Source organism: Onychomys torridus, chromosome X, assembly GCF_903995425.1.
Source record: "Onychomys torridus chromosome X, mOncTor1.1, whole genome shotgun sequence".
In the NCBI taxonomy this organism is placed as follows: domain Eukaryota; kingdom Metazoa; phylum Chordata; class Mammalia; order Rodentia; family Cricetidae; genus Onychomys; species Onychomys torridus.
The window spans coordinates 31,159,584-31,231,672 of NC_050466.1; the positions used below are offsets into that span (position 1 = coordinate 31,159,584).

A 72,089-nucleotide genomic window follows, 5' to 3' on the forward strand; every position below is an offset into this window, starting at 1 on the left:
CTCTGCTCAGAACAGACTTTTACATTTCTTCTCAAACTGAAACTTTATTTTTGAAGCAACCCTTATTTGTAACATTCCAAAGGCTTTACATATTTATGAAGGAAAATTGCAGAGTGTGGAAATCTTTAGAATATTGGAGATGTCAATTTCTAGCTTTAAGCTCTTCATTCCTGAAAACTTTCTTTCCTAAAACAAGATATGTCTATGCTCCTATCAGAATATCTAAAACCCAAACCACTGTTAACCCAACATGTTGAAAAGAGTGTGGACCAGCATTCAAAGCTGGTAGAAATGCAAAATGCTACAATTGCTTTGAGAGAAAGGCAGGTTCTACATAGCCGAACAGGCTCTCACTACACAATCCAGTCATTACACTGTTATTTACTGTAATGAGTTGAAGATGTATGCTCACATATAAACATACTAATGTTTACAGACTCTTTATTCCAAAATTCAGAAGCAATCAAAATGTCCTTCAATAGGTAGTAATACACCTGGGCACATTGGTACAGTAGAATACTCTTCAGCCAGGAGAAGGAGAAGAATATAACTCCACAAGAAGACATGGATACCTTGCATGAATATTGGGAAGTGAAAAATGTGAATCCAAAAAGGCTCTAGACTATGCCAATTTTGTGGTACACTGTAGACAAGGCAAAACTACAGAGGCAGTAAATGATCATGGATATCAGGGATCCCAAGAGAGGGGAGGGAAGATGAATGAGTAAAGCACAAAGATTTTCCATGCAATAAATCTATTCTTAATGATGCTGCAGTGGGGGATACACGACACTGTGTATACTGGAAACCTTATAGAACTGTACAACACAAAGTAAACATTAATGCCAACTAAAGACTGGTTAGTAATAATGTATCAATATTGATTCATCAGTTGTAAAGCATGTGCCATACTAATGCATCATGTTAATAATAGGGCAAGCAGGCTTAAGGGATGACTCAGCTTATAAGAACACTTGCTGCACAAACTTGAAGACCTGAGTTCAAATTTCTAGATCCCATGTAAAAAGCCTGGCATGGTCATATGTGCACTTGTAATCCCAGCACTACATTGTGTGTGTGTGGCCAAGTGGGGTGGGGTGGTGGTTAGGATTTGTTTGCTTCCAGTTTAGCTCCAAATTCAGGGAGAGAATCTGTCTCAAGGGAGTAAGTCCTCCATGTGTGCACATAGGCTCACACATCAACACACACATTTGTGCATATAACATACATACATACATGCATCCATTCATACATACATACATACATGCATAGGAAACTGTGCCCAACAAGGAATTAGCAAAGTGGATACTGTGATTTTATAGGCTGTCTTTGCACTTAGATTTCTGCAAACCTAAAGCTGCTGTAAAAATAAAATCTATTCATGAGAATGAAGTAAAAGATAAAAAAGTTGCCACCATCCCCCATTTCATTTTCCCTCTAATTATTTTGTGGCTGGTGCTATTTATTATCACTGGAAGAGTTCTACCTAGGCTGAAAATCTAGTTTGATTTGTTGAACAAATCAAAGATATAAATTTAGATTTCCAGTTCAAATTTTAAGAAATAAAGACTTGAGTAGTTTAAATCACCCAAAGAGCAAAGATTGCCTAAACTCTTCAGAGCATCACCAACACTTTTGTTACTTCTCAGCTTGTCACTTCGCTCTGGTGGCCAGAAGTTTGTGTCTGAGTGAGGTCTTCACAGTAACCATCTTTGTGATTTTTTTCTGTTGCTGGGAGCTAGAGCAATGCCACTGTTTTATACTTGACAACTGTAGAAATTTTCTAGCCTGGACTATAAGAAATGATAGTCATCTCAGGGTGCTCCCAGAGCATTTGTTCCAGCATCCCCCCCAACCCCGCACCCCAGATACTCAAATCTATGAATTCTCAAGTCCCTTGTGTAAAATAGCATACTGTTCATGTACACCTCAAATAATCTGCATTAGTTTTCTATTGCTATGATAAAGCACCATAGCCAAGGCAACTTACAGAAGTGCTCATTTTGGCTCTGGGTTTCAAAGGGATAATAGTCCATCACAGAAGGGAGACATGGCAGCCAGAGCAGGAAGCTGAGAAATCACATGTTAACTATAAGAACAAAGCAAAGAGCTCTAAGTGAATGCAGGACAAGGCTTTAAACTCTAGTGATATACTTCCTCCAGTAAGGCCACATCTAAAGGTTACATAACCTCAGCGAACAGCTCCACCAACTGGAGATCATATGATCAACCACTCGAGCCTATGGGGAACATTTCTTATTCAAACCACCAGAAACAACATCTCTAGGTAGGTTTCTAACCCACAACACAATGTGAATGCATTTTAAATAACTTTATGCTGCACCATTTAGGCAACAGCTATAACAGATACTGCCCATCCCCATTCAGTACAGGTACAATTATTCTTTGAGATGTTCACTATTTGATAGGTTGAAATTGTGGATGTGGTACGTGTAAGTGCAGAACTGTATCACAACATGGGTGGCTTAAAACAACAGATATTATGGACTAGGTGGATCCCTTCCTAGCCTCTGCCTGGCTTCTGATGGTAGCTGCTGGGTTTTGGCATTCCTTGTCTTGAAGGTCCTGCATCACTAATCTTGGCTTGCACAATGCACTTCCCCTTTCTCTTTGCTTCTTACAAGGACACTGTCACTTTGACTTTATGGGAGCACTCTATTACGACTCCACTCTGACTTGGCTCCATCTATAATGAATGCATTTTGAAATAAAATCATATTCTGAGAGACTTGGGGGCTAGGCCTTCAATATATCTTCCTGGGGGACACAATGCAGCAAACAGAATAATGGCTTCACATTATGGGCAATTCAGGTCTTTAGTCTGAAGCAGATCCTCTTTATAATTGACACCTCCATAGAGAAACCTAGATGTTGAAACAAGAAAACATTTGCCCATCAAACTCTGAAGGTTTTACATATTTATGGAAGAATGGATTTAGATGAAAAATCTCCTTTAGAATCTCAGTGGTGTCATATTTTGCTTTTCCACTTCCCCTGGGGAATCCTCCAATTCTCAGAAAGGCACTCAGTGAGGACTGAGGGTGCTTCTCAGTGGTTGAGCACTTGCCTAGCATGTGGGATGCTATGGGAGCAATACCCAACATCACAGAAAAAAGCTCTCAATTGCCTCTTAATCCATGTATTCCACTAAAGTGTAAGTCCTGTTCAGGGCTAGTCAATACAATTTACCATGCCCATGTGTAAAATTCTGCCCTTCCTTGATTTAGGAAAACAGCTGGGCTACTTTCCCCAGCATCCTATGACCATCCTTTAAGCATTGGAAATTTCCAAAGGATGTGGGTGATCTCATTTGCTATCATGAATTCCACTATAAGCTAATGATCTCCGTTTCTGTCTACAGGCTTGACTCTTTCTTGAACTCTTCAGCCGGTATCTGATTACTGACTGGAAGTTCTACTAGGGTGATGCATGTGGGCTTCTCAAATGTTACCTGTCCAAACAAATCTCACTTACGCCCAGCTCAATGAAAGCACCATCTGCCAGATGTGCCTGTATTTTCTACCCTTCACATCTAGCCCACAGCTCTGCCTCTTACCTGGCCTTGTCTCTTGATAATCACTCCTTTACCCTAGACAAAGCCCTTTGTTTACTAAGAACTTTTAAAATCATCCCATGTGGTCTGCTTCCCACCCCATACTATTCCCCAATGGCACTCAGAAGGGAAATGTCACCAGGGGAAAACGGCTGTTGCAGTGGCTCTCTATTGCCTCATGGTGACATCCACATTCCCCGATAAGCAGGGAGTCTTTTGCATTTTCAACTTCAATCGTCCAGTATGCTCTATCCATTACAATATCAAAGTACTTCCATGGTCTCAATGTTCTGTATGGGGGGGGTGATATTTACTTAAGCTTTTCTTGCTACCTGGAGTGCTTCCCTCCTACACCTTCTCTCCACCCCCAATGATTCCAAAGGCTCAGTCATGACCTCCTCTCTGAAGGTAATATGAGAGACATGCACCTGGATGACAGTTCACACCCTGGGGGATGTTCCAACATCTCACTCACTGCCAAGAGCTGCAGAGCAAAGGCAACTTTTGTGGTCATGGACTCTTCTGGATGCATATTAGTTCTGAGAGATGCTACAGGGCTGCCAAGTTCTCAGGTTGGCACTCCCTGCTGGCAGTCTTCCAGTTTCCCTTGCTCTGGGTGCCAGTACTGACAAGGATTCTGCTGAGGGTCCAGGTCCTGTCTTACAGCCAGACTTTAAAACAGGTGGGTGGACAGGATGGTTCTCACCACTACTGGATCCTGGCAGAATTCTCAGTCCCTACTCTATGGACATGTAGCTAGCGCTCTCTCTCTCTCTCTCTCTCTCTCTCTCTCTCTCTCTCTCTCTCTCTCTCTCTCACTCACTCTCCATCTCCATCTTCTTCTCCTCACCCTTCACCTCCATCCTCCTTTTTCTATCTCCTCCCTCTCTTCCTCTCTCTTCCATTTATGCAACTAACCAATATTTTTTGACTATATGTCAGGCACTCTATTAAACGCTAAGGATTCAGCAATGCACAAAACATGCACAAAAATGGCAACAATACTGCCCATTTGAACCTACAGACATTATATAGAAACAACAGATATTTAATTGATTATGAAGGATAACAGGCGATGAAGGAAGACTATACGGTTCTGAAATCAACTCAATTGCTTTTTTTCCTCTTTTTTTTTTTTGGTTTTCGAGACAGGGTTTCTCTGTGTAGCCTTAGCTGTTCTGGATCTTGCTCTGTAGACCAGGCTGACATTAAACTCGCAGAGATCTGCCTGCCTCTGCCTCCAGAGTGCTGGGATTAAAGTCATGTGCCTCCACCACCCAGGTCAATTGCTTTCCTTAAGGTTTCCTTCTTCCATGTTTGTATGAGTGTCTAGATATGAAATTTTTAGTTCATTGTGGATGTCAGTTATATTTGAAGAATCCATGGTAGTCAGTCATTACATAGAATGTCTCCTATTTTGAGTCATTTTTTATTAATCTATATTTTACATTCCAGCCACAGCTTCCTCCCCCATCCTTCCTTCCCAGTCCCTCCTGTCATCTGCCCCCCCCCCCAAGAACAGGAGTTGTCTCTGACTCTTTACTGGCTCTTGAGTCACTTCTTTATCCAGTCCAGGTGACAGATTTTTCTCATGGTCACTATAACTGTGGTACTCTAGCTTCTCTGCTGCATTCTAACAGGGAACATTTGACTTCCATGTATTCTATCAAGGATGATGCTCCTTATCTGCTATGTAAAGTGAATCTGCCATCCCTCTCTACTCCAAAGTTATTCTTTTGTTCTTTGTTGTAATAAATATTCTGTGGACTCCTTCATCCTGCTTGGACTCCCATTTCATAACCCCAAATAAGCTGATCTTCATGGATGCTTCCATCACTCAAATATGGACAAGACTGCCTCCTTCTTAAGGATCTGCAACCCCACACAGGACCACTTCCCTGCCAACCCTCCTCAGATTCTGATCCCCTGTTCCTGCTTGTTGTCTGAGTCTCTGTCATGCTAAGGCTGTCCAAGGAGATGCTGGCTCCACTCTCTAGGCTCCCTTCCATGGACCTTGCTCCTGACTACTAATGACTTAGGCATGCAGTTATTCAGAAAGGGAAGTAAAAAGACACACTGATGCTTCTAGAGCCTGAAGCCACCATTGCTCTCACCAGGATGACGTAGATGACATCACAATTCTTCACCTTTTCAAAGGTCAGTTTAAATGTCATGTCTTTATGGTGAATTTCCCCCACCCCTTTCACACAGTACAGACTAGACCAACAGCAAGGGAGATGGAGAGAATCTGACGGCTGTAGGATATGTGATGGAGGCAAATTTGACAGGATAGGAAAGTGAAAGAGGAATCTAGAATGACTAGCAGTTTGGCTTAAGCAATTAGGTAGTGTCAAAAGCTGAGATGTGGACCTATTTGGAGTAGGAAAAGGAAATGAAGACCTCCAAATTTTGACTTCTGTGACATCTTCAAGTAGTGGCAGTAAGTAGGCTCTTAGATACACATCTTTGAAATTTATTCTATTTTAAAGTGTGTGTCTTACTTACCTTGTAAATCCACACTTCTATATAAACTCCATCTTGTCTATTATTTTCTAATTAATTAACTTTATTTACTTACTTATTTACCTATGGATTGTGTGTGTATATGTTCATGCATGTGCACTTATATGTATATGTGTATGCAAATATATATGCATGCATGTGGATGTCAGCAGTCCATAATATTTAGTCCTTCTATCACTTTCCTTCTTATTTTGAAATAGGATCTATTACTGAACCTGGAACTCAGCAATTCAGCTGTGTTGGCTGGTCACTATGTTCCAGGGATCCTTCTGTCTCTACCTTTTTTTTTTTTTTTTTTTTGGTTTTTCAGTGTAGTTTTGGTGGCTGTCCTAGATCTCGCTCTGTAGACCAGGTTGGCCTCGAACTCACAGAGATCCTCCTGGCTCTGCCTCCCGAGTGCTGGGATTAAAGGCGTGTGCCACCACCACCTGGCAAAGCCTGCTGTTTTACAAGGTTGCTGAAGATCAAAAGACCAAAGGCTTGCATGGTCTACAGTTGCCAAATGATCTAACTCCCCAGCCCCCTCATGTATTTTTTAATTAGCATGCAAAGTAAGAGATTTTATTATGGCATGTGTGTATACTCTCTTCCAGCTCCCTGTCCTTCTTGCCACTTGTACCATTCTACCCCACTATCCCCATCCCCTTTTATAATTTAATATTACCCATCCCCACTACCACCCCACTCCACTCTGTTTCCTTAAAGCCCTCCACCCATGGTCTCTTTCTATATTAATGACTGAAGTGAACAGACAGCTTACTGGAGAAGAGAAAATACCTGCCAGCTGTACTAATATCTAAAATACATAAAGAACTGAAAAAAATTAAAACTTACAGATAACAAATATGTCAATGAACATAGAGGCAGTTCTCAAAATAAGAAGCACAAATGACCAATAAATATTTTTTAAGTCTTCAAATGAAAAAAAGACTTACTACATTGAGATGCCACCTCACAGCAGTCAGAATGGCTACAATAAACAAACAAATAAACAAAAGTGACCACCAACAAAAAGCTGGCATGGATATGAGGAAAGGAGAACACTTATTCACACTTGGTAGGAGTATACACTGGTATGGAAATCAGTGTGGAGGTTCCTCAGAAAGGTAGATCTACCTTGCAGATCTACCATGTGATCCAGCTAGTCCACTTGTGGGAATTTACCCAAAGGATGCTATATTCTGTGAGAGAAGTACTCACACATCCATGTCCGTTGGCATGGTTCTCCATTTACAATAAGAAAGGAATTTAGTCAGCACAGATGTCTATCAATTATGAATGGATAATGAAAATATGGTACATATATACAATGGGATTTTATTCAGCAATGAAAAAATGAAATTAGGAAATTCTCAGGTAAATAGTCAGAACTGAGAAATATATTCAAAGAGTAACAGATTCTGAAAGACAAATACTGTATGTTCTCTTGCTTTTATGAATGCATGCTAGCTTCCATTATGTGTGTTTATGCAAGAATGAAAGGAGGGTAGAGTTCCTGTTCCTTACTTTTTCTCTTGTTTTTATAGGGTTATCACCTGAGGTTCAAAGGTGGGCCTCAAGCTAGGGGAGAGCTCTGCAGGGAAGCAGGCAGAGAAAGATATTGAAAATCATAGCCCAGCTGGAAACACTCTCCATTCCCTGGTCTGCTTGCCAAGAATAAAGCTGCCCTGCCTGAGTGGAGAAGAAACTGCAAGAGAAGTGCTGCTCTTCACACACACTAGACCTGGGGGACAGGAAGAGGTCACAATGAAGTTCAAGTGTCCAAAGGAAGTACAGACAAAGGATTTCTGAACTCCCCTTCCTCATATTCCAGAATCCCAGGTACAATGATGCACACACTGAACCATGTGGAACCTGCTAGAGCCAGAAGGATCTGAAAACTTCACCTTTCAAATGAGCAATTCACTCACAAATATTATATATATATATGTATATGTATATGTATGTATGTGTATGTATATATACACACATATATAATTTAATTTTTGAGAATTTAATGTATGGGTACAGTATTTACATTATTCACCCCTTCTTACTCCAAATTCTACAATGTCCTCTCCACTCCTTCTCAAATTCATGGCCTCTTATTCTTTAAATGTTAATGTTACACACACACACACACACACACACACACACACACACACACATGATTTTATAAATACAATCTGCTGAGTTCATCTAGTGTTGCTCATATGGATACATGTATAGGGTTGACCTCTTGGGATTAGATCTCGTATGAGGGGGCCTGCCTCTGGAGCTCTCTCTCAGCAGTCATTAATCTGCAGCTCTTTATATTTCTTATTTTCTATTATCTAATATACACTCTTGGATATGTGTCTCATGATAGTTTTCCTTTGTTCGTATATTGCTCAATCAGGTTTAGGGTTGTTTAAGTTTGTACAAATACTGAACTATAAGGAATTCTCCACTATGCATTTCACTCACAACTCATATAACTCCCCTCATTCTTACTTCATTCTCTTAGTCTTAGCCTGTCCTCTTTTGCTTCTTAATTGTCGTCTTCCATAGATTTAACAGTCTCTGAAAACTTTGAGTCTACTAGTATACCAACTTTCCTTTCCCAGCTACTTTACTCACCTTGTTTTTTCCTTTATAAGGTGAATTTATTACTGAATCCTTAGCCTTATTGAGCATACGTCCCTCCCACTGCTAGTCTTATTAACTAAAATCTGAGTATACACCATACTATCTATGATGTCTTGAATGAAAATGGCCTCAAATAGTTCAATACTTGGTTCGCAGTTGATGGAACTGTTTGGAAAGGATTAGAAGTCTTGGCCTTGTTGAAGGAGATGTTTCCCCAGGGCTTCGAGGTTTCAAAAGACCCATCCTGTTCCCAGAGTGTGTTTGTCTCTCTCTGCTTCATGGTTGTGGATCAAGACATCAGCTCTCAGTTCTTCCTTTGCTCTGACATCATGAACTCTAACACTCTGAAACTACGATCCCAAGTTAAACACTTTCTTTTATAAGTTGCCTTGGTCATAGTATCTTGTGATAGCAATAGAAAAGTAACTAACTAAGACATTATTCTTGGATGTTTATCTTCCAACACTTATCAAAATCAAAGGGGCCACTGTTTTCATAGTGGTAATATCAAAGAGCTGTGGTTCCTCTTCCAGTTAATATTCCATTCAGGGAATTATATATAGCTTACACCAGACACTGTAAGCTCCTGGGCTGAAGAATAATTTTCTAAACACAATCAACTCTACTACATCCGAATCCTACTTGAACATTGCAAATTCCACAACTGAAAGAATACAGCTGACAAAAAATAACCCCCAAACTGAAATAACACCAGATGTATAAATCCCAATGCAGTGACATAAGAACCATGAAAAGCCAAGAAAATACAGTGCCTAAAAACTTATTAACTCTAAGTAACGTCATCTAATGAGAGTGAGTTAGATGAAATCCCAGACAGAGAACTTGGAAGTATGGATATATGTATGCTCAAAGATACAAATACCTGAATGAAATAAGGAAGGTCATGGGTGACATGAAAGGACTATAATAACAAGGTAGTATACTGAAGGAAAACCATTGAAATAAAGAACATCTGAAGTTGAATAAAAATCTCAATGAAAAATCTTAGCAAGGCTCAGTGTGCTGGACTCTGCTGATTCCGCATGGGAGACCTCGATTTGGGAGATGTGGCTCGGGAAGGAGGGCTGGGGGTGGGAGGAGGGAGGAGGGGGAATCTGTGGATAGTATGTGGAATGAGTAGAAAAGTTCTTAATAAATAAAAATGAAAAAAATCTTAGCAATAGAATTTATCAGAGAGAAAACAGAATATCTAAGCTTGAAGACGAGGTGGAGGAGCAGGAACAATTCAACAAGAACAAAGATAAGATAGAAGAAGATACTAGGGGAATTCTAAGAAATACAGGATACTCTGAAAAGACCAAATATACACATTACAGAAATAAAAGTAGGAGAATTTCATTCTAAACATTCTCAAAGGAATAATAACAAAACTTTCCAGCCTTCAGAAAACAGATGCCAACCCAGAAACAGGATATTTAGGACACCAAATAGACAAGACCAGAAAAGAATCTCCTTTGTCAGATTGTAATTAAAAGACAAATACACAGAATAAAGAAAATCTTTTTGAAAGCAGCAAGAGGGAAACACCAAAACACATAGAAAGGCAGGCCCATCAAAATAGTGCCAGATTATTCAACCAAGAAATTTTAAAGCCAGAAGGATTTGGAATGAAGTGTTGGAAGATAAACAACTACTGACCCAGACTACTATACCCAGCAAAGGTATCTGTCATAACTGAAGGAAAAAACCTTTTCATGATAGAAATAGACTAAAGTAATTTATATTAAGATATAAAAATTAGTGGTTTTTGTATACACCAATGACAAACACACCAAGAAATTAATCAGGGAAACAATCAGATTCACAATAGCCTAAAAAGCTCAAAATATCTTGGCATGAATTTCAGCAAGGAAGCTAAAGGCTTCTACAATGGAAAAGTTAAGGCACTGAATTGAGAAATTTAAAAGGGTAATAGAAGATGGAAAGACCTCTCATGCTGATGGACTGGTAGGATTAACATGGTAAAAACAGCCAGCCTATCAAAACCAATTTACTAGTTCAATACAATCCCCATCAAAATTTCAATGCAATTATTCACATAATTTGAAAAAAAAATTCTGTGGTGAAACACACACACAAACAAACAAAAACAAAAACAAAACAGGCTAGCCAAAAATCCTGAATAATAAAAAGTGCAGCTCTACATATCACTCTAAGTTCAAGTTATAGTACAGACCTCTAATAATAATAACAGTATGGTATTTTGTCCTAAAATCAGACACATATATCAATGGAATAGAATATAGAACCCCATTACATAATCATACATCCACAGCCATCTGATTTGTAACAAAGATACCTCCCCACAAAAAAATTTGGAGAAAAGGCAGGATCTTCAACAAATGGTGTTGGGAAAATAATCTGCACGCAGAAGAAGGAAACTAGATCCTTATCACTCTTCCTGCACAAACTCACCTCAAATGGATCAAGGATCTTAACATCAGACATGAAACCCAAGCTGCTGAACAAAAGACTATGGAATGTACTGCATGATATTGGCATAGGTAAAGACTTTCTGAATAGAAATGCAACTGGCCAAGAAATAAGGCCAATAATTGACAAACAAGGCCTCATGAGGTTAAAAAGCCTCCACACAGCACAGAAATCTACCATTTAAGTGAAGAAGTAGCCTGCAGAATGGGAGAAAATCTTTTCTGCTATATATCCAACTGAGGATTAGCACCTAGACTATACAATGAACTTAAAACAAACACCCAGAAAAGAAACCAATCAAAAACAGGTTCTGCAGCTGACAGAATTCTGAAAAGAAGAAATACACCTATCTAATAAGCATTTTAAAAAGGATTCAACATCACTAGCCATCAGAAAAATCTAAATTAAAACTACTTAGAGATCCCACCTCATCTCAATCAGAATAGCTATTATCAGGAATACAGATGACAATACAGGCAAGGAAGTCAGAAAAGGGGAACTTTTATCCACTATGCTCGGGACTGTCAATTGGTGTAGCCACTATCACATGACCCAGACATTCCTGGGCATATATCCAAAGAGTCGGTATCTTAACGCCAGAGATACTTGCATATCCATGTTCATTGCCTCTCTATTCACAATAGCTAGGAAATGGAATCACCACAGATGTCTACCAACTGATGAATCAATAAGGAAAATGCAATACATATGCACAATAAAATTTTTTCAATCGTAAAGAAAAATTCAATTTTAAAATTTTCAGAAAAATGGATGGCACTGGAATAGTATACTGGGACAACCAGGCCCAGAAAGATAAACATTATATGATCTTTTTCATGTGTGGATGCTAGCTTCAAATTTTTACATTGGTATGTTGAACTTGGATATGTGTAGAAATCAGCAAGCCAGAAAGAGTCTATGAGAGGGGGACGGGAAGGGAAGAGTTAATAGAACACATTTTATGAAAGGCAGTAGGTATTGGGGATTAAATGTTTAAGTGGGGATTGGAGTAGGGAGAAGGGGGAGAGGAGCCTCTGAAATAACAAAAACTAAGTATTTATGGAAAATCCCAATGGAGACCCACTACTTTGTAAGCTACCTAAAAAGAATGTTTGTTTAAAATGGAGTTTGAACAGAAGTACTCTATGGTGGTAGGTGAGTATTGATGCTTCTAGAAGACAAGGGGTAATTTTAAAAAAAATCTCAGACATGGGATATATTCCTAAAAGCCTCAAGGCCCCTAAGCAATGCAATCTATTACCATTGTTCTTGGTTGCCCACCATAACTAGATAGCAAGATACTACATATGTTGGTTGCAAGACATAAAGAAATCAATCTGGAACAGACCAGGAAACTTCCTCCCTTCTGGTTAGCTTTCACGGTGCTAGAAGATGTTCTTCAGGCCACTGGGGGAGAAAGGCCTCAGTGAACTTATCAAGCACTAGGCTCTGCATGCTACAGTCCTGACCTGCCAGTCACTATGTGTCCACTGGTGTAATGGGATCATGACTATTCTGAGGCTAGCCAATTGCTTTGTCATTGGATTTGAGGGCTGTTCCTCAAAAGGAAGGAATTTATGCCTGGTACTGTAAGCCTGGTCAAAATCCCATGGCTGGAGGGATCATAGGCCCTACCGGTGAATCTGTTCTTGCTTTACTAAAGGGTTATATTGTCAAACTGTCTTCTAAAAATTTCTAATTATACTCATAGATTTGTGCTATTCTCAACTCTGGTCAGAGAGGCTTCTTTTTTTTTTTTTGCAATGACGACAATTAATAGGGTGACTCAAATTGCTTAAGATGTTGAGAATATGGTCTTCATTTATCATGGTCTGTTATTCCTTGTTCTCCCTTTCTGTTCTTGATCCACCTGGGATCTCCTGCTCCCCTAAGCTTTCTTTCCCTCAAATCTTGCCCTTCATTACTCCCACTGTCGTCCAGGTTGTTCATGTAGATCTCATCCATTTCTCTGTCATTGGGTGATCCCTGTGTCTTTCCTAGGGTCCCGTTTTCTAGGTAGCCTCCCTGGAGTTGTGTAGAAGTCTAGTCATCTTTGTTTTACATCTAGTATCCTCCTATGAGTGAGTACATGCCACATGAGAACAGGAATAGGCAGAGTGCTGGAGAGGTCCCCAGAAATCCACAATGATATATCCTCTGTTGACTGCTGGCAATGGTCCAGAGAAAGCCTGGTCTGACCTAGTCTGGTGATCAGAAGACTAAACACCCTAACTGTCGTGCTGGAATTCTCATCCAATAACTGATGGAAGTGGATGCAGAGATCCTCAGCCAGGCCCCAGGTGGAGCTCCAGGTGTCCAATTGTTGAGAAAGAGGAGAGACTGTAAGAGCGTGAATTGTTGAGACCAAGATTGGAAAAGGCACAGGGTCAAATAGCCAAATGAATGGAAGCACATGAATTATGAACCAAAGGCTATGGAGCCCCCAGCTGGATCAGGCCCTCTGGATAAGTGAGACAGTTGAATAGCTTGAACTGTTTGGCAGGCACCCAGGCAGTGGGACCGGGACCTGTCCTTAATGCATGAGCTGTCGGTTTGGAACCTTGGGCTTACACAGGGACACTTTGCTCAGCCTGGAAGGAGGGGACAGGACCTGCCTGTACTGAATCCACCAGGTTTAAATGAATCCCCAGGGGAGTCTTGGCCCAGGAGGAGATGGGAATGGAGGGGAGGGGAGGGGGGGAAGGTAGGGACGTGGGTGGGAGTGGGGAGGACAGGGGAACCCATGACTGATGTGTAAAATTAAAACACAAATATAATAATAATAATAATAATAATAATAATAATAATAATAATAATGAAACATGGCAATAAAATAACTCTTAATAGCATTCTGGAATATAAAAAAAAAAAAAGATGTTGAGAATAAATGACTGTGAGTGCTCAGTCCTCACTGCTTAAAGAATATCTGGGAAGAGGGGTTTGAAATACTCTAAGAGCCAGAGGATGTGGAAAAGTGCTGAGAAATGCTGTCTTCTGGACACGGCATTGTCATTGTACCCATGAAGTCCCAGCAGCTTTTGTTACCTGCATAAGATCTGCACAAGATTAAGCCAGTTAAAAAGTTCAGAATGGAGGTGGGAGGAAATACCAAGGCCCCACAATTAGCCTAGGAGCCATTGGCAGTTGATGGCTGCTTGAAGAGGAAGAATCAATTTTCTTTGTGGTTGTGACTCCTCGTAACGGGGATGCTACAGTGGATGGCCCTACACCCGTGTGCATATGGGCAGCCCTAACTGGACTCACTGGCTAATTGTTTTAAGTGGACATAAATATGGTAGGGGTACATTGAGGGCAGACCCAGGAGGAGTGCAAGTGGAGAGCTGGAGTTTGATATGATAAAATGAATTGTGAGCATGTAAGAACTTCTCTAACAATAAATACAGTATTTTTAAAAAATAGGTTTCGTGAACAACAGTTACAATTAGTTCCTTTGAAAATTAACTTTTTAACTAAACAGGTTTCTGAATCTTACTTATATGTTTTACTCTTTACCCTTGTTAATAGTTGCAGTTGGAGATATTTAAAAATAAATCTAATCACAAAAATAGATGCTTTTCAGAGGGTAGTGGACATTAATCTCAGAAAGAGCTTATCTTCAGAAGACCCCAGTTCTCGTGCTTTCTCTGATGCAAACCTGTGGTGCATGTCTAGACAAATCATCTAACCACCACTGTTTTCTCATATGGAACCAGAGAAAATAATATCTCCAATGCATTTTCAAGGTCAAAATTGTAATGTGCATATACAAATTCAGTTTGTGCATATCTAAACTATACACCACATGTTGAAAGCTGAAATGGCTGAAATTTCAAAGGTGTGGCAGTTCTTTTAAAACACATTAAGAGGACCAGTCGCCAGAAAAAAACGCCTGGAAGCAATATGAAGTGGATGGAGAATTCATAATTAGCAATGGATTCAATGTGTTTTTGCTGTGAACATACTCCTGGCAATATTCTGAGAACCTTCAGCTGTAAACCTCCAGGCACCAAGTCCTGCCAAACAGGGAAGGTTCTCCTGGGGTGGGATGATGAAATCCAGGATGTGTCTTTTTGACCTCCTTCATCACCCTCCACCCCCACCCGGCAGTCTCCACCCCCAGTGTCCCCTACCAGCAGAGGCAGAACATACCTCACTCTCCAGCAATGCAGGAAAGTGGAGGAACTGCCGAGGGCACACGGGGGATGCGAGAAGCAAACACTCCTTCCTGCCAATTTCCTCTCCCTACACATTTTGCCAAAACCCAAGTTGCGTCTCCACCTGGTTCCCTCTGCCTGACAACTTCCTCTCTACAAGCTTTGCCTTTGCAGAAGGAACAAGTCTTGAACACGGACAGCCTGTCCAGATAACAGTGAAGAAAATATTGATGGCATCATTCTAGGAAATCTGGCAGTGTGTTAATTTAACCTGGTATTGGTCGTCTTGGTTTCCGGTTGTGGAAATCATAAAAAGAGCTCCAAGCCTTGAAAGTTCTAGCCAAACATTCCTTTCCCAGAACCACATGTCACTGGGAGAGATAGCGTAGCTGGTGAATGGGTACTAAAGCACTTCTGGATTCTTGTTCATTTCTTGGAGTCGGGGATTGAACCAGTGAGTGGATGCCGAGAGTTGGATGGGAGGGCAGGTGTTGATACTATAGTGAGAACTGGTTAGTATTCCTTTTGGAGGAGATGAAATACTCTGACATGGACTGTGGTGATGGTTGCACCAATCTGTGAGTGCATTAGAGTCCTGAAATCAGACGGTTTAAATGGGAAAATTGTATGGTGTGAATCATATCTCAATCAAGCCGTTTTAAAAGAGTGAACATTCACCACATGATTAGAGTGTGCAGCTGAGTTGTAGACCCACTAATTCAGTTGACAGAGCATGCACTTGAAGTGACCCAGACTGAATCAGATGACCAGGCCATTAGTTGACCCAGCTGAGACTTCATTTTTCCATTGAGGAGAATAACCGATTTCTCCTAGGCTTGGAAAGGGGTTTTGGTATAGAAAGCAAAGGAAATATGTATAGAGGTTCATCATCATTGCCTTCAGAGCCCAAAGCTTATTCAACAGGCAGCAGTTTTCACTGTGCTGAGGAGGCAGTGATATGAGCAATAGAGGGACTAGGAGAAACATCAGCTCAATGAACCTTCAGTCAATGTCCACTGGGCTGACAGCAATGTTTTGGTCTCCTCATAAAGTCCACATTCTTCCTATGAGTAAGGAACAAGTATCCTTGTTCCCCGAGGGAATGTGATACTCCCACCTCCATCACCTTGAACCTGATAGAAAACCAAACACTAGCCTTCAGTGAGATTGCCTGGCATATCCTTACCTTTCATAATGTATTTGTCATCCAATGCCATCAAAATCCACTGTACAACATCTCTTGCACCAATTTCCACAGGCACCACCTAGGCTAGGCCTCCAGCATGTCTTGCATAATGATTGCAACATCTTCCTGGCCTGCCTCTCTTCTTCCCCTCCCAACCTTCTCTACACTGCAGTCACAGCCATCATGGGAGAGTGCCAATGTCATCCCAGCTGTCTGTCTTGTACAAATGCCTTCCAGTGCATTCTCTAGACTTTGTCATGTCCACCCTGGCTCTTATCCCTACCCCCTGCCCAAGTCTTGCCTCCTGCTGCCACCTGCCTCCTACATACCCTTGGAATATCATGTCTCTCTTTCTGGTTCCATGCATCCCTCCTACTCTGTCATCACACGCTGCCAGTGCTCGTGTACAAACTGCTTACAAGCTCCCCTGCCTTTGGCCATTCCCTCTATCAATTCACTCTGCACGAAGCAATTCTTGGCACTCCAATCCTCTTGCTCCATATCTGTTTACTTCCTTGGAGGATTTCCGTAGCTCTTCCTTTCCTTCTGGTAGGACAAAGTCTGTTTTCTCACTTTCTGACCCCCTTCATTGCCTCACACAGAGGTGGCTTCTAGTTTGCAATCTTACCTGGAAGTCCAGCAATGCTGATTTTGCCTCCTCAGTTTTCTAAAGTGAAAGGTCAAACTTCTTAGCAGGGCTACATGATCTTCCACAATCCTACCATGCCAAAAGAACCCTTGCTGCAAATATTTGAAACACTACAATTTCTGTATTCATCCCTTTGTCCCAGCTCTGGACTTCTATGACCCCCCCTTCCTTTCTGGAATTTACTACCTCTGGCTGGCATAGCCAGGTCCTACATCCTTCAAGGTCTAATTTGAGTGGTACTGCTTTCAAGAGTTCTTCCCCAGAACCAGAGGAACAAAGCTTTCTGGTTTTTAGCAAGCTCATTATACATTGTCCCTTGTCTTGTGCTTTCTTATTTCATTTATCATCAAGGCCAGGATGCATCTGTCTGCCTCAGCAGTGAGATACTTGAGGTTTAACCACAAATTCCTGACTGAAACTTCAACCAGAAGGCAGAGAACAAACATATTAGCTGGAGAAGAGGGCATTTATGACAATGGGAAGAGAGCCAAGCTTAGACGCATATTCTCCCAGGATAAGTGAAATGGATTAGAACCCTCCCCACTTAGATGGTCCTGTGTGTGAATTTAGTTTGGGGGGAGTTCAGTCCAAAGCTCAGGATTGAACAATGAAATCAAGTTCCTTGGCAAAGAACTACATCTAATTACGAGTCTGTTAGAAAGGTGTTCTGGGCATGTGCTTCTGCGTGGGCATGTGCATGGTGTGTCTGCAAACATGCACATGCATGCTTGTTCCTATGGCTCTGCGTGATGGCATGTATGTGAATGTAGAAGTGGGTGGCTGCGGCTCTGCATGAACAGACATGTGTGTGTCTGGCTCTGGTTAGGAATGCATTCAACGTGGCTGTGTGTGCCTGTGTAGTTGGGGGAGGGAGGGTCTTTACTAGAGAGGAAGCTGGGTCAATGCTGGCATCCACACATGCCCGGGCATGGCTGGGAAACAGGTTAGGCAGGCCTGGCAGAAGTGTATTTGTATTGAAATTTTCAGGAGCTCCAGGGAGATGGTTCGTCCTAGGAAAGAAGGAGGCACAATACACACTTGGCCCAGGAAGGAAGCTTTTGTCATTACATGAAGGGAGAGGCCTTGCTTAACAGGGGCTAGAGGCTTTTCACTTGAGCTTTTCTCTTGGTATAGTCTCATGGGTTCAGTGTCTTGGCCTTATCAGCCTCAAAGAAATTATAGTTAAAGGGAAAAAAGTTGTTTTGCATAACCATGTTATCATGGTACACGCATGCCTGTCTTGAACCTTCACTCCTGTATTCATAATTTGCAGTCAATGACGACTGAGCCCTGCTCTGTTGCAGATTTTATGCTAGGGGCTGGGGAGACTGCAGTGACTCAGGGGACAGTTCTCATTGTGACATAGACTTTAAAAAGGTCAGAACGTTTCTGAACTTCATACCAAACAGGATCACTACTAATGTAAATGCTACCTATGATACCTTCTCTAGGTATCCCCAAAGCTGAGTCCAGGCAATGCCCTTTAAAGTAGGTTAGCTAGAGCTGAGTAGCCATCACCTCCTGTGGGACGAAGTCAACATTGCATCTATGCTGCATAGCAGGGAAACACTGGCTGCATTTCAGTTTCTTTATCTTCTCAGCTAACCATCTTGTGGGCCTTGTACAGACTTCATAATTGTCTGTGTTGACCTTGGTGGCAAGGTGTATTTTCTCTGAGCACAGGTTAGTTAGTTATAACCAACCCTCTTTTGTGGAATCTAGAAAAAGCTATTACCAGGAACATAGATGTAAACTGTGGTCTCCAGTGTGAATTGCAGAAGCCAGTAGAAGCAGCTGATGCTCAGTAGATGTAGCACAGTATTTTTCAAATCAACATTATACAATACAAGTATCAACTATGCCCAGAAAATATAGCTATGCTTAGATCACACAACAGCCCTCAGAGGATATAAGCTGGACCCAAAGAATAGGAAAAATAGAAAACACAAAAGCATTGTGGAAACAAATTGTCAGTATTTATTCATAAGCACATATGAGAGCCTCTCTAATACCATCCAGAGAAATGTTTATGGTTGGAGTCTCCTTTCAGTGAGCTGTGAGAAGAGACAAGAGCCAACAAAGCCTGGCATATGTATAAAAGAATGAAATATATGAACAAGAGTTTTTCTTCACATTTCATAGGAAACAGGAAGTCCAGCATGTAGAGACAGAACTTTCTTTATAAATGCTTTGAGAGCAGGAGTGGTTTTGTTTATTTGATTGTTTGTTTTGTTTGTTTGTTTGTTTTCCCTCCTGAGTAAAAGAAAATCCATATTAGTTGGCCCATCGAATTCAGGCCCATAGGATACAAAGTGCTATTGAACTCCAACAGAAGGGTATCTTTAAATCTACAATCCTGGGACTTGCCTTCAATGTATGTGCTCTCACCCTATAATAATAACACTCACTGTAGTGGTTTAAATGAGAATTGCCTCTCCAACCCCCTTCTCTAGCATGTGACCATTTGGTCCCCAGTTGGTGGCCTTTCATGGGGAGGTAATGCAGCTGGCTGGAGTAAGTAGGGTCGACTTGGAGGGTAAAGGCCTCATGCCATTTCCAGTTGGCTCCCTCTGCTTCCTAGTTGTACTTGAAGATGTGCGTTCTCAGGTTCCTGCCATTGCTACCATGGCTGCTGCTTGTTGCTATGCCTTCTGCCACCAGAGACTCATCTTTCTGGAATCAGAAACCCAAATCAATTCTCTCCTCTACAGGTTGCGTTGATCAGGCTGCTTGATTGCAGTATCAGAAGACTGACTAGTATGCCCACTGATAAGGAATTGTTCCACACAGTCACGATTACCACTAACATTGCTTCCTTGTTGTCGTCTTCTGTTCTGGTTATAAAAGCAATGTATAGAGGATGGAGAGATGGTTCAGTGGTTAAGAGCATGTCATGCTCTTGCAGAGGACTTCAGTTCAATTCCAAACACCCATGTCAGACAGCTCACAATCACCTGTAACTCTAGCTCCAAAGGATACAACACACTCTTCTGGACTCTACAGGCACCTGCACTCACATGCACATATATAGTCACCCAAATACACATACTTAAAAATAACTTTAAATGTGTTTTTGAAAACTCAATGTGCTCACTAGCTTGAAGTATATGTAAAAAAGGAAGCATATGCATAAAAAAGGAAATAAAAATTGGTCACAATCCCACCATCTACATATATCCATTAATATTCCAAAATACTTTGAGAGAGAGAGAGAGAGAGAGAGAGAGAGAGAGAGAGAGAGAGAGAGAATGAATGTATTAGGACTATGCTACTCTATACAATATTGTTGAGTAATTTTCACTTAACATTATATCAAGGACATTTTCCTGCAAATCAGAACTGCACTGAAACTCCATCTGACCATTATCAGACTGTTATCATCAAAAGGCAAACAACTAAAGCTGGCAAGGATGTGGGGAGACAGGGAAATCCCACGCTGCTGGTGGGAAAGTCGACCGGTAGGACTGCTATGGAAATGAGTATGGAAGTTTTTCAAAGGGCTAAAATTGATCCAGTTCTGCCACTTCTGGGAAAATACCTGAAGGAATGCACTCAGCATCCACAGAAACACTTGCACACCCATTTATTCTTGCACTATTCCACTATTCACAATAGTGAATTCACAATATATGGAACCAGCCTAGATGCCCATCAACATATGTACTAGTAAAGAAGGTGGAACTCATATACACAATAGAGTTCTACCCTTCAAAAAAGAAGAATAAAATTATGTCATTTGTGGGAAAATTAATTGAATTGGAGATCATCATATTAACCAGAATCAGTCCGATATAGAATTTTCATTTTTCTTTTTTGTGTGGAACCTAGAGCATATATATGAATATATGTACACATATATACACATATATGACATCAAAATAGAAGGGATGGTGTTTGGGATGCAGAGGGGGACAAGTAGAGTAGGGAAGGAAACAGAAGAGGGTAATAGGGAGCGAATTTGGCCAAAATATACTTGAACAAAAAAGTCATGAAATCTATTGCTTCATACAACAAATATACACTAATCAAACATTTTTCAAAAGCATAGTAAGAAAGAACATTTCTTACTATACATTCTATAATATATAAATTCATACATGACTGCAATAAGATTTCATTTTATGGATATACCATAAGATCCTTTTGCTATTGTAAAGCTGTCTTAGATTTTATATTACAATGACAAAAACTACAACCAAAAGGAACTTGGGTAGCAAAGGGTTTATTTGGCTTACATTTGTAGCATCATGAGCAGGAATTCAAGGCAGAAACCTGGAGGCAGGAACTGAAGCAAAAGCCATGGGGGAATGCTAACTGCCTTTCTTTCCATGCTTCGCTCAACCTGCTTCCCTATACAACTCAGGATTGGCACCACCCACAGTAGGCTGGGCCCTCCCCACATTAATCTTTAATCAAGAACATGCTCCAAAGGCTTGCCTATAGGCTAATCATATAGAGACATTTCCTTAATTGAGAGTCCTTTTTAAAGGATTCCAGCTTATGTCAAGCTGAAAAAGAATAGCCAGCACAGCCGGGCGGTGGTACTGCACGCCTTTAATCCCAGCACTCAGGAGGCAGAGCCAGGCGGATCTCTGTGAGTTCAAGGCCAACCTGGGCTACCAATGAGTTCCAGGAAAGGCACAAAGCTACACAGAGAAACCCTGTCTCAGAAAAAGAAAAAAAGAATAGCCATCACACAAGTGTCTCAATAAACATTTGTATCTTTGCTTTACTACTGCATAGATTTCAAGTGAAATTTTACAATCAAGTGCGTGAAAATTTAAACAATTTTTCAGACTCATATTACTAAACAGTCATTTATTGTTGAACTAATATCTACTCAGTGTATAACCCTACCAGGAATACATGAATACTGTTTTCAGTACATACCTACTAATAGTGAGCACTGTCTTTCAACTATCAGTTATCAAAAGGATGGCTTCATTTCAGATAGTATGCCTGTCTATATATTTTAACAGTTTCTACATAAGAAAACAATTTAAGTTACTACATAAAGCATATATAACCATATATAAGTTCACATATAAGAATATATATCATATGGTTATGTATATGTATACATAGAGAGAATCTTCATCTTAAATTTTTAAAACATTTATTTATTTACTTACTTTGTGCATGACTGTGTTAGTGTATGCAGTCCATGGTGTGCATGTGGAATTCAGAGAAAAACTTGAAGCCATGGCTCTAAGGTTCCAGTGAGCAAATTTAGGTCAACAAACTTGGTGGCAAGGGCCTTTATCTGATGGCTATCTTGCTGGCTTTTCTTTTTTCTTTTTAATTAATTGAAATTTTTGTCCATTTGTTTATTTATACATCTGTGTGTGTGTGTGTGTGTGTGTGTGAGAGAGAGAGAGAGAGAGAGAGAGAGAGAGAGAGAGAGAGAGAGGCTTCCACGGTGCGTGCCTGGAGGTCAAAGCTCAGACCTTGGGAGCCAGTTCTCTCTACCATGTGGCTTCTGGGTACTGATATCAGGTAGTTAGGCTCAGCAACAAATGTCTTTCTGCACTGAACCATGTCACTGGCCCTAAAGTTAAATTTTTAGAATCCTTTTAATTGATTGTAAATTACAAGCGCATGCGCATGTCTGTGAGAGGGTATGTACACATGAGTGCAAGTGTCCTCAGAATTCAGAAGAGGGTTTCAGACCCTAGATGTGGAGTTAAGGTGATTCTAGGTATTAGGGAGCAAACTTAGCTCCTCTGTAGGAGTAGTACCCATCCGCAACTGCTGAGCCACCTCTCCAGAGCTCCTGAAATTCATTTTTAGTGAGTAGACAAACTAGTGGCTTCACCATGACATTTTCATAGATGTTCTTAGCACAGTCTCCCTCCTTACTGGCCCCCTTCCTACCCGAAGTCATCCTGCCTTCTGTTTCCTGTCACGTGTGATGCTCACTCTCAATGCGCATAAGCCCTGCGAGTCCTGCAATGAGGAAAAAAATGAAGAAAAGAAAAAAAGAAAGATAGAAAGGGACCCTTATTTATGCTGTATTTATACAATATACATCACCAGGTCTCCTAATGAGACCCATTTAGAAGTAATACCAGACAGAATGGATATACTTGTGTGAGATAGTACAGATGCATACTATACGACTGTCCTCAGTAGGGTGAGTGATCTCAGCTTAGATTCCATTACATCTCTTGGTATTCTTTTATAGTGGCAAATAAAGAAACATTATCAGAAATGGAATTATTTGCCAAAGGGAATGGATATGTTTGTTTCTAATTCTCCCAAGAAAACTTTCATAGGAAACTGAAGTCTTTAATTCTGCTTCTATCAGTAAAAGGTACTTCTGCCTTGACCTATACACCCAACAGAAAAGATAGGAGAGTATTCATTTGCTCAGTAACAGACTAAGGAACACAGAGATTGGCTTGGGTTGCAGGAGAGTGAGGCAGACTGTAATTCACCCCCTTCAAATGTATGGGTTGCAGGGATGAGGAAGCCTTTACTAGTGTCCCTTGACTTGGGCTACAACTGCAGTTCAGAGCGACAGAGGAAAACATGTCCATTTTGCCCTAGTCCATTCTCCATCTCTAGGAACAGAGCTGGAAACAAAGAGTCTAGAAATTTACCTTGGCTGACTTTCTTTTTTCTATTGGGTATGCATCAGCATACTTGCTGTAGTTGTTGTGAGAGGGTGTCTGTGTTGTGCTGGGTTCAAGCTCTTGCTGTCTCAGCCTCTCAATTGTCTGGAACTGCTAACGTGCACCACCACACGCAGCCAGATTTGCACTGATGTGAACTGGGAGGTTGACAGCTACCTGGAGGGACTGACCAGAGGCTGTAGCTCTGCTTTAAGAGTGCCATTCCATAAAAGGATGGAAGACAGGAGCTTGTGCCTGGAGAGGATCTTAAACCTCCACACCTGTCAAGAGTTCAACATGCCCCAGGTTAAAATTACACCACACCCCCTTGCTCCCACCTAGCCAGTAGCTTCCTCATTCTGTACAAAAGTCCTACGAGTACTATCACTCTCTGCTACCCGATTTCAGTCCTGTGCTTAGTCAGAAGTTTCTAGAACATGCAGAGGCAGCTAGGCAAGCAAATTCAATGTCTGAGTAAGAGACCAGCAAAGAAGGGGAAGAGACTGGCAGGACAGGGGACACGTTTTCAAGAATCCACAAAGCCCTTTGCTATTGGAGGGCAAGGGGCATCAAGGGTAAACGGGTGGAAAACGAGAATGTGGACAAATCAGCAGGGGTCAGATCCTGCAAGGAAGTCTGACCCAACGTTGATCCTGATAAGCAAGCAGTCTCCAGGGAGCTTTGGACCTGGGAAAATCAGGCTGGGGTTGTATTTACATTTGTCCGAGATTAGTCTGGTTGCCTCAAAGAAAGGATTACAACAATATCAAGGGTGAAGGCAGGGGTGCTGGCAGGTGAGGAGGGACTGTGAGAGGTGGCTCGCATCTTGAATTCCAGTATTGGTCTAGCTGAGACAGAAGGATGTAGGGTTCGTGGCCAATCTGGACTCCATGGCAAGACACTGCACCCACCCTTTTTCAATGAAAAGCAGAGACCTAGCAGAGGAACCTACATAGAAACAAAAACAATTTAGGGCCAATGCCCAGATTGAAAGCCACAGCTTTCCACTTCTACCCCGGGATGGCAAGTATTAGCAGCTGGACTGGGAGGGTGTGTCTACAGGGGCATTTCCAAAGAGCTTTACCTGAGCAGGAAGAGCCATCATGAACACAGGCAGCACTGTCCTATGGGCTGGGGTCCCGAACTGAATGAACAGGAGAAATTGCACGGAGCCCTTGCGCTGCTGTATCCTAGCTTTCTCATTGAGGACACAGTGTGACCATCTGTCCCCCCTGCCTGCTGCCATGTCTCCCCACCATGAGAAAACTGAGAGCCAAAATAGGTTCTTCCTCTTTTAAGTTGTTTTGCCCAGAATTTTGTCACAACAAGCAAAGGAACTAGCACATCTTTTTATACCATCACCAATAAGTACACCAAGTCCTGTGAGGTCTTCATCTGAAATTCCTTTAAGCACTCAGGACGTATTGAATCCTTCTGTGCTTTCAATGGCCAAGCTAGGTTAAAAAAAAAAAAAAAAAAAAGGATTTCCTTGTCATTACAGAGAAGCTGACAGCCTTGTGGAGCTGAGTAATGTGTAAACAGGTAAATTTTATTGCAGTAAGTACTCACTGTGTACTAGCCAAAGAACCCTCTTTAGGCAAATGAGAATGGAATAGCTTATGTGAGGACATGGGAAGTAGCTAGCTAACATGATGTGTGGGATCCCTGCCACCCAGCCTTGGTTCTAGGAGAAGACATGCAGGATGAGCTGGGAGGGATGCGCCATGCTGAAATGTGAAAGCCCTTGCTTAGTAAGATGGGTTCCAGAGTTATGAAAGCTATTTAAGCTGGAGAAGGTGACAGAGGCATAAGTGGACTTGAGTCCATGTCGCAGGCCACTTAACTGTATCACTATCATCTTCTCTAACGGTGACCAGTCAAGGTATTTGCTCTATATCATTTACAGGATTGAGTGTCCTATTCCGCTCTGTTGGAGCCTTGTAGCCTCCTCTTCCATTCTTCTGTCTCACTTTTCAAGCCACAGTGCTTTAGCTGTTATCCACTCACTGAAGATGCCCGAAGCCTGCCAGCCAGGGACTCTCAGCACATCTTTGCTCACAGTATTCTTTCAAAGCCCACCAGAAATGCCCGTTTTGGTTTTTTTGTTTGTTTGTTTGTTTTTGTTTTTTTTTGTAAATTGCTCTCAGCCTTGAAGAAACAACTCACAATGCAAGTTCCTCTGACCTTCCCTTGACCCCAAAAAAGGAGATCAAATCCTTTCTCTGGATTCCCTGGCATCTGGTACATGCGGATATCATTAGAGCACACATCCCATTCATTGCCTCATGGTGGTTGTGCCTGTCTCCCAGGTTAGAATGCAAGCTCTCTCAGGACATGAGGCCATATCATATATCATTTATACTCAGCTTATAGAACCATGTTTGGTACAACTTTAGAACCTCAAGGAATGGTAAATGAAGGCACTGATCTTTAAGGTCCCTTTTTTTCTAAAATAGTTCCCATCTACACCAAGCAACTTTACCTTAACAAGCAAACCACTTTTCTGGGCCAGGTTTCCATTCCTAGGTCAAGGTAACTGCTATCTTTCCCCAGCTGGAGATTTTAAAGATCTATGGCTCAGGAACAGCTGGGGCACAGCCACCTGAGAGATCCAAACACGTATTTAGACTCAAGTGGTCAACAATTGGCATATACAGCCTGGCATGCATCTTAAATGCCCTCCCCTTCACTTCTGTACATGTTGGGACCTAAGCAAAGTACAAAAACCATGCTTAGAGTGATCTTAGGGAATGCTATTTCTATACTTAAAGTGGGGATTTTTTTTCTAAAGATAGCCAGTATGTCCAAAAGAGAAACCACAGGGAACTATACTCTCCTCCCATAAAGGGCTCAAACTGTTAGGGATAGTTCTATTTCTCAACTGTGGAATGCACATCTGTTCAGTTTTTAAAAAATCAAGTGCCCACGTTATTTTACTTACAATCATCATACGCATGGATTACTTTGGTTTCTAGGTTTTCCGTTAGTATTTGTTATTATCCTTCATGCAAACAGTAAATTTGCAGTTTCAAGCTCAAATATTTTCACAATTTATTTTTGAGATAATAATATTATTACATCTGTCCACTTTTAAATTCTAAGGAAAGATTAGCATGGGCTTGGCCTTGCACCTCACCACCTCCAACTTTTAAACATTTTAGCAGCCTGTAGGAGCTTTGAACTACAGGCTTTAAACACCAGGACAGTCCATGGTGTTCACTGCAGAGTACGGAGTGCCCAGAACCTCAGTATCCAGTTCCTGGAGGGCTTTCTGGGGCATCTGGGAGACCGCTTATATGACAGACTACACAGAGCGCTATACTGGAGGACATACTTTTATTCCCAGTAGAGTCTTAGGCTGCTTGAAGGACAAGCAGCAAACTGTTTCAGAAACTACTGTTGTGAAAGGAGTTGAGAACTGAGTTGGAGGGTTTCCTCACTCATTAAACTGATTCACACGGCAGGAGTGAGTAGTCCATTTACACGAGGTGCAAGCTAGCTGAGGAGTTCGGTGAGAAAATGGGGTGGGGCAAGGGCAAAGGCAGAGGAGTTGACTCCAGCAGTCTAGATGGGAGATCATTTGATGGCTTAGAGGAGAAGAGGAAATTGTTGCCACATTAAAGGGAAATATTGGACAGTTTAGGGAATCTTTATGTGAACACTTTTTTCTCAGACATAAGAATTGAGTGCAGTTGGGTGTTGGGAGCAAAGGAACCCCAAGGATGGGCAGCAAATGCTTTCCTGGTTATACTTTTTGAAAGAAAAATCGGAGAGTTTCATACAATATATTTTTACCATATTTACCAGCTATTCCTCATTCATATCTCTATCTCCTTCCAGACCCACACCCACCTCCCTGTCATCAAACCTGCTGTCCTTTTGAAAACAAAACAAAACAAAGCCATCAACTCCAATTTGTGCTACCTAGATACTCACGAGTGTGGGGCCAACCACTGGGGATTGGTTGACCTACCAAGAGCCACACCCTTAAAGAAAACTGACTCTCCCTCCCCTAGCAGCCATGAACTGTCAATAGCTCCTTAGGCAGGGTGGGTTCTAACATCCCCCTTCCTCTCCATACTAGAATGTTGACTTGCTTGAATTTGTGCAGACAGCCACAGCTGCCGTGACTTACTAACAGCAGCACTTGTCATGTACATCTTTCAACCCCCTCTCCTGGGATGGACCCTGAGCCCCGGAGAGAAGGTGTGGTATAAATGTCCCAGTTGTGACCCTTACTCGCTGCACGTTGACCACGTGATTCTATGCGAACCACTGTCCACTGCCCAAAGCAATGTCTGATGACGTCTGAGAGATGCAAATTTTGAGGGAAGTTTTATACCATGTCCATTTATTTAGCAGACTAATATATAGTGTATAATGTATAATAATATAGTAGTAGGATCCCCATGGAGCCTGTGAGCTCTCCAACCATGGGTTCATAGCCAGATTTACAGTGCCAGACATTCATCTTATTCTGTGGAGCAGGCCTTACATCCATTCATTATAATTCTGTCCCTTGAATCATAGAGGATTTGGTCATGGACTCGAGGCTTTTCAATCCAGTCACATGGTTCCTATACTTGACATCTACCCGTGCTACACTGTTACATTGCAAGTGATTTTAGAAACCACTATTAGAAACAGAATAAAAAAACAAAACAAAACAAATCCAGCACTACCAAAGATGAGGAAGAAAACTGTTTCCCATGGTACCCAATTGGTGGAGTATGAAAATCCAGCAGGAAACAGGGGAGGCGGTGTCCTAAAGGGTAAATAAATATCTATGTGCATACCTATTTTGTAAAGCATTTATTGGATATTTGTAACACACTAGGGGTAAGCACTAAGAATAAGCAGGTGACTTGGTCAAAATTCTTAGAGCTCACACTCCAAGGAAGTAGTTCAAATTAAAATTCAAAGGCAGAAAAACCATGGCATTTCTGAATAGGGTAACTTGGGTGGTGAAAAGTATCTGAAAATCATAGAAGTAGTTTTTTACTGAAGAAGGATGTGACTGGGCCCAGCTGCTCTTCTGAGTCTCCATGCATACTTGGTTAAGTACTGGGGTGGGGAGATGGAGCTGAGCTCTGAGATGGATTCTGGATACAGCTGCTAAAGCAAACTTCAGTTCTTTTTGGCACTAACGGGGCTAGATTCTGTCTGGTGGTCAAAGGCTGCCAAATCCCTGATTTAAGACATCGCCTTTCCGATGAAAAATAAGTATAATGAAAATAGCTTATGTCTTACATAAACCCTTAGCAGCTGTCACACACACATCAAACAGGACCCACAGTACTTTATTGCATGTGGACTGTCACACCATTTCTTACTCCTTATAAGAAAAATCTTCGGCCGGGCAGTGGTGGCACACACCTGTAATCTCAGCACTTGGGAGGCAGAACCAGGTGGATCTCTCTGAGTTCAAGGCCAGCCTGGTCTACAGAGTGAGTTCCAGGCCAGGCTCCAAAAAGCTACACAGAAAAACAACAACAACAACAAAACAAAATAAAAGGTTTATATAAAGAACTAAACAAAATAAAACCCCAAGCTTTAATGTCTGTGAAGAATGCTTGCTTGAATGTACACAGACTATGTGTGTACCTGATACCGACAGGCAATAGAAGAGGGTAGGGCGTCCCTGCGCCCAGAGTTCCACTGGATGTGGGTGCTGGCAACAAAACGCTATTCTGATGTAAGTACCCTTCAACTGCACAGCAGCCACCTCTCTAGCCCCTACAAGATTTTCATTTAATGGTACAAGTTTGATTCTACCCGATGAATTCATGTCCAAAACAATCAGGGTTTTTGTTTTTGTCATTTGATTTTTCCATTATGCACTTAAGTCATGACTTTTCTGCATCTTAGTTTCATCAACTATAAATGAAAAACCGCTCCTACTTCAATCCTAAGTAAGTCTTACAGCTTTGGATCTCCACCCTAATATGTTATATCCTGAAGGAGTGTAAAGATTAGATGAACCATCTTCCTAGATAAGAATGACCTCTTAGGACCACATGGAGGAGGTAAAGGTGATCTGGGATATAGTTCCCTTCTCATACCTGATGCTAATTCTGGCTCATCTAGTTACTTTCCCTTAGCCCTTTCTTGTAGGGCCCCATCCTCTTTCTTTTGCTCACTGGGTTAAAAATGTGGGCCTTTGTTTGGAAGCTGGGGCTTATGCAGGGACACGTTGCTCAGCCTGGGAGGAGGGGACTGGACCTGCCTGGACTGAATCTACCAGGTTGAGCTGAATCCCCAGGGGAGTCTTGGCCCTGCAGGAGATGGGAATGGGGGGTGGGCTGGGGGGAAGGTGGGGGGGGGCGGGAAGGGGGAGGACAGGGGAATCCATGGCTGATATGTAAAATTAAATTATAAAATAAAAAAATGTGGGCCTTACTGGATGAAGGGATTCTATTCCTTTGGCCAAAGAAAGTTGGACAAACCCTGGAAGATTGGGGGATATATCTAATACAGCATATATGAGATGCTGGAGCCCAACAGAAGACTGGTGATTGACAGTAATAAACAAATAATAATAAACAATGAACATTTTCTGTATGTTGTGACACAGGAATACACATCGGCTAATTCCTTTCGAATTCTCAAATGCAGTCCACATGCATCTGCGCAGGCCTGTCCAATTTAAAAAGTAAGGTTAAAACACCTACACAGTTCAAGTTAAAAGCACTGGGATCAACAGTGAATTAACTGGCAAAATCTTCAAATGGATAAGACAATGTAGCAATCCAGCTGAGTTTGCCCAGTGTGTGCAAGGCCCTAGGTTCAAGTCCAAGCATTGTCAAAACAAAAGAAATGGCACCACAAAAGCAAAATGATAACTTAATGTGTTTGAATTTTCCTAATTCGATATATCAAAACTTAATTACACACATAATGTCTGAAATTATTAATCTATGGATAGTTTCCAACCAACAAATTTGTATTTGGGAAACTTTCTGCATAAAGATTAAGTTATATGCATTTTTTACTCATTATCATTTGAGTTATTCCAATTGATTAAGCATTATAATTGAGGACATATTTTAATATCCCCCCTATAATGTCAAAATGGCAACTAAGGAAACAGGTGAATCAATTTTTAATTTCTGTTTAAATACATATTATAATAAATATGATGTGGATAATGACTTTATGCTAAAAAGTACAAGTTAACAAATCTAGAACAATAATTAAACAATTAAAGAGACAAGCCTCAGTAATACAGATATCTATTTTATTAGAAAAGTTACAAACAGGTGGACTGCAGGGTCGTCTTACAAAATGACAAGAATGAAATCTATTGGAAAAAATTTACTTTTACAAATCTTCATAGGTAATTGCTCAATGTTTGTACTTGTTACTGGAGATTTTGACCGTTCACTGATAAAGTTACATACAGTACATTAGATCCATGATAATAGGTTACATGATTTGATTTGCAGAGCCCTACTGCAGTGATTTGAACAACTCCTAAACAGATGCCATAGTAAAGACAAGACATATATTGCATTTAATATTCATTTCTTATCCTAATAAGCAACATGCAATCTATTGAGGAAGCTAAAATAACTTTTGGTCCCTTTTCTTAAAATGTGCTGGAGAAACCACCTTTAAAATCACTTTTCCCCTGATTCCTGTGATCCTAAGTGAATCCAAGTAAAATCTGCTGCTGAGGTCAATGACAAAGAACTCTGTGATAGATAGAGGTGACAGAAGGCCAAGGGAAGGAGGGAAGAATACCCACAGGAAAGGAACACTGTATAAAAATCAATCTGCAGAAATCCGAAGTCATCATGAACTATTTGATTCCTTTAGAATTTCACAGAGCTAGTAGTGATGAACCACAACCACTTAAGCTACTCTGAAATGAGTGTTTGGTTTTAAAGTGCAAACTTAAATTAAGTATTAATTTCAAGCAGTTTGTAAATAAAGAACAATGTTTCGATTGCCTCTACCATTATAATCTCACCATCAAATCCCAGACTGAAGAACACAAGCTCACTTTCTGAGGGAATCTGATCAGGAATCAAATGCAACACGATTTAAAAAAAGGAAATCAAAGCTTAATCACTTTCTACTCATTAATTAATGGCCATGCTGACCAATAAATCACATGAAATGTAGATATCACTTTATTTCAACACCATACACAATACAAATTTAAAACTGCCACACCCTTCCACAAACCATCACTGCATATAGTAGAGCTTTTCTTGACAGTTATTGAGCTATTATTATAGATCAAAAGCATTGTTTTGGTTTTATTTTATTTAGAAGCATGTTCAAATGACTAAAGCTGGGCTCCTAAAATTGAGAACTTTGGTGCAGTAGGTGAGCTGCAGTTACTAACTTCTGCAAATAAAAAGCACACAAATAAAACCAAATAACAACTCAAGAACAAAATACTGTCAACTTACACAACTGAAAAATAATTGCTAGAAAAAGCACTGGTCATGATGTTAAAACTGTAAGGGTTTTTTTTTTTCTGATTCTATACCTGTGTTACTGGTAAAATGTTCAAGTATTCAGAGAAAATGTGCTGATTAGGTAAACAACATGGAAGGCAATGGTTATTAGAAAGCACATTTGCAAAAAATGAAAGGAAAAAAAAAAACAGCCAGAGACTTGGCGCTAATCTCCCCCCGCTACACAGATTTTCGTCTCTACTAAGAACATGCTTCTTAAAAATAACTAAAAAGCAGTTGTGATAGTGCAAGAAAACATTAACAAATATTGCTTTAAACTACGGCTTGGAAAGACAAATATTAAGAACTAGAAAGCGTACAAGATTTTATTTGAATTCAATTTTACATGTGCAGAAGTCTAGCAGATGTCAATGACAAGCCTGACAGGCAAAGCTGAGCTATCTCTGTTTAGGTATACAATTAATTTACCATGGACACAATATCCCTTTTCAAAGGCATTACTAAGTAGGTCATAACTAAGTTTAGAACTTCACAGAAAGGAAAATGTTACTACTGCAATTCAATGCTATAAATGAGATTAACACATGTGAAGGCCTAATGGAATCAAATGAACTCTTCAAGTAAATGCTGTACAGACAACTCCCAATATCACCTGTAACTTTCAGATTGTTAATTATAAAACATATCACAAACTGCACTTGAAGAAAAGGGAAATTCCATCCATACAGGTAAAATGTGATCTTTAGTTTTCTTTTTACAACACTGCCACACGTAAACAAAGCCTCAAAGTATTAACCAACCATTTAAAGGAGAAAGATTTTACAAATAGGATGAAGCATTGGTACGAGGTAATATACAGAAGTAACCATTTGTTTAAGGCTCAATTTTTTTCTCCATTATATCTTTCTTTTAAAAGGCATTGAGTAGGTAATACTGAGTTTGAGTAATAAATACAAGTTGAGAAACTGATTAAAGAAATCAACTAACATATTAAAAATTAACCCTTTCATATTAGCCATCAACAAGAACTTAAAAAGCTATAAAAGGACGGATTGATAAAGAACAAATTTTCAATGTATGGTAAACGTGCTAAGCATTACTGTTAAGGTCCTTGGATCTTGAAGGCCAAAGACCTTATGCACTTCATTAGATGTATGGCAACATGCTGTGATAGAGACAGGTTTACCAAGGCTCAGTTCTGCAACCCAGGTTGTAAAGTTCTCCAAAGCAGCATCTGTGCAAATTTCCTCTGAGTTTTATCTGCAAGTAAGATCAAAGACATTTCATGAAAACCTAGAGATATACAGTAGAGTATCCAGAACAACCCTGACAACAGATCTGTATATATGCATGCATGCTGATGGTCACTAGTATGGAATCTTAGAGTATAATTTCACTGTGTTCTCCATCAGTTTAAGTAACGAAATAATTTTCTGCAGAGGTTCAGAAAAGTCACCAAAAAGCAGAAGTATAGTTAAGGCTGAGTTAGACAGAATACACCGTGTCTCTGTTACTAGTTGTTATAATACTATGACACTTTCTACTTACATGTATGTGATATTAAAAACATTTGTGATGATTAGAATGATTTTACAATACAGAAGATGGGGCAAAGGGTGCTCTGCTCTGTTCCTACTGTAATTGGAAACGCTGACAGACTTCAATGCTCATTATGAGTTACCTTGTTAGTAGACTACTTTTTCCAAAGTTTGGTTTTGTGGGAATTCAGTATAATTCAAACCTGGGGTGACATGCAGCAGGTCACATGCCCTACTCTGATCTGTTCTTTTTATGGATCCTCTCCCATTCACAAGAACTTCTCTAATAGAGACTCCTCAGTGTCTATCCTTATAGATGACAGATTTCTGCCTTCCATTTAATACTGGGGGAGGAAAAAACCTATCATTCAGACAAGCATACGTCTTTCAGCTGTGCTTAGTCACCAACTGGCTTCTAGAGGAACGAAATTGTGTCTGTTGTTGAATGCAGAAGATAAAAAAAATCGTTATCATAACAGCCAAAAACAAAAGAAAAGCAGCCATGAAAGAGTGCCGAGCGAAGACACAGGCTCTAGCAATGTCTACAGACACACAATTCTAAACTCACTTGACGGCTACACTTCCATTAGTGTTCAAAGAGCCCGAGAGAATGTGTTCTCATTAGCTGTATCATAAACATGATTACTCTGAAAGAATTGCCCGCTCCTCATCATTGAAATTCTGCCCCCTACACATAGTAGGAAAATCTTCCTCTTTAGAAACTATCATAAAAACTTTATCTACTAAAAAGTCAGGCTTAAACGTGGAGAGCTAAGTGTTAGATTACAACATGGATTAAGTTTGAGAAAGTCCAGTTTCCTTATCATTAAAATAGTGAGAAAAATCCTTCCCTCACAGAGTTATCTCTCTCATAAAATGCAGTGTGTGAAAGCACTCCATAAAATGAGTATAGAACATCAGGAATTGCTCTCATTTCCCAACCATGCTATTGATTTTAAACCACAAGGATCAGATCATCAGTTCTTTAATATCTAAAGACATCCATTCTTTTCAAGCTTAGTTCGAATTTATATATCTTTTAAACCAAAAAGTATTTGATTATTTATGTATGTTAGACTTTTCACTAATTCACATTAGACTTATCCAATTAATTCAAAACAGTGGACTATAAATTCTAATTTGAAATTTTCAAAATAAATATACAAGAGCTTGAATTTTTCAGATATAACATCATATTTAAGATATAAAATGTGACAGTTTAATACTGTAACATCAAAGTGACAAAATACTTACATACCACAAACCAGCTTACTAATTACATTCTATATGAAATAAAAACTGCTGGGTGGTGATGGCTCACGCCTTTAATCCCAGCTCTCGGGAGACAGAGGCAGGTGGATCTGTGAGTTCGAGGCCAGCCTGGTCTACCAAGTGAGTTCCAGGAAAGGCACAAAGCTACACAGAGAAACCCTGTCTCGGAAAAAAACAAAAAACAAAAACAAAAACAAAAAACCCTTTATAGCCATCATTTCCCACCCAAAAAACCCTGAGTAACATTTGGTCTATCTACTGGCCTCCAGTGAAATCAATCCATACAGATAAATTCTGAATAACACTCAACAATATTAAAGTTGAGCATACCTTTAAACAAAGTAATAAGGGTCACTTTTCAAGAGAGCAATAAATTATAATCCTCTGCAGCAATAAATCCTGAAGCAACTTCATTCATTAAGCCAAAAGGACATTGTCTCCCATATTAGGAGTGTTCAAGATGGAAAATGTAAATGTCCTTGCTCTACAGTGACAGCAAAATGTTCAGTTTTATTAACACTCTCATTCACTGAAAAGAAAAGCACTCCCGAATCTTTAAAGGCAGCCGGTCAGATTAGCCCATTTTCATTCTCAGGCTATCACACTGAGACACACTTGCTGCAAAGCCTTAACTTGCTGCCATAGGATAATACTTAAGCTACCTGCCAGCAAAGAAATCTTGGTTCTGGCAGCTTCTACTCAAACTCTCACTAAAGTGTTTGGTTTTATTTAATTTTTTTTCGAATAAAGTTATCAGAGTAAGAAATAGAAGCAAACAATTGTTCAAATACTATCTCAATAAATGAAAAAGGATCTCCCAAGTAAAGTAAACTGGTACACAAATGTACCAAACACCGACCTGAAAGAACAAAGATCATTATTTATGTCAGCCTGAAGAAAGAGGGATATTCTTAATTCAGGACAAAACATATCATTTCACAAGGGCACAGAAGGCCTAGGATGCTAACAAAGGATCATCGGGGCTAGTGGTTTGTGCTACCATCATTCTCATCTTTTTAGCAAACACAGATATGCAACCACAGCTACTTTTTTCTTTCTTTTTATTGTTTTTCTAGTTTCAGACATTTGAAGTTCTGGAGATTTAAGCAAGGAACAATCCTAAAAGGGAAAGTTCTCTTTACACTTTTACTTGATGTTTTCATATTTGAGCTAAATATTAGTTGTATTGATGGGATTATGTTATGTGGTAGAGGCGGGTTTTTTATTGTTGTTACCTCTCTTGTTTCATTTTTTACCCTAATTTGCATGAAGTTTATTGGAACTGGAATAGAAGGCCAAATCATTAAAAGTACTCATTGTCTCCCATTAAACAAACAGCAAAAGATGAATCCATGTCATAGATGCCTTGAAGGGAGGTGGAGCCAGGTTGGAAGAGAAGCACCCAGGTGCTGAGTGTCTATGATGAACCCAGAAGCAAAGGGAAGAGCTTAGATATTGTTCTTATTACCTAGACCTACGACTGTCAAATGTTTTAACTTGAATTCAATGTTAACATCTCAAATACTGTCACCATGTCCAGTGCTAATAATGTGATTCCAATTGCTACTCTAAGTAGTACTCTCTGAAAGCAATATTTCCAATACTGTGGCTAATCCAAGGAATTTGTGCATATGGTTTTGATTGGATATGTTTTTCCAACAAGTGACAAGACTTCAATTTTTCTCAGTTATATATCTTCTGATTTGTACAACTCCACTGAGAAGTAATCTCATGAGGAGAATTGTTCCAGCAGTAAGTCTAGAACGCTTCCTCAGTGTCAATTCTCCAACTCCATGATGCAATTTTTGTTAATTCTACTGATGGTTCATTCTAAGCCAGAGAGGTAATGGAGTAAAAGTGGCTCACATACATTTCATTCTACAACAAAAGCCTAATCTTGAGGTGAGAGGGAATAATTAATGAGGGAACAGATACCTAATCTCTTTCTAATCAGACACCCTCACACCCAGTGCAGGTCTAATTAGGCACCCATCTCCTCTGAAGGGTCAACCCAAGAACCTTGTGAGGGTCAGAGGGTTGGGGAAAATCAAGGGGGTAGGGAAGGCAAACAGTGTTGTTCATCCCTAGCACCCCAGGTCCGCTGTAGGCACTCATGGTACTTTTCCCCAATCCAAATCCTCCTCTCCTCTTGGGCTCATCACATGAAGAGGGGGCTGTGTGTTCCCACTGCAAGTGGCATGCTCAACAGGGAGGGAAGAGAAGATGCATCTGACTTTCTGCTCTGCATTTTCTGCAACAGCTAGCCACCCTAGGCTTCTCCTCACACGAGTACTATTGCACTGGGATAGAAAAATGCCAGCATTGTAAGGTACGTAATGTGATTAATCTGAGGAGTTTCCTTTCACATTTGCTGAACTATCATATTTAGTGAAAAAAAAAAGAAAACAAAAGATTAATAAACTGTTCTCAGTCTACATTTGTATTAAAAACCTTGAAATTTTGAATCCCTCCTACTCTATTAAGAACTAATAAACCCGGCTGGAATAAAATCCCATTCATAGATAGTTTAGCCTCCCAGGAGCCTTTGTTACCATCCCGGGCATTCTGCTGCCATGTGAAATAACGCGCTACTCTTGAATCAAGAATCTCCCTTTTTCTTCAGGCTGACATATATAATGAACTGGGCTGACATAAATAATGATCTTTGTTCTTTCTTTTTACTTCTGGGTGTTTGGTACTCTGATGCACCATTTACTGTACTTGGGAGAACCTGTTCCACATCATGCTAAGGAAAATTGCAGAAAAATTTTCAGACCTTCAGACCACAGTAAAGGAAACATTTCCCTCTTTTAAAAATTTTTTTCCTTTGTAACATTCATCACTACTGGACTGACACATAAGACTGCTTCAAGCATCCTTTGTAAAAGCTCTATTTCCCAAAAGCTTAGACCAAATTACCACATAAGGGATAACTTTAATGCACATCTCCCTTCTTTTGGGGGAAGTGGATAGAATATTTAAGGGTATTATTAAACCTTTTCTTCAGATTCCTTCTGTTTAGAAAAAAATTCTACCTTCCATCCCCTGCACAATATCCATTTTTCAAGGCCTGACTCAAATGCTACTGTTCCCAAGCTACTTTAGCTCACTGGTTCTTAACCAGCAGTCGTTCTACCCCAACATCCACACAGATGTTTTGCAGTTTCTAGAGAGAATACATTTTGTCAAAAGTGGATGGTTGGAGTGTAACCTCAAACCTACTGGTTAACTGCCAGGGATGGTGCTCAACATTTGCTGGTCCTAAACATAGGACAACACTCAAAAACAAAAGCCCAGAGTACTGACAATCTCTGCTTTCTCCTTCCTCTCAATCCCCATACTGCTCTGATTTTCTTCTTTTATAGTGTGTTATTAACAAAACAGCCATCCTTCTCGATACCATTATACCCAAACAGCACATTTGTTTAGTCCATTGAAACACTATCCACCAGATGGAGGGGCTACCGTCTCAGGGACTAAAACAAGGGCTCCAACACTGACCTAGGCTTTTATGAAACTGTGGCTGCCCAGTGAAACACTTCTACAAAGTGCTTGCTAGAAGCCACTGCGGGGGGTCAGTAAGGAAATCAGGATGGTGGCTGGATCTAAAGAATCTGCCACACTTCCTAATTTACAATAAAATGACTGCCAGTGGGAGAGTAAAAGGGGAAGAAACAATCATGGGAGCCCGGCCTTGAAGCAAGTGTTGGGCAACAGATTGGTGACCCAAATGAAAAGGCGTTAGGAAATAAATGTGAGGAATTATCAGGAGCCGTTCTCAGAGCACCAACAAAAGACCCCTCCTCAGTGAAACAGCGCCAAGGATCAGCAGCAATCATGCTCTTTCTGTCTTAAGCATTGTTACTTCTAACTTCAAAGTAGTCTTCTAAGATGAAGGACAAACCCTTTTCAAGTCACCTTTGCTAGTGGAGGTCTGATCAGCAGTCGAGATCTGGAACTGACAGCCTTCAGGGCTCTATGACTCACATGGACTCCCAGTGCATCACATACTTGTTCAGGTGACAGCGTGGAGGACAACCACAAACTCCATTCCCCTCAGGTTACAGACCTGCATACCTATCAGTCCTATCTGATTCGGTGTTAGGACAAAATCCTGCACATAGTGCACACTGTTCTAAAAGATCCCTCAGAAATCCAGCTGATTACGTGTTTTATTTCAGGGGCCACACCTTCAGCCATGTGCTCTGCTTACAAAAACAAAAAACCAAGCAGAAAGCTACACATTTTTAAAAAGTCACTTAGTAAAAACATGTAATTACTGGTATTAATAACCTCTGAGTTTAGTATGTTAATCGACAAGAAACATGAACATAATAGTCTTGGCATATTTAGTCCCTCCTATGTACACATCCCTGTAAGTAATAGGAAAACTGAGGTCATGACAGCATATAAAGTGAAACAAATTCAGATATAATCGATAATAAGAAATTTAATGATATCTGTAGAAATTATCCAATTCCCAACAGGGGTAACAATTGACCCTCTATGTATATGATACTAATTTTGCTTTTACTCTCCTTTCCTACATTAGTAACACAAAGAAGCATGTTATAGGATTTGGTTAGTTTTGTATAAGGATGATAAAACTCGAACAAAGTGCATACATTTACGTCTTCTGTTCAAAAGTATGAGAGAAGTAGAATTGAATGGTAAAGATGCTATCAGCATACAGAACTTATTCAAACCTGCAGTTGGTTTACAATTTAAAAGACAGATTATAGAACCAAGAACATGGGACTCAATCACTTACATATCTACGTAAGCCTGTTCCCACCTAAAAAGCTACACTGGATGCATGACACTACCACCATACATAAGCTAGACTACAGTCCCAACACTGAGTACATAAAATAACAGATGTAGCTAGACATAATAGAGTTTCCATCAACGCTTTGGATGGTAAAGGCGGATGAGTGAAGGCATTTTGACTAAAGCACTGTTGTCATCCTTCATTTTCAAAGATGACACTACCTGACAAGAGTCCTTGTCTAAAGAGATAGATTAGGGACTAGGAGTCCTTTTAGGAAGTACAAATAAAGGCAGACCTTTGGTTAGGAATCATGTCTGCGATCAACATGCCTGTTGCCATTTGCAAAGCTGCTTCCTAGACTGGAGGTCAGTCCTGGCTCAGAAGGGTCAGCTGCATTCCTGATACTGTCTTGCTAGTCTGGCATTTACTGTGGTTTTCTTAGTCTTGCACAGTCTTGGTGCTTTATATGATTACTTAAGTGCTATTCTCGGTGACTATTTGCCCGATTATGATCTAGCTGAAAATCAAGATATGTATACAATCATCTCATCTTAAATGAACAATAAAGTTTTACATAACCTTATTTTCTCAAAAGCTCTTAAAACCATACTATCATTTCACATAAGGTGTGAAGGCTTCTTATTGTTCTTAGTGTATTATTTCTTAAGCTGAGTAGAAATGACCCCTGTGCTCAGGATGGGTCCTTCTGATAGATCACAGATGATTTAAGCAGATTTTCATTTCATCAGGTATTCGGCATGAAGTGAAGGTACTCTGTGGCAATGTAATTTGTTATTACCAGAGGTCACTTAAGTTGCACGAGTGCAAGGTACAAATGAACTTGATTAAATAATCATTCTGTTGAATCAAGTACTTGGGTGATTAGAAAATTGGTGGTTTCAATTATAGTGGCTCTCTTGCCCAGAATATAAAAGTATTAAAAACATCAGAACATTACTCATCATCTTACGATATTATTTTTGAATGTTCTGCTGTGCATCTTGGACACTAAGACTGAAGAACAGGGGAAAGATGTATTATGGGATGAATCATCCCCCCCAAATGGTATCAAGTGAGGCTGAGAAGGAAAACTAGGAAGCCACTCCTTAAAAACCAAGTCTCATCAATGGCAACACACACAATGTCTTACCTTTGTTCTGCTTATCTGCAGTTTAAAAAGGTTTTCTGCATTGAATGATGATGGTTTTATGCTGAGGAAAAAATGTTATTTTAAAAATACAGAAATTTAAGGTGGTATCAAATGTATGGATGTATTACTACTAACCAGTTGTTTATTTTACACTTAATCAAAACCCAAAGGCCACCTGGCCCATACAATTCCACCAACAACTAACCTGCTCGGTATGGCCATGATTGAGGTTTTCTTTTTTTACTGGACAACACAAGTTGTACAACACTGATCTTGCTTCTCGGGCAGGGATGAATAGTTCATTTGCCTGACGATCTCAGCAAAAAGTTCATCCACCATTGATTTACTTTTTGCTGATGTTTCCATGAAAGGACAGCCCCATTCTTGAGCCAGAGCTCTGCCTTCTGAAGACATAACCTCTCTTTCTGGTTCCAGATCCACTTTGTTTCCTACTAGAATTAGTGGAACTTTTTCATATCTCTTCACTCTCACAATCTGATCTCTCATCGGCTTGATATCCTATTCAAGCAATCACAAAGGAAAAGAACAAAATTATATGTTTGCATTCCACAACAGACGTGTTACAATATCACAAAAAAATCATTCCTTGGTGATTATATAAAGCTAAAACCATGTACCGAAATCAAGACAACAATGTCATTTTCCCCATAGAAGTGAAAACTAGATAATCTCCACAGGCACTGGCTGTGCCTTTGCATCAGGAATATAAAGTGTAAGTGGCACACTAACCTTAAAATTCATCTAACTACTGCCCCCACCCTCTATTTCAATTAAAGATTCAAGTTCCCAAATATGATTAATCCATTTGTGCATACAGATGTTCGGGAGCTCCCTAAACCTGCCTGCTTGTCATCTTTCCTTGTAACACCTGTTATCCCAGCACAAGATTGCAGCATCTATGTAACTCCTAGCCATTTAGCAAGAGGGCTGAAGAGAAAGTGTTTAAAAAGGGAACAGCAACAAAAACACCACTCCCAAATCAACAACCCCTCAGAAAACTAATGCTTAGAAATCCAGTTGTAAAAACAGATTCAGACACATAAGCATTTCATTTTAAAATGGTTACTATGTGTTTAGCCTTGTAATACCAAACAACTGTGTTAACAGTGAACATGTCCCAAGAAGGACAATGCATCTGGAATGTGGGTAAGAAGGCATACATTTCTTCTCCCATGTGTGCTTCCCTAACCGATTTTTCACACAAAGATCAGAGCCTTAGCTACGTTTCAGTAACATCAAATATGGAGAGAACTGTACTGATATAAGACAATATTACAGGGTTAGGCCCACCAGTGCATATTCTTTTTGAGTTTTGTCACTTAAAAGAGTTAACTTAAATATAAAATATGGATTTGAGTAATCACGGTAAACAGAACACTCACACGCAGGTCAAATCTAGCAATTCAGTCTTCTCTGAATTCGTAAGCTGATTTTCTGGATTTCCTTATGGAACAACTTTAGCTAAGAATACCAACTTTTGCCTCAAAAGACTCTGAGTCTCTATTGAAATAATGCCACAGTTCCATATTCCATACTTATGTCTATAACAGAAGTGGATAAAGTGGAAATCTTAGGAAACACCCTTGAAAAGACTCCCAGCCTCAGGAGAGTCTGCTGATAACAAGCCAATCTCCTGAGGATCCCTTAGATAGAAAATATCCTGAGTACTTTCTGAGGGAAATGCTTTTATGGTACTTTCGTTTGGAATTTGAATCTACCTAAAATGTACTTTAGATTCATTTACACAGAACTTACTGTCTTCACAAAGAAGTTCTTGAAGTTGTTAGATGAGGTTATCGGAAAAATTCCTATATAGCACTTTAACTTCAACTCCTAAAGAATGTGAAACTAGCACATTACACTGGCTGAGGCACTTAAGATTTCTTAAGTAAGCAACATTAAGTGCATACCTTAAATGCATAAAAAAATATCCGTTTCCTAAATCAATCGAGGTCAATATAACGGGTCAATGTAAGGTCATTTATTCTCAAAGAATAAATAGCACAATTATTGCATCTCTTAAAATAACGTTAACTTCAGTGAAAGACAGGACGGATTTTCTAAAGCAACTGGACCAGATCCAGGTTGGCTACCCTACTGGGATAAGAAATCTGCTGGCGCTCAGCCTTCCCAGTTCCACATATTTTCTGTAAGTATAGGCTACGACGGCAGAAACGATTAGGATCAACGAGAGAAAAGGAGAGTCATTGTAACTTTCTGTTGGTTATGAACCCCAGGTACTACTAGCCTTTTAGACTAGCAACTTCCTTTTTGGCTGCATTCCTCCCAAGTAAAATACCACGAAAACAGGGCTTATACTCATTTTGCAGCACTGAGATTTAGGATTTCAGTTGAGGAACTTAGAAGCAAACAGAGAAGTGAAGGAAGGAAAAGCAGGCACACAGGTTTTCATCTATGTGTAAGATAATGGACTTTCTACGTGCTCCATTTACTTGAGATTATCTATGAAATGTTTTGTTGAGCACATTAATCGATACTTGTTGAATTGAATAAGCAACTTCAGGTTATAGCGAGGGCTAAATATACTCAGGCTAACCTATTTCGTTTTCACTTTTCTTTTCCTTAAAAATAACTTTAAAATATTTGTCGATGCCTGTTACTTTAGCACTCTCCACAGAAATAACCAGTGCCTTTCCAGGCCATGCCAAACTTTCAAACACACTCATTAACGCACAGCCCAAGCAAATCAGAAGTACATGTAGAATTACCACACCCCCTTCGAAGAAATTACAAGACTCCTTTGATTACCTGAAAAGACTGTTGATTAACCAAACTATACACCAGGATGAAACCTTGGCCGTTTTTGATGTACAGATCTCTCATGGAGGCAAACTGCTCCGTTCCTGCGGTGTCCAGAATTTCCAGTACTGAGGGGGAAGAGTCCACTTCGATCTCTTTGCGGTAGAAATCTTCAATGGTGGGGTCATATTTCTCAATGAAAGTCCCAGTGACAAACTGCACAGTGAGGGCAGATTTGCCAACCCCTCCGCTCCCTAACACCACTACCTTGTATTCCCTCATGAGTCTCACCTTCACCAACTCCTACCCAAGGGGGGGAAAAATAACACCCCGCTAGCTGCGCTGCGGCAAGGCGAGGCGGAAGGTGGGCGGAAATGTGCGAGCTGGGGAGGAGAGTGCAGAGAAGCAGAGGGCCCAACCGGGGACGAGGAGGAAGTTACAGGAGGGGGAGGGGAAAGAGCCAAGTGTCGGGTGGGTGGGGATGGGATGGTAATGCCCTTCCTATAGGAACCCAAGGCCGGCCCGGGGGGCGTGGGGAGGAGGGAGCGCCCGCCAGCGGCCAAGCAAGGGTGGGGAGCCGCCGCGCACCACCACGCGAGAAGGGGCGGGGGCCTCGCGGCCGGGGGCTGTCCGCCACCCCTCCCCCGCCCTGCACACAAAGGGGCCCGGGGACCCCCGCTTCCTGCAGGCGCCGCTGCAGAGCCGGCCCCAAGCCTCGGGGCCCCGCCGCGCTCACTGCCGCCGGGGCGGGGTCTCGGCCCCCGGTTCCCGCGGGGGTCGTCCGGCCTGGAACGGGGAACGGGGGAGGGGAAGAGGGGCACACGTTAGGAGGCGCCTGCCCTCCACGCCGCCCCCCCTCCCCAAAAGCCGCCGCCTCTGCTGCCTCCTTCTCTGGAGCCGCCGCCGCCGCTTACCCGGCCGTCCGCCCTCCCCCAGCCGCCCGGGAGGCTCTGTCAAGCCAAGGCCATGGCCACCCGGCCGCCCCGGCGCAGCTGCTAGCGGACGGGAAAGGGGCGGGGGCCGTCCGGCGGCGGCGGCGGCGGCCGCAGGGACTCCAGTCGAACCCACCTCTTTTTTTTCCCTCACCCCCCCCCCCCCCCCCCCCCCCCCAGCATAAACCCGGAAGGGTTTCCCTGACACACTGGCTGAGGTGCCCCAATTCCCCGAGACTGGACGCGTTCACTTCCGGTGGGGAAAGTCCCACCTCTTCTTCGGGGCGAGTCGGGTGGCGTTAGGGCCGCGCCCTGCTGAGCGAGCCAGGCAGCCCAGCAGGGTTACAGGTCAGGGCGATGGCCTTCGGAAAGGGCGCTTCGGTGAAACCTATGGCTCCCCTACTTTCACGCTAGTAGCGATTGGCCGATTTTCTCGACCCCTGGCCCGCCAGAGTCCCCTAGGCTTCTAGGCGTCCACCAGCTGTTTCTGAGGACCAGATTCCCTCCTTGGCCCTTGTAAGACCGCGAGCCAATAATCTAATAACCGAGAGAACACCGAACATCCCTAGGCTGGAAGTTGTTAGGAAAATAAAACAGTTTAGGAAGTTGGTTCTCTTTCTGGTATTTCTTCAACTTGATATTTTTCCTGAGCAATGTATGCCAACGACCCTCAGAGTTGGTTTGGGCTCTGATTTTTTAGGTGGCATTTTAGTCATATATGCCACTTCGTACTTTATCAATTAGCATAGCTAACTCACCTTCCCCAACAAATTCAAAACTCTTTTTTTAAAAAAAAATCACAAGGTTAAAAAAGATCAGCATTACAAGTAGACTTTTCTGGAGGATAGTTCAGTTTTGTTTAACACAGCAGAAATGGTAACCAATATTCAAGAGAGTTGATTGCAAATGTTTGGGCCTGTGGACTAATTTTATTTAACCTTTTATCATGTGCATAGCTAACAAATTGCCCGGCTGGCTGTTCCACAGTGAAACTTTGTTTTAAAAGCCAACATACATACTCTTGAAATTCAAAAGCAAATAATAACTCCAGTATTAAACTGAGATCTATTTTTAGAGAAAATTGTTGCTGCTAACTTTCTATTTGTAAACTTCATGTCAGATCCACAGGGCCACAAGGCTGGGCAGTATTTTGGGCTTTTCACTCCCTTCTTTATTCAGAAACCTGAGAGTCGGTGGCCAGCCTTGTTAAAGTGACTCCACATTTCCTTATTTGCAAGCCCTAATGACCAAGCTGGATAAAGAGATGTATTACCCAATCTAAAGTGTTAGGCATTAGAAAACAGGTGAATCACAGAAGTATGAAGTCCCATTGTCCCTGGTCAGTATTCCCCAATGTCACTTACAGTACTCAAAGGACAGTTTAGTTCAATTTCTCCTCGGTCTCAAGCTGGTGCAATCTCTCCAGGGGAGTCTCCAGCTCGGCCTCCAGCTAGCCTGGGTCCTGTCCTACAGTCAAGGCACTGCCCTCTGCTGGAAGAGCTTTGGCTTGTGATGTTGGAGTCTCCCCATAGGTCACTGTTGGTTCCACACGTGCTGTTGCCAGATTTGGAGTCCTGCTGCTCCTCTGCCAGTCTGGCTGTCTCCAGACTGTCTGGTGGAATCCACAGACCTCCACCTCATGCTTATAACTGAGTGTGGAAATTCCTCTTCTGATCCAGCCAGCAGCGAGCAATCAAAGCAAGGCTGTGCTCTTTCACAGAACTGTCAAAACAGTTCTTTCTGAGGCCATCTCACCTGTTGGCTACTTTAATATCTCTGTTTTGGCCTTGTTGAGGAAAATGTTCTTTGATTTTGCATAGTTTGAAACACACCCCTTCACGCAATAGAGTCGTACTGAATCACTCTTCACTCTCATCACTACAGGATGGACAAATGTTACACCCAGTCTGAAGAGACTTTCAAATCTTGTCAGGAAGGATGTTTGTCATTAGCTACACCATTCATTAGGAAATTAGACTTGGAAGTAACTTCAATTCCAATTTATTTCAGGTAATTTTTAAGAATTGTGTATGTTTAAAATGGAATACTATGCAATTTATAGGCACAGGAGTACAATTTTATATGTTGGTATGAAAAGATGGCCTGCGGAGGACTAAAAGAGAACATCTTGCTCTCTCTTTGTAAAATATGAGTGTGATACAGCCTTTGACTTGTAAACAAAGCCATTAATTATGGGTTAAGAGTATTATGAGTGGACTTTCATTCTCCAAATAATATTATTTTTTAAAAAAACAATCTGAAATTATTGTAGAAAGGAAGGAATTACAATCTTTTAATTTTCGTGTTTTATTTGTTGTTATTCTTATTGTGTGTGTCTGCATGGATGATGTGGAGGTTAGAGGACAACTCTTAGGGACATCAGTTCTCTTCTTCCATCTTGGATTCCTGAGATAAAACTCAGGTTGCCAAGACTGTCAGCAAATGCCTGCCTCCCTAGCTGGCTCTATACTTAGAAAAGTATTTCTTGTGAATTATCTGATAAGGTCCCAGTTGTTCACCAACATACTCTCTGTAGGCAGTGAGGGTATAAGGACAATTTAAAAGGGTTTGGCCTGGCAGTTGAGAATGAGTGCTGTAACCAGTGCATTTAAATTGTAGCTCTGCAGCCAACTAACTGTACGACCTTAAGAGATTTTGCAGCTCTGAGCCTGGAGCTCCTCACCTGTAAAAGGGAGATAAGAGTTTGACATGAGAATGAAATGAAGTATTAGAAAGAATGAACGGTGCACAGTCTCCATATAACATTATGGAGCTTCAACACATATATTTGATGTTTGTATAAAAATTTAATGGTGCTGTGGATGTGGCTCACGTGGTAGAGAGATTGCTGACCATGCTTAAAGCTCTGATTTGAATCACCAGCACCTCATACAACCAGGCAGAGTGTCGCATGCCGGTAATACCAGCCCTTGAGAAGTGGAAGCTGAGGGGTCAGAAGTTCTAGGTTATCTTGAGTAACATAGTTGAGCTTGAAGCCAGATTAAAACACACAAGATCCTGTCTCCAAAAAAAAGCCAATAAAATAAAAAGTGAAAAAAAAAAAAGATATGTTAGGGAAGAAAAAAATTTCAAAGGCCTAATGTGTCCAAATGGCACACAAAACAAAATTCTCTGGCCTATACTGTTAAAAGCATTTTATGTTTTGTTTCAGAGTAAAACATTATTTACATGCCAGTGTGTCTTTCAATCCTCTTCTTACACACATATTTTTTAAATCAAGAGTACTTACACTATTCTGTACCTTGCCTTTTTTTTTTTGCACTTAATACATCTTGATAGTTGTTTTCTTTTTCAGAGCATCTAAGTTTCCCTTTTCCTATAAGCTTATTTTCCTTCCATTGCTGCATTAAATAAACCCCCTTCCTACTGAAGAACAATCTTTTTCTTTTTATTTATTCTGTGTGTCTTTTACATCATGTATCTTAATCCCATTCACTTCCCTCTCCTTTCGCATCAGACCTCTGCCCTTGCACCTCCCCCAAATAAAACAAATTTTAAGAGAAAAATGGGAAGCTGCAGCAACCCCCTTTGTCCATATATTTTTATTTGCAAGTGTTCATTGCAGAGAGTCGTTGGTCTGGTTCATGGCCTCTGGTTTCTGCTGCACTATCAATGCTGGGCCCTCACTAGGACTCTTCTTGGACTTCCTGTTGCCCTGTGTTGTGGAGACCCTGCAGCTTTGGTCTGCAGGTCAGGTCCCATTGAAGGACAAGCTTTGCTTCCAATTCCTTGCACTGAATGGTTCATGTGTATGTCTTTGCTAGTTAATCTTTAGGACAAACTTCTAGTTGTTCAAACTGGAAACAAAGGGGGTACTTGCGTGTAAAATTCTTTGGGAGAATATTGCTAAGTTGTCCTTCTCACCAGTCAAGTATGGCCATGTTACTTTCTTTGTAAGTTCATCCTAGGTATTACTAATTTTAGCATTTTATGGCTATTGTTACTTGCTTTGGATTATCTATATGGTTGAAATATGCAGGTTGTATTCTAGAAGGAGTTTGAGCTTCAGAGCCAGAAAACCAGGTACACGTTCACTCCTTTGTTTCTAAAGTTTGTCATAGTAGTTTAATTCATAGAAGATGCAAGACTGACAACCTGCTCAAAGCCTTTAGTCTTCCAGACACTGACTGTTCAAAGAAAGTAAACTGTTCTAATAATAAATTTCATCCCCATTGGGGGCCATCAAGGTCTTGGGGAATAGCCATGTCCCAGGCCTTCCTTCTTTTTGACCTCAAGTTGCTGAGTTACTAGGCTGAATGAGTCAATAGTGTGTAGCTGAAGTTTTCTCCAGTCCTGCCTGGCCCACAGTCAGGACAAATCTCTCTCACCCGCCAGTCCTGCAGCCACTCAGATCCAACCGAGTAAACACACAGAGACTTATATTGCTTACAGACTGTATGGCCATGACAGGCTTCTTGTTATCTAGTTCTTATATCTTAAATTAACCCATTTCTATTCATCTATAAGTTGCCACATGGCTCATGGCTTACCGGTACCTTACATCTCACTTGTCATGGCAGAGGCTCTCTGCCTCAGCCTTCCTGTTCCCACAATTCTCTTCTCTCCTTGTCCTGCCTATACTTCCTGCCTGGCTACTGGCCAATCAGTGTAACCAATCAGAGCAACACATTTAACATATAGAATATCCTATAGCAATAGTGTCCTCAGTGTTCACCTACAGCTACATTCTGAAGGATGTCCCCCTTCATTTCAGTGCTTCAGGACCCCCTCGTTGAGACTATTCAGGGGCCTTTGCAGCTTCTTCTAGCTTCTCAAATCCCAGAATCTTCCCTTTTGAATCCTGCCTCCTGTTCTTCCTCATCAGTTTCCCAGATATGCAGAACATTTTTAAATTTTTTCCTATCTTTTTCTCATTATAAAGATTAATATTCTTTGCAAAAGACAAGATAAATGTGTAGTCCCATTACTAACAGAAAATCACCATTAATATTTTACCACCAGTTCATAAATTGTTTCTGTGGTAAATAATTTTAATGATTATGCACCCCCACACCCATGAACATACACACAAAAAATAAAAATAAAGTAAGAAACGTTCAACAAAGAATGGAATTATAAACTCTTGAGCACAGCTTCTTTTGTTTACTGAAAAATTATGTTAGTACAAAGCACTAAAAATAGTTCCTACTGATTACCCAAGTAAATCCACTTTCCTACAACTGCAATTGCTGCTTAAGCCCATTCAACCTTGCCCACCTGGAATTCTTCACCCATCCACTGGAATTTCATGAGAGGGACTGACTAGTACATAATCCACAATCCCAGCCTCTTCTGGCAAACACTCACATATCAACATAGACCTTGTTTGCTAAGTGTGACAGTTGAAAGAATAATTTCTCAGAACTCAGGGTAGGAACCTGTCTTAGTTAAGGGTTCTATTGCTGTGAAGAGGCATCATGACAATGGCAACTCTTATAAAGGAAAAACATTTAATTGGGGTGGATCACTTACAATTTCAGAGGTTCAGTCCATTATCATGATGGGGAGGATGGCAATGTACTAGTAGACATGGTGCTGGAGAAGTAGCTGAGAGTCCTACTTCTTGCAGCCAACAGGAAATGGACTGAGACACTGGGTGGTATTCTGAACATAGGAGACCTCAAAGCCTGCCCCTACAGTGACACACTTCCTCCAACAAGGCCATACCTACTCCAACAAAGCCACACCTAATAGTGCCACTCCCTATGAGCTCATGGAGGACAATTACATTCAAACTACCATAGTATCCTTAAACATGGATGTACCTAACACAATCTGAACTAATTTAATTTTTTTTCCTAGGATATGGTGGAGCATTCTATCTGGGCCCTTCCTAGTCAATATTCATTAATTTGTTAATTCATTATACATGAATCTAATGAATCCCTACCTTGTGCTGAGCATTTTGTTAGTGTTGTTAAGAGGACAATGAAACCAACATTTATAGAGCAACCTGGCAAGTACTATGATGGGGATATGGCCAAAGAGCTCTAGAGGAGTTTCTTGAGAAGGTTGTTGGACTACAAGTGAGGAGAGTCAGAGGGGTTAATAGAAGCAAGAGAGAGACAAAAAATAGCCTTGTGTAATAAAGTTTTGACCTTTCCCCTGGGTACTGTAGGAAGTCATGAAAAACATCTTTTCAAAGGTCAGGGAATACATTACATTAAATATAGGTTGGTGGGCTACAGCACTGGCCCAGGTTCAACATTTGGTGATGTTGCTTGAGAAGAAATTACTTACCTTCTCTGAGCTTCTATTTCTACAAGTCTTTAGGTCAAATGGCATCCCCCTTCCCTAAATATCTAGCATTTGGTAGGTGCTTAATACATAGTAATAATGGTTAGGTTTGAGCATTAGAAAACTAAAGACATACTTCCCAGATTTTTATAATTCAGGGTATGAGGAGCTGACTCAAAGGCAAAGAGCACTTGCTGCACCTGGGTGTAGCTGTGTGTGTGTGTGCACCTGTATCCATCCATACACCAGCACTGGTTGGGGGAGAGACAGAAAGATACTGGTTTATTGGCCACAAGCCTGTTCCATGTTCAGTGAAAGACCCTGTTTCTGGGTAATAAGGCAAAAGGTGATAGAGCAAGACACTCTGTCTTCCTATGGCTTTCTCTTACATACATAAGTATATGAACCTTCACACACATGTGCAAGCAAAATACACATATACAAAATACACAACCTCAAAAAATGATTATTATAATTTATTTGACACTGCAGGATACTTCAAATATAAAGGCCAGATTGGATGTGTCAGTAAGTACCATGATTTAATGATATAATGAAAATCATCTATTGATTACAGATTAGATACTAGGCATTTGGCAAAGTGATTTATATACATTTAATTCTTGCAATTGCCTTAAGAATTATTGTTGTGAAATATTTTAAGATGTATTGCATTAATTTATGCTGTAGAATATTTGTTTAGTGATGCAAAGATTGTTGCATTCTTTTATATTGCATTTGTTTAATTCTGTAAGGATGTATTACTTTGACTGTCTAAAATACCTGGTCTAACAAAGAGCTGAATGACCAATAGCTAGGCAAGAGATGGGTAGGCTGTGTTGTCAGGCACAGAGAATAAATAGAAGAGAGAAGAGGGGGGAGTAGGAAAGGATAAGGAGAGAGGATGCCAGGGGCCAGCCACCCAGCAATCTAGTCACCCAGCCAGCTATGGAGTAAGAAGTGAAAAAAGGAATATAGAATAGAGAAAGGTAAAAGCCCAGAGGCAAATGGTAGATGGGATAATTTAAGAAAAGCAGGCTAGAAACAATCCAAGCTAAGGCCAAGCATTCTTAACTAAGAATAAGTCTCTGTGTATTTATTTGGGAGCTGGGTGGTGGGCCCCCCAAAGACCAGAGAGTAAAAAAACCCCAACTACAAGTTATACATTCCCATTACTCCCAATTTTACAAATCAAGGAGTAAATACTCAGAGAAGTTTACTTGTACAAAGTCACACAGCTTGTCTGGGTAAAGCTTGCATTGCAACTCAGTTCAGTCTGACCCTAGAGCCTACACTATATTCATTCACCACCTCACTCCACACTAACTGGCTTTGTTTTAATGGAGCACAGGTCCTAAGTGCTAGTGAAACATTGTGAAATAATTTGTATTTTATTAGTCCCCTTTCTCTGACCTTGAACAAGGTTAGTTATTTGGAACAATTTCATATCCCCTCAGGGAACATGCCACCATGACCTGCCACAGGACACTTGACCTTGTGTGGAGGCCCACAAAGGTTTCCTAGTGATATTTGAACTTGCTTTACTCAGCAGCGCTGAATTAGAGGATTGCTTGACCATGTGCATGGTTACTTGGTGACTGGAAGGGTCTACACTTGGCTGAGCTAGGGGGAGGTATTTTGCTCAACCCCTTGTCATTCCTATAATAGCCCTTTAGAAGAGATAGGAGGGGCTGGTGGATAATGATCCAGGCACTCCCAAGGCTATCCTGTATTTCTATGTTTCTTTCCCTTCTATCTTCTGTCTAAATCTCTTATCCCTGACTCCTCAAGAGTACCCTGGGGTAAAATGTGGGATCCAGTCTCCTAGCTGGGCTCCCACAACCTTGGGGCTGTGTCACCTTGTGCTGAGATGCTGGGGGTGGTCACAATTACCTTCCAAAGTACTCTGAAGCCTTTCTAGCAAAGAATCTCCTTCTCTAGCTACTGGGACAACATTTGACTGCATAAGTAGAGGCAAGGACATGCTTCATTATTTTCAATATTATTATTCCAAATGGCAGCTATGTTTTTATTGGGTACTAGCCATGTGTCTGTAGTTCTGTGGAACATTTCAATTCTTCCAACAACACCACAAGGCAAGTAATAGTATCATTATCCAGAGTGTAGAGATAAGGAAACAGTACTAGGGTTAAGGTAAAGGACTGGTACACTCATTTGCATAAATCTTAGAGTATTAATTTCTCTCTTTGCCTCTATGGCTATAGCATTACCAACCACAAATATAATCCTCTTGGATGTTTCTACTGACTATGTGATTTAATTACTACAAATCCTTCAAACTATTTCAATAATGTATACACAGATCAAGCCTCATTCTCCAGAAAATGTTCTGCACCTCTTCCATCTACACTTTCATTCCTCCTTGTAAATATGTTTATAGTAATTATGTGGCAGGTTGTTGTTTAGTATGAACTCATACTATAAATTTGAGGCTTCTTCAGTGGTTGAGAAGTATGGATATGGAAATACTGTGGGCTCCAGTTCCAGCTAACATTACTTCCAAGGAGACTTTAACACTAACTGCTTCAAAACTTGCAGGGTGTAATTGTGATTGAGGCCTCCACAGACTCTGAAGAATGTCTATAGCAGGTAACCAAACTAAGAATAGAAATTACCTGAAATGTGAATTCTTGGACATTCAAAAAGATGGATATCTTAATTGCTTTTACTGGCTAGCATTTAATATGAGGGATTATGTTAGAAAATTGATGTAAAGGTATGGTAGTATGATAGTATGGTTGTTGTTTTAAGGTGTGTGTGTGTGTGTGTGTGTGTGTGTGTGTTGTATGTCTTGTGAGCATATGTGTACACATACCACAGCACTTATGTGCAGGACAATTCCAGGAATTGGTTTTCTCGACATCTTGTTTTTGACATTAAGGCCTCTCTTGCTCTGGGTGCTGTGCTGTGTACTCCAGGCTAGCTAGCCAATGAGCTTTTGACTGATTCTCCTGGCTGCACCTCCCATTGTGCTTTAAGAATTCTGGGAGTACAAATGTTCACCACCACATTAAGTGATAGAGCTCAAGCCATTAGGCTTGCCAGGCAAGTAAGTGCCTCTATCCCCTCAGCCATCTATCCAGCCCCAGATAGGATTGTTTAATAAAATATATCATTGTTTTAGTTTCAAATTAATGGTGACTTTAAAATCCAGATACTCCCCCCCAAACCTTTGTGTGGGGGCAGTTAGCAGAATATGCAGAATTCTGGCACTAGGTGTCAGCAGAAGATTAAATTAAAAATATCCACTTTAGTTTTTTTCTAATTTTCTGTATTTTCCAAAGCTTTTAGGGGAATAAAAATATAATACATTTCCCAGATTTTGTAACAAAGATCCCGTGTATTAGCTTGTGGCTGTATCAATACCCATATGAAAAAGTTTAGATTGCTGCTGTTCAAAGTAGGAACCTTAAGGAGACTGCCATGGCTTAAGGAATTTTTTACTACATTGACCTCAGTTATGAAGAATCTGGAACTCAAACATCTAGTTATCTTATCCACAGTAATCTAATGTTCACACCAATCACAGTGCTTGTGCGGACTAACTAATGCAGTCTCTTTCCACGTGGACAACAGGAACAAAGTTGGGACCACTCAGAGAATCATGTATGTTTGCTGATCCCAAGGACGCCTCAAACTTGTTACAAGTTAAACATATTGAAAATCTGAAATGCTCACAAGCCAATATTTTCCAGTGTCAACATACCACAAATGGAAAATTCTTTTCCTGGCCCTATGCTAGAGTTGTGGTCAAAACACAGGTACACTAAAACTGTATAAAATTTCCTTCAGGCTCCGTGTAGAAGGTGTATATTAAACAAATTAATTTCCTGTCGAGTTGGATTTTGTCTCCCAGATGTCTCATTATTTCTGTACAAATATCCCAAGGTTCTGAGTATTTCAGATAAGGGATACTTCATCTGTATTCATATATTTCTTTTTCTCTTACTGTCCAGTCTCCACCACCCCATTTTTATGTTCCCTCCCATGTATTGAAAATAGAACTTAGTATACCACCTTCAAGTCTGCCTTCAACTTCAGTTCCCATAATCAAAAACTATTAAGTCCTGAAAATCCTCTCTTTACTACTTCTTAATTCTGTTTCATTGTGTGTGTGTGTGTGTGTGTGTGTGTGTGTGTGTGTGTGTGTATAAAATGTTCAGAAACACTTCTGTGATGTCTTAAACTTTGTAATAGCCTCCTAAATGGTTTGGATGTCTCAATCTTTCCTTTAAACTTTCATGAAGGAAGTCTATTCTGTTGATAACCTACTTTGTTCTGTTGGCTTCAACCACACTTTGCCAAAATTAAATACATTCACGTATGAACATGTGTGTGGAGGCCAGAAGCTGATGCCTGCTGTCTTCCTTAATTGCTCTCCATCTTATGTTTTGAGACAGGGTCTCTCACTGAGTCTGAAGTTTTTCAACTGGGCTAGACTGCCTAGCCAATGAACTCTGGGTATCCACGTGTCTCAGCCCACCAACCCAGTGCTGAGATGACAAATGTGTTTTTCTGCACTCAGGTTTTACCCAGATCTGAACTCAAGTTCTCATGGTTGTGTGCCAAGCATTTTAAATACCCACTAAGCCATTTCCTCAAGATCATAAGGTCTGTTTTCTAAAATTCTGACCCTGCCTGCTTTCCAAACAAACTAACTGCTTTCACAGGATTATACTCTAGTGTGAGTAAACTCACTAATATTTCAATAAATCTGCACTCAGTCTTATGACTTTTCAGACAATTCTGTGTATTATAATCTAAATTGTCTAAACTGACATCTCTAGATGTATTGCTCTCAACTCTACATTCAAATTTACTCTAGTTTTCTTGTGTGTGTTTAAACATCTGAGATTTAGCATGTCCAGTGGTGACCATTGATAACCTACTTCTCCTCAGAATAAAGCTCAGTCAATGGAAACTGGAATTTCAGTTGCTTAGTCCAAACCCTTACAAGTGGACTTAAGTCTTCTATTTCTTGTGTGTCATGCAATCCAATCTATCTTGAGATTTTGAAAGTCTTACATTTGTTTACATATATATATGTGGGAGGGTTTATCCAAAACTGGACCTCTTCATAGTATCCCCACTGCTATGAATCTATCAAACCACCATGTTCATGTTGCTAGGTAACCATTCTACTCTTCTCACTTCTCTTGCTGCTTGTGAACTTCCTCCATCCCAAGCCCTAGTCAATTCAGTAGTTCTTTACTGTGGCTGTTATATGCACTAATCTTTCCACTGATTCCCTTTCTCAGAATAAGTCAAGTTCTTTCAAATCACCTGGAAGGCCCCTCCATTGACTGGTCTTCTCAACGATAGAGTAACACCTTTGTACTTGCTGTTTCATTTTTCTAGAAAATTACCTTTTCTTTCCTTGCTTTGGGTATTTTACTCAAATGCTGCTTTTCTCAATGGGGCCACTCTGTACAACATTGCAACACTGTCCTTCCAAATCCTATGCTTTGCAGTCTTTACTTTTCTTGAGATGGAGTCTTGTGTAACAGGGACTAGGCTCGAACATGATATGTAGCTGAGGATATCTTTGAACTGGTGGTCTTCTTGCTTCCACTTCTTGAGTAACCAAAATACACCACTATGTTTGATTTATGTGATTCTGAAGACTGAACCCAGGGCTTCTAGGTGCTAGACTAGCACTCTATAAATGAATCTATACTCCCAGTTCCAATTCTTCTCATTTATTCTCACTCAAACTTATCCTTTTCTAATATACTGTCATGTTTAGATGAGAGACGTTTATATGTTGCCCCTGTTGGAACCTAAGTTCCATAATGACAAAGATATTTTGTGAACATTGTTTAAGATATGTCCCAGTGTCTAGAACAATTGCCTCAAGTAAGTAGGTGTTAAGTAGTAATGGACTTATCAGATTGTTTATCCTTTATGCACATGATACTTCTTTCCCAGGTGTCTCTGTTTATTACTATAGTTTCTCTATTTTAATATTTTATATGTGGATTTCTTACCTGCACAGTCTTTTGCGATTTTTTTTTCAAGACAGTTTCTCTGTGTAACAGCACTGGCAGTCCTGAAACTCACCTTGTAGACCAGGCTGGCCTCAAACTCACAGAGATCCACCTGCCTCTGCCTCCTGAGTGCTGGGATTAAAAATGTATGCCAACATGCCCTGCTATGATTTTTTAATTGACTAATTTACTTAATTTTTGTGCATATGTGTATGGTGCTTACATGAATGTATTTTAATAAATACATTTGTTTATTTATTTATTTTACATTTCAGCTGCAGTTTCCCCTCACACCTGTCTGTAGACGAATTTCTAAACCATCTTATTAAATAAAAAGCATGGAGCCAAATATAGGGGTGAAAACCTGGGAGAGATCAGAGGAATAGGAGCAGCCACATGCTAACATCACCTCACCAACTCTGCAGCTTCCAAAAGCAAGATACTTACTGTCTACCCACTCCTATGTGCCTTGCTGTTCTCCATCTGATTTGCGTTACAGCACTTCCTCTTCCTGCCCAGCTCCATCACTTCCTGTCTGCCTGTACAGACTTCCAGACCACCATGGTTGACTACTGTTGGAATTTAAGGCATTTGCCACCACCTGGGCTCTCTTCCCAGTGTGGCCTTGAACTCACATTGATCCAGACAGATCCCTGCCTCCAGAGTGATAGGATTAAAGGCGTGTGCTACCGTTGCATGACTTTTGTGTTTGCTTATAATGGCTGGCCTTTTCCTCTGATAGCCAGGCAAGCTTTATTTATTAGAGCACAAATAAAATACCACCACACCTGTTCTCCCCGTCCCTCTTCCACATCCCCCCTCTGCTCTTAACCCCCAATCAACTCCTCCATTTCTGTTTAGGAAAGGGCAGGTCTCCCAGGAGTATCAACAAAACATGGCCTATCAAGTTACAGTAAGATAAAGTGATGTCAGGTATCTTTCTTAACCACTCTCTCTAATATATATTAATGCAGGGTACCTTGCTGAACGTCTAGCTTGCTGATTCTCACTAGTCTACTGGACAACTTGCCTCAGGAACCCACTGTCTCTGCCTCTGGAATGCTGGGTGTACAAGTGAGCAGAGAGAGAGGATAGGGTCTATGTACAGCTTTTTAAGGAGTGTATGTAGTCGCCAACACACACAGTTGATGCAAGACGCAAGAACCTAAACTGCGCATGTGCAGGAGTGAGGGCTGGATCCTAACATGACTACCATGCCTGCTTGGCTTTTATGTGGTTTCTGAGGGTCTAAACTTCCGTCTACATGCTTGTCAGACAAGAACTTTTAAAAAGTATTTATTTGTTTTTATGTTATGTTTATAAGTGTCTTGCTTGCATATATGTTTGCATATGTACCACGTGTATGCAGTGCCTATCAGGGCCAGAAGAGGGCAATGTATTCCCTCAAATGGGAGTTACAGATGATTGTGAACTGCTTTGTGGATGCTGGGAACCAAAATTTATTGCTTATGCTTTGGGCATTATATCGAAACTGTTTTGTCAGTTTTGAGCTCATTAAGACACCTTACATGTTCATCTTTAATCTTTAATCCATTTTAATGTTGTTATTGTATGGTTTGAATAATTGTCTGATTTCAGTATTTTGCATATGGCACTACCATTTGTTGAAAGGAGGATTATTTTTCCTATTTAGTAGTGTTACCAGCCTCATCAACAATCAATTAACCATAGGCATCTAGATTATTTCTGGGTTCTTAGTCTGTTTTGTTGCTCTATATGTCTATTGTTTTTGCCCTCAAAATTAATACAAGATTTAAATGCAAATTTAATAAATATTAATCATAAAAGTTATACTTTTAATGGTACTATTAAAATGTTCAAACACCAAGAAAGTAAAAATATAATTTTAAAATAATTTCCACAGGAAAACTTCAAGTTCAACCTTATAGAATATTTAGAGCCTTGTTTCAATTTTGGTGTGGAGACTAAAGAGCTCAATTACAATTTATTTTCTATAGAGGATATTCACATAGCAGTTAAATGGAAACAGAAAGAGTGAACATACACACAGATACAAATGTATTCATTCTTTGCCAATGTTATGCATGTACATAATGTATTTTATCTTATACACCCCATTATGTTCTCATATCCACTACACTTTTACTGAACACCTTTCCAAACAAAGAACCAGTAATTCTATAGTGAACTACATCAAGATTTTAAGAAAGCAATAATGTAGCCAGGCAGTGGTGGCACATGCCTTTAATCCCAGCACTCTGGAGGCAGAGGCAGGTGGATCTCTGTGAGTTCAAGGCCCACCTGGGCTACAGAGTGAGTTCCAGGAAAGGCACAAAGCTACACAGAGAAACTGTCTCAAAAAGCCAAAAAAAAAAAAAAAAACAACAAAAGAAAAGAAAGAAAGCAATAATGACTATTTTTAATTAACATATGATTGAGACAAAAAAAGATAAAAAGATACACTATACATATTGTTTCTATTATAACCCTGATTACAAAGAACAAGGAAAAGCTAAAATTTTAAGAATATTAAATATGAACCAATTAAGCATATTAGCATATTAAAACAAATTGCAATGTTTAAGACGTTCAAACAATAGCTGGGCGGTGGTGGTGCACACCTGTCATCCCAGCACTCGGGAGGCAGAGGCAGGTGGATCTCTTTGAGTTTGAGGCCAGCCTGGGCTACCAAGTGAGTTCCAGGAAATGTGCAAAGCAACACAGGGAAACCCTGTCTGGAAAAACAAACCAAAAAAAAAAAAGACGTTCAAATAAGACTAACTGTTTTAAATCTATCATCATTTTTCAGAATGCATTATAGGTTAAAAAAAGAAAAAGTAAAACTCCCTTTGTTATAGCTTAACAAATATTCATTATTTACCACCACAACCATTTACTATAAACAACGCTATACAATCTAAAACTGATGGGATATTGTCTTGACTATTACCAATTTTACTAAGTTTTAGAATCAGGAAATAGTTATCTTTGACATTCATTTTCTCAATTTGATATGACAATTTTACTTATTTATTTCATTAATTTTTAAGAGTGTTGAGTTTTGTGCAATGTATATTGATTCCATTCGACCCTTCTTCCAACTCTTCCCAGATGCACCAACCTTCCCTACTCACTTAGCTTCGTGGCCTTCTTTTTAAACCCTTCAAAACCAATCTATGATGCTCAACTCATCTTGCATGTGTGGTTTTCCACTGTCATTAACCAGGAGTGACACTCTTAGAGGAAACTCTCTTTCTCTCTGTCCCAGAAATTAATAGTGGAAAATCTTCCATGACTAGGTGTGGAACTGTATGCCCATTTCCCCTCTCCATGATGGTCTTTGGACTGACTTGGGCTTACATAGGTTTTGTGCATGTTGTCAAAACTGCTGTCTGTTTTCTTGTAGTCATTCACTGCCTAGGCTCTTAGACTCTTTCTGCCTCCTTTCACAAATATCCCTAACTCTTCTGGGCAGGTGCATAATATATATGTTCCCTTTAGGGATAAGCATCCTGCAGTCTTTTATCTGCTGCACTGTGGCCAGTTTGTGGGTCCCTCTATTAATCACCATCTACTGCAAATAGAGGCATCACACATGAGAACTGAGAGATGTGTTGATATATATATACATAGAAAGAGAGATGTATGTATATGTATATATATATATATATATGTATATACATATATAATGACAAGTCATTGGGAATTTGTATAATTCTGTGTCTATTTAGCATCACAATAGTAGCTCTCTCCCAGGCCTTATTTGTCTGTCTAGTCATAGGTTCTTGGTCCAATAATGGTGTAAGCTATGTCATTCATCTTGTGGAGCTGGACTCAAATCTAATTAGAAAGTAGTTGGGTTACTCCCATGGTGTTCATGGCAGTTTTGCACATGTTTGTTATAGCTTGCAGGATATACACCTGTGTACCTCCTCAGTAGCTTGCATAACACCTTCCAGCACTGTGAAGGCTAGCCAGTGGGAAGAAACTTCCAAGTTGGTACTAGCTTGTTTTCATCATGTTCTATGTCTGAAATAAGTAGGTTCTTAGCAATAGAGAATCAGTATCAAGTTTTGGAAGGTAAACAAGAGCAATGGTAATAGCCTATGGTGTTTGAGGATCTATGAGACCTCACTGGCTAACAGATCCAAAAGATATATCCCATTTCTGGTATTGGGCTTTTTATTTGTCAGTCCATATTAGGAATTGATTACCTAATTCTGAAACATATATTGAGAACTATCATTTCCTTACTTCAAAACGCATTTAAGTAAAAAATAATTTTTTTTTGTTTTTCTGGGTCCTTAGCAACACCATGTAAGTTTTAGAATCACATAGAAAACATATAAAAAAGGTAACTGAGATTATGTTAAAGTTTGTGTTGAATCTGTAGATTAAACCAAGTTGTTCACCAATACTTAAAAGAGATATTGGCCTATAATGCTTTATCCTTGTGATATTTTGTCTGGTTTGGGTATAAGGGTGAACTTGCATTATAGAGTCATGAGGTTTCATTCCTATTTTATTTTGAATAATTTGTGAAGAATTGTTATTAATTTGTCTTTAAATATTTGATAGAATTAACTAGTGAAACTGCCTGTGTCAACATTTTTATTTGTGAGTAGTTTTTGTTTTTTCCTTTTCGTTTTTAAATAAGTCAAATTTTTTTCTTCTTTAGGTCTGTTCAGGTTACCTGTTTCTTTCCCTTGAATCAGTTTTGGCAGTTCATGTCTTTCTAGACATTGGATTATTGCCTACAGTATTCCTTTATTTATAATCTTTCCTTTTTCTGTAAGATTGATAGTAATGGTCCCTATTTTTCACACAGACACACACACTCATTCCTACTTGGAGACCCAACTCACATATCATTAGAGAAAAGTTTTGTATACTTCACCACTTTAAAAAATTGAGGGCTAATGAGATGACTTATCAGCTGAATGTGCTGGCTGCCAAGCGCGGCAAGCTGAGTTCTAGTCCCTGGATCCACATGGAAAAGACGAAAACTGAGTCCCACAAGTTGTCCTCTGATTTCCACACAGGTACGTGCACATGCTCCCAGCTCCCAAATAAGCAAATAGACATAATAAAATTTCTCAAGTCATTTCCCACACTGACCATTATTCATTTTCTCATGCCTTGCCCAGTACTATGCAATAACATCTTCGTTATATCTATTTTCCTCCTAGATGTGAGCAATTTGAGGAAAGGACTTTAATATTAATGACAAGAAGAAACTTAGCGATTTTTTTAAAATTAGTGTCTGTTGTCAAGCTAATCTTGACTGATGCATCTAAATCCTAAATAAAACAACCTGTGTTTGTCACAGAATATATTCCTATTCCCATTCCTCCTCATAGAAACATAACATTCTTTACCCTGACTGATCTTTGTGCCAATTAAATATGAACTTGCCTACTACATTGATACCTATCTCTTACCAGAAGTTATGAAGAATCTTAAAAAGCTTCATCTCAGTTTTCTTTTTTCTTTTTCTTTTTTTTTTGGGGGGGAGAGGGGGTTTGAGACAGGGTTTCTCTGCATAGCTTTGGTGCCTGTCCTGGATCTCGCTCTGTAGTCCAGGCTGACCTTGAACTCACAGAGATCCGCCTGCCCCTGCCTCCCGAGTGCTGGGATTACAGGCGTGCGCCACCACCGCCTGGCTCATCTCAGTTTTCTGTATTCCATCTTAACAGGAGAGCTGTGGAAATCTTTTTAAAAATCACCATCTAACAAAAATATACATGTACTTGAAACATGACAAAAGATGTTTGACTTCACTGCATAGTGAGAAAGATATGGATCAAAATCACACTGAGGTACTTTTTTTTTTTTAGCATATAAGATTTTCAAGGGACAAAAGGTTTAACAACATGCTCAGTCACTAGGGTGTTGGAAAACTAACATGATCAGACATTCATAGTGGGACTGTAAAGTGTAAGTTTCTGGGCATATCTGGCAATTTATGACACCATTCTGGTTCTACAGACCCTTTGATGGAGCCATTCCTTTAGAATATACCAGGTAGATATATCCACATGCATTTGAAACAATATAGGTAAGGAATATTATTGCAGCAAAATAGTAGGGTGGTTGAGCATTCAAGACTTAATCACCTGCCATTTGGCTCTTCCTCACAACACTGTTTTGGGAGTAAGTTTTAGCATGAGCTTTGAATTGGGATAAAAACTTTCAAACTGGAAAAATCCTGCAGAAACTACACAAACATGTAGAGAATGACCACTACACTCTTGAGTGATAGATGGGTCATTGAAAAAAATAGTGAGGGCGTTGAAAATTTCTGGACTCAAATGAAAATGAGACTACAACTTACCAGACTCCTTTTATTAGAACAAAAACAATTTTAAGAGGAAAGTTTATGGCTATGATAGCTCACATTTAAAAATCAGAGCTATCTCACTGGGCAGAGGCAGAAGATACCCAACCAGGGCATTGGTGGCAGGCACAAACTACAATGAGCAAATATGTGATGGAGAGTAGAGATGGCAGAGTGGTGTACAACAGCCTGCAGCTAATGCAGATGCAGGCTCAGCCCCAGAACCTGCTGCCTGACTGTGGGATCCCTGAACCCTGGCTCTGGGCAATGATGGAGGATGGAGATGGGGAAAGGTTCGCAGTCTGTATTAGACCCCTCTAGGACCACCATGGTCCTTGATGCCACCAGAGGCCATGTTGGTGTCTGTGGTCCATGCTGCTACCCCAGACTCTGATGAATCCTGAGATACATGTGATTATTGTATGTTGTCTGTGCTGCTACCTGCCTGATGCCTTGGTGATGTCCTCGGGCTTTGCTGCCTCATGGTGCCATCCTGATGTGAGTGGCATGTGTAGCCATCTGAGGCCATGTTGAGACCCATGGCCAGTGCAGCTGCTGAGCGCCATGAGTGGGTCAGTGGTCCTGACATAGCCAAAGGCTGTGTTGATGTCTGCAGCCAATGTTACCACTGAAGCCCATGCAGATGTCAGTGGTCTGGGCTGCTGCCTGAAGCCAGGTTAGTATCCTTTACTGCAGGAGAGCTGGCCTGCCTCTGGCTGGCAGCCTCATGGTGGCAGCAACAGTGGAGTTGGTGTGGGAGAGCTGGCTCCTCTGCTGGGCATGGGAAAGGTGGCTCTGCCTCTCCCTTGGGGGACTGGCCACTAGGAATTTGACCACGCTCCAGTGAGTATATGGATGAAACAAAAGGGACTTTTTTTGTGGGGGAGATTACGTGGGGAGGGCAGACATGGGAAGACCAGGAAGTGAGATGAGAAAGGTACGATGTGAGATTCCCAAATAATCAATAAAAAAAATCAGAGCTATCTCAAATATATAACCTAATGATACAGCCCAAAACTTTGGAAAATAAGAACAAACCAAACCCCCATCAGTACACAGCAAGAAATAATAAACATTAGAGCAATTTCTGAACTAGAGATTAATAGAACAATGCACAGAACCAATCAAGACAGAGCTAGTTCTTTTAAAATATAAACAAGATTAAAAAACACCTAGACAAACTAAGCAAAAGAGAAAAGACACAAAGTAATAAAAATAGAGATGAAAAAGAAAATTTTGTCCTAACAGATTCCAGAGAAATCATTAGGGAATCATTAGGAAATATTTTGAAAACTTATATTTTAAAAACCAAAAAACCTACAAGAAATGAATCTATTCTTTTTCTGTTTGTTTGTTTTTTTTGTTTTTTTGTTTTATTTTTTTTGAGACAGGATTTCTCTGTGTAGCTTTGGTGCCTGTCCTGGATCTCACTCTGTAGACTAGGCTGGCCTTGAACTCACATAGATCTGCCTGGCTCTGCCTCCCGAGTGCGGGGATTAAAGGTGTGCGCCATCACCTCGCCGCGTGAATCAATTCTTAGATATATAGGGCTTCCAAAATGAAATTCAGATGATTTAATCAGATCCATAATGAGCAATAGTAAATGTCTCTTCCCCACACAGAAAGCTCAGGTTAGACATAGTCCCCTGATACTACAGAACCTTCCAGAAAGAAGTAGTGCCCAAATTCCTCTAACTAGTCTATAAAGTAGAAAGAGAAGAAATGACAATAAATTCATTCTACAATTCCAAAGCCAGAAAAAGACACAAAAAAGATTTCAGACTAATTTCTGTAATGAAGCTGACAGACAAAAAACAATTTGCTGTGGATATTGCTCTGTGTAAATAAAGTTCTGATTGGCCAGTGGCCAGGCAGGAAGTATAGGCAGGACAAGAGAGGAGAGAATTCTGGGAAGTAGAAGGTTGGAGAGAGACACCACCAGCTGCCGCCATGAAAAGCAACATGTAAAGACACTGGTAAGCCACAAGCCATGTGGCAAAGTATAGACTAACAGAAATGGGTTAATTTAAGATAGAAGAAGTAGATAACAAGCAGCCTGCCACGGCCATACAGTTTCTAAACAACGTAAGTTTCTGTGTGCTTTCTTGGTTGGGTCTGAGCGACTGTGGAACTGGCGGGTAAGAGAGATTTGTCCTGACTGGGCCAGGCAGGAAAACTCTAACTACAACAATTCTCAAAAAAAAAAAAAAAAAAAAAAAAAAAACTTGCAAATTGAATTCAAGAACTCTTTAAGATTATGCAACATGACCAGATTTTTTTCATCTCAGGTATGGATAGTTGGTTCAATATACACAAACCAATCAATGTAATACAAATCATAAATAGAATTAGAAACAGAAACCATAAGATCTTTTAAATAGACACAAAGACTTTAACAGAGTTAAGCAATCTTTCACGGTGAAAGAAAGTAGGAACAGAAGGAACATATTTCAACACGATAAAGGCAATATTATAAACCTCTAGCCAACATTATATCAAATATGGATAAACTGTAAGCACGTTTTCTAAAATTTGGAATGGGGCAAGTGTATCCACTCTTCTACAATACTATTAAATATAGTGCTTAAATTCTTAAAAAATAATAAAATAAAAGGAGCACAAATTCAAAGAAAGAAATCGTGGTATCTTCACACCATCAACTCTCTTAAATCTGATATACACTGTCAGCATACTAGCAGGATACAAAAACAACTCATAAAATTATTATCTTTGTTATGTATCAGTAACAAATTCAAGGAAAATGAGTAAAGAAAATCTTATTTATTATAGCATCAGTAAAAAACAAAATACATAAGAAGATTCCTAAGGAAGTGCAATGCATCTACAATGAAAAATTTAAAATACTAGTGAAAATACTAGCCAGTAGAAGATAGAAAGAGATCTCTCATGCTAATAAAGTAATTAACATTGAAAAAATGCTGTTACTGAAAGAAATTACAGATTAAACACTCTCCATAAAGACATTCTTCAAAGAACTAGAGAAGGTACTCTTAGAATTCATGTGGAAGCAAAAAAAAAAAAAAAAAAAAAAAAAAGATTCCTAAATAGTCAAAGCAATCTGTTGCAGAAAGAGCAATGATAAAAGCATCATAATACCTCACCTCAAATTACACTCTGGAGCCATAGTAACAAAATCAGATACACATATCAATGGACTAGAACAAAAGATTTTCAATAGACACTGGATTTTTTTTAATCAAAATGCCAAAAACATATATTGGAGAAAGATAATTTCTTCCACAAATGGTCTGAAGAGAATTGGATCCATAGGTAAAAGAAAGAAGCTAGATCCATAGCTCTCCATTCTGTAGAAAAACCAATCCAAAATGGTTCAATGATATTAAGGTTAAGATTTGCAACTTTGAAACTTATAGAGGAAAACAAAGGTTAAAATTCAAGATGTAGCAGTCTAGTCATCTTTGTTTTACATCTAGTATCCTCCTATGAGTGAGTACATACCATGTTTGTCCTTCTGAGTCTGGGTTACCTCACTCAGGATGATTTTTTCTAGATCCATCTATTTGCCTGCAAACCTCATGATGTCATTGTTTTTCTCTGCTGAGTAGTACTCCATTGTGTATATGTACCATATTTCATTTATCCATTCTTCAGTTGAAGGGCATCTAGGTTGTTTCCAGGTTCTGGCTATTACAAACAATGCTGATATGAACATAGCTGAGCAAATGCCCTTGTGGTATGATTGAGCATTCCTTGGGTATATGCCCAAGAGTGCTACAGCTGGGTCTTGGGGGAGATGAATTCCCAATTTTCTAAGGAAGCGCCATATTGATTTCCAAAGTGGCTGTACAAGCTTGCATTCCCACTAGCAGTGAAGGAGACTTTCCCTTGCTCCACGTCCTCTCCAGCATAAGCTGTCTTCTGGTTTTTTTTGTTTGTTTGTTTGTTTGTTTTTTTATCTTAGCCACTCTGACAGGTGTAAGGTGGTATCTCAGAGTCGTTTTGATTTGCATTTCCTGGATAATTAGGGATGTTGAGCAATTCCTTAAATGTCTTTCAGCCATTTGAGCTTCCTCTGTTGAGAATTCTCTGTTTAGTTCTATAGCCCATTTCTTAATTGGACTGTTGGGCATTTTGATGTCTAATTTCTTGAGTTCTTTATATATTCTGGATATCAGTCCTCTGTCAGATGTGGGGTTGGTGAAGACCTTTTCCCATTCTGTAGGCTGTCGCTTTGTCTTGTTGACCGTGTCCTTTGCTCTACAAAAGCTTCTCAGTTTTAACAGGTCCCATTGGTTGCTTGTTTCTCTCAGTGTCTGTGCTACTGGTGTTATATTTAGAAAGTGATCTCCAGTGCCAATGCGTTCAAGAGTACTTCCTACTTTCTCTACTATCAGGTTCATAGTAACTTCATTTATGTTGAGGTCTTTGATCCACTTGGACTTAAGTTTTGTGCATGGTGACAGATATGGATCTATTTGCAGCCTTCTACATGTTGACATCCAGTTATGCCAGCACCAACTCCAGGGAGGCTACCTAGAAAACGGGAACCTAGGAAAGACACAGGGATCACCCAATGACAGAGAAATGGATGAGATCTACATGAACAAACTAGATGACAGTGGGAGTAATGAAGGGTAAGATTTGAGGGAAAGAAAGCTTAGGGGAGCCGGAGATCCCAGCTGGATCAAGAACAGAAAGGGAGAATGAGGAATAACAGACCATGATAAATGAAGAGCACATGAGAACAGGAAGAGGCAGAGTGCTTGAGAGGTCCCCAGAAATCCACAATGATATATCCTCTGTAGACTGCTGGCAGTGGTCAAGTGAGGGCCTGATCTGACATAGTCTGGTGATCAGATGACTAAACACTCTAGCAGTCATCTTGGAACTCTCATCCAATAACTGATGGAAGTGGATGCAGAGATCCTCAGCAGGTCCCAGGTGGAGCTCCAGGTGTCCAACTGTTGAGAAGGAGGAGGGACTGCAAGAGTGTGAATTGTTGAATCCAAGATTGCAAAAAGCACAGGGACAAATAGCCAATCGAATGGAAGCACATGAATTATGAACCACAAGCTGTGGAGCCCCCAGCTGGATCAGGCCCTCTGGATAAGTGAGACAATTGAATAGCTTGAACTGTTTGGGAGGCTCCCAGGCTGTGGGACTTGGACCTTCCTTGGTGCATGAGTTGGCTGTTTGGAACCTTGGGCTTACACCGGGATACATGCTCAGCCTGGAAGGAGGGGACAGGACCTGCCTGGACTGAATCCACCAGGTTTAAATGAGTCCTCAGGGGAGTCTTGGTCCTGGAGGACATGGGAATGGAGGGGAGGCGCTGGGGGGAAGGTGGAGGTGGGGGCGGGAGGGGGGAGGACAGGGGAACCCATGGCTGATGTATAAAATTAAAACACATAATAATAAAAAATTAATTAATTAATTAATTAAAAAATTTCAAGATGTATGAATAAGCAAGTACTTTCTGAACAGGACTGTATCATTACAAGAAATGACATCAATAATTAACAGTGGAATTCCATAAAAATCAAAAAGCTTCCATACAGCAAAATAAATAAATCAGCAGCATAAAGAGAGAGTTTACAGAATGGCAAAAACGATTGCAATTATATATTAAACATGGAATAATATTTATAATACATAAAAAGCTATAAATTTTAACTACAAACCAAGTCATTCAATCAATAAATGGGATAATGAACTAATAGACAATTCTCAAAAAATTAAAATGTTCAATAAAGATATGAAAAGGTATTCAACATCTTTAGCCATTGGGTAAAAGAAAATTTAAATTCCTTTGAGATTCAATTTCACTACAATCAGAATGTCTATCATCAAAAAAACCAAAACAAAAAAAAAACAGAGGTTAGTGCTACCAAAGGCCCAAGGAAACTTCACTTTCTACCAATAGGAATGTAAACTGGTACAGCTACTATGTAAATCAGTATGGAGGTTTCTAAAAATTCTCTGAAAATAACACCACCACATGAGTCGCCTGGGAATATATGTGAAGGATCTTACATCAGCACACCACACAGGTACTTGCACATCCATGTTTATTATTGAGCTATTCACAAGAGCCAGGAAATGGAACCAGCCTAGTTGTCCATCAACAGATGAATGGATAAAGAAAATATTGTACATATACTCAATTAAGTAATATTCAGCCATAAAGAAACATGATCATGACATCTACAGGAAAATGGATGGCACTAGAAATCATTATGTTAAGTGAAATAAGCCATATTTAAAAATATAAATGCCATTCTCTCATATGCAAAATCTAGATTTTTACTTTATCTATTGTATTTATAGTTACATGTTCAGTGTTTAGCTATTTGTGTGCACACCGGTCATTACAGTATAAATAAGAGAAAGGAGGAAGAGAGCTTAACTGAGGAGAAAAGGGGAAGTACAGGGTACTGAAAACTAACAGAAGGTGAGAATACTTGTCTGGAAGAAATGGATTGGACAGCAGAGGCCAGGGGGCCTGCGAGCACATTGTGGGAGGGGAATGAATAAAAAGAAAGTACAGGGCCACTAGAGATGGCTCAGTGTATAAATGCTTGCAGTAGAAGTGTGAAGACCAGAGTTCAGATCCCCAGAACTCATATGAAAGTTAAACAGGCCTAGCAGCTGCCTACACCACTGCCCCCTTCCACACACAAGCAGAGATAAGGAATCTCTAGGACAAACTAGCTAGCTATAGTAGTTGGGACTGGACAGCTCTGGGTTCAAGGAGAGCTTGTCTCAACAAACAAAGTGGGTCAATCTCTGTCCTTTACACACACAAACACAGACACACACAGCAACATGTATATACACATACATTGCACACCATACATACACAGAAAGCTAAAACAGAACAAAGTATAATGATATAGGTATGAAAATGTCATGTTGAAAATCATATTTTATATACTAACTTAAAGCATTAATAAAGATAACATTCAAAACATAGCATATTGATTTGATAACTGGCATTCAAGAACACAGGCACAAGTATAATTGTCTCTACAGTAACAGATGGATTATTCACCAGGACTTGGTAACTACATGCTTAGATGTACTCAAATGGACTGGCTTTGCATCAGAGTAGACTAGGTGTTTGGGAACAGCCAGATATCATTTAAAGCCTAGTCAAGTGAATTCATGGCTTGGCTGGTCCATACATTTTGAATTAAAGCTGAAATGTGATTATTAAGAAATGAGATTGGTTTTCTTGAGGGCTTTGTAATTGGCTCTGAAAGCAAGTCCCATTCCTGGAGATATTTTTAAGTATCCCAAGTCTAAGAACATTGTCTACCATGGGAGAATTCTTGGAAAGGCAACAGGACTTATCTGATGTATCTATGACTTCCAGTCTTGTTGAATTTGAAATACTAGGTTATTTTGAGTTACAAGCTATGCATGTTGGCACACATTCAACACCAGCACTTGGAAGGCTGAGGCAGGAGATTCACAAGTTTTAGGAGAGCCTAAATACATTGAGTCCAGGCCTACTTCAGTCTATGTAGTGAGGAATAAGTGTTTTTGTTTGTTTGTTTTGAGTGTGGGGGCATTTCAAGACAGGGCTTCTCTGTGTAGCCCTGGCTGTCCTGGAACTCACTCTGTAGACCAGGCTGGTCTCAGACTCACAGAGATCCACCTGCCTGTGCCTCCTGAGTGCTGGGATTAAAGATGTGCACCACCACTGCCTGGCATTTTTGTTATTTTTGTCTTTTCTTCTTTTTTTTTTTTTTTTCTGGAGATGAGGGCCTTGCACTTGCTAGGCAAGTGCTCTACCACTGAGCTAAATTCCTAAGCCCCAGCTACATAGTGAGACCCCTAAAGAGTTACTTATGATACCTGACTTATTCTCATTGTTACAGTTTGGGAATATGAAACATCTTTTATTTCAGCAGAACAGTATTTGAAAGCAATATTCAATGCCCCCTCCTTTCCGGAGTGTGTTTACAGACTGTACAAGATTAACACCCGTAGCTACCTCTGTGAAGTAGATATCATGTATTCCATTTAATGGATGTTGAAACCAAGATCCAGGGAAATTAAAAGTTGTTTTTAATAAATATCAGAATCTACCCCCATGTTTGCAAAAATCTACAAAAGTGAATTTGTTTTTGGTGTATGTGAGTACTTGCTCAGTAGTTAACAATGCAATATTGGTACAATAGAGTTGCTCCTTTTCAGTGTTAGAATAGCATTTATGCTGAATAGACTATAACATCTCTGTCATAGGAGCCTGCCACAGACGAACATGATAAAAAATGAGTTTTATTTATTGACCAAATAAATGAACCATATAACTTCCTTTGTCAGTTGTCTATGGAAGGGTTTCCCTCTTTTGTCACATGGTTGATGTGCTTTATTAAGCATCAGGTCTTTTTGACCCACAGTACATATTCATCTTGACTACTAATAAATGTTCTTTGTTCTTTTAAGTCTGGACTACTTAGTCTCCAGGCTTCAAAAAAAAAAAAAAAAATCACAGCCAAGAAAATGGTAACTATCTAACCCTGAGTGATGTATTTAATCACTCTGAACATGTTTTCTTTCTTGCACCTGGGAATAAAATTGCCTCTTGCTGCCCTTGGGGCACTGATGGATGATCTGAATGTGGTAATGTATTTGAATGGACACCGAAGAAGCATAATATCCACTCCAAAATGCACAGGATTTTTCCCCCAGTGATTATGTGATTGACTAACACATAGTCAGCGTGGGTTCAGATGGATGTAATTTGATCTGGGCTCTGAGCTGACTCCAGAGAAAGATTACTTTCTTGTGCTAGCTGGGAAAAGCAGAAAGGAATCACTCAGTACTGAAGTCCCGCCTCAGAAGAATTTCCTTTGGACAATCAAGTGTGGCAGCAGTTA

The 72,089-nt window shown here is 40.2% G+C and overlaps 1 protein-coding gene across 2 annotated transcripts; it reads right to left on the minus strand.

The window, feature by feature from the left end:
- Positions 1–30,977: 30,977 nt before the first annotated feature.
- On the minus strand, positions 30,978–46,023 carry Rap2c (RAP2C, member of RAS oncogene family). Of its 2 annotated transcripts, none has more exons than XM_036175190.1 (4): positions 45,999–46,023; positions 43,712–44,488; positions 41,127–41,440; positions 30,978–33,450 (listed from the first exon to the last, which is right to left on the minus strand). In XM_036175190.1, the coding sequence occupies exons 2-3, from the start codon at positions 43,982–43,984 to the stop codon at positions 41,162–41,164; spliced, it is 552 nt and encodes a 183-aa protein (XP_036031083.1). In that variant the 5' UTR covers positions 43,985–44,488; positions 45,999–46,023; the 3' UTR covers positions 30,978–33,450; positions 41,127–41,161. The 2 variants fall into 2 exon arrangements, with proteins under 2 accessions (XP_036031083.1, XP_036031082.1); XM_036175189.1 differs by lacking the exon at positions 45,999–46,023 and adding an exon at positions 44,617–44,764.
- Positions 46,024–72,089: the final 26,066 nt, after the last annotated feature.

Bases quoted from the DNA above. Each gene is read 5' to 3' on its own strand.
- Rap2c (XM_036175190.1), bottom strand. From the start codon at position 43,984: ATGAGGGAATACAAGGTAGTGGTGTTAGGGAGCGGAGGGGTTGGCAAA. The intron at 41,441-43,711 runs GTAATCAAAGGA...TTGCTTGAATAG, and splicing joins TTAATCAACAGTCTTTTCAG to GATATCAAGCCGATGAGAGA.